Below are 69966 nucleotides of genomic sequence, written 5' to 3'. Positions count from 1 at the left end.
CACATAAGAGGGCAGAGGATTGTAGAGCAGCTCAAACGATGACAATCCTGTCTACATGGTTAAGTACCCTGAGGATCATATTCCATGGTGGAGTGCCCTGGGGGGGGCGTTGTTCAGGGTTAAAGCTCTCTGAGCCCTCTCCATTACAAAGCAGGTCAATAAGTCTGCTGTAGAGATCCAGGAGTGGAACCAGTTGGCCAGAATGTATGTGGCCAGGGTCCTTCTGCCCCTTTAGGAATGCCCACCAGTTACAAGTTGTACCACCTTGGCCTTGCCTCTGCGTCATCTGCACTTCTCTCCAACTGAGCAGCTAATCCTGCAGTCTTTTAATTTTCTCTATGGAGAAAACAGAATTTTCCGACCTATTTTGTGTGGTCTGATAAGTTTTGAAAGTCCTGCTGAAGAAGAAAGATCTCCCCTCTGTGCACACCCCTCCAATTTTCTCCTCTAGATCTCTGTGCAAATTCTTAATGGCTTGCAGAATGGCAGCGGGTAAGATCTCCTGATCCAGTAAGGTGTCCAGGCCTGTCTGCAGTCCACTAGAACTAAGTCTGCCAGCCAGGAATGAAGAAATTCTTACGGCTGCCACAGTAAGGATTACACTAGTGTGGCGAAGATTTTAAAGGATATTAATTTAGGGGCTGAGGTGGAGCTAAATAAAGTTGTGGCCGCTATCTTGGTCCTTCTAGCAACACCTAGGTGAGGTCACTTTTTAACATGTTTGCATTGCTGTGATATAAGTACTTTATGTGCACTTACGAGGTAGACATTAACAATATAATGAAGACTAGCTGTCCATATAGTTAGAGGAAGGACTATATGGTGAGAAACAAATAGGGGTTTTCTTGGATAACAAAAGCTAATAAGATATTGCTGCAGGTCTCTAGAGCATAGGCACAGAAAGGGCAATAATCACCAATTATTAAGTAACACCAGAGCAAATAGTTTGCTTCCCTCGCTTGATTATTTACTCAGTTCATACATACAAGTACTACTTTGTATCAACATTTCAAGGGAAGCATTCACAATAATTATTCCTAAATTCCATAATCTGCATATTCCGTTTCTTTAGTATGTATTATTTTCAATTCAATATTTGGAGTTCCTTGATGATTTATTAATAATGAATTGTAAATAATTATACAAAAGAAAGGGACTGTAAATAATATGGAAGTCACACACTTCTGTGTGCTCCCAATCTTAATTATTTAAAGAGTGCTGCATTACAAATTTGGGAATATTTATTATGGTTGTTTCTCTTGATACACATTGAACTTTTCAATCAGTTACATTCAGGGGACCCAGCCTCCCTAGCTTCCTAAGCTCCCCTCCCATTTTTATGTCAAGTTTTAGGGTCGAGTGTGCAAGCTCTCTAGCCTGCTGTAATCTCTCTGTGGGCTTTTAACCATCAGTTTCGTTGGTTCATAGGCTTGCCTTTTAAAATTTGCTTGATTTCATGTGTGAAAGGCATGCATACCTTCCGGTGCTTAGCCCTCCTCTAGCGCACCTGCCAACTACTGAAAACATATGAGGCTCCATGTTTTCAGCATGATTTCTAGACTACTTTTCATTTTTATTTGCTACTCAGCGCGATCTTGCTGGGTAGTAGTCAAGAGCTTTGCATGACGTCGACCCTGTTACATGGATAATTGTACTTTTGCCAATATGTTTGACTGCGAGCGAACTTCTGTTTCCTTTTGTGTATCTCCTTCATGCTCATGGTGGCCATCAGCTCACTCATGTAAAATTGTATTACTTTTCTTTTTCATTTTATAATATTAAGATAATTACCAGAAGACCCAAATGCCATTAGGCTCCTGTGTACCAAGGGGATAAATTGAGGGGGCGAGGACTCTAGCAAAGCAGTAGACCACTATCAGAGGTGCATTCTCTCTGGGAGACAGAAAGAGGCTTTTTCCACAAGATGTATCAATGGCCAGAGTAAGACAGAAAGAGATAGAGAGGCATTACCGAGTCTGTGTAGGTCGAGGTGGGGATGGTAGCTGCATAACTGAGAAATTGTTAATTAAGTCAGTGATCACAGAAGCTGAAGCTTATCTGATAATTGGAGACCTATGAGGCTCAATATCAACCCCCCTCAGGTAAGACCCACATTCATTGTGAGCTTTATGGATGGGAGAGACAAATACAGACTATTGGAGATAGCGCAAAAAAGAAAAAAACAAGCACTGACACAGGCAACAGGTTTGCCTTTTTGCATTGTGCATGCAAAATTTTCATGCATACACTGACATAGATTACACAAACATACATATATGCAGAATGGAAGCATACCCAGAGCCATAGATCAGCACACATAAAGGCACCCACACACAGAAATACAGTGGCGCATGCAAATATTCCAAGAGACATGTTATACTGGTTGCTTGTGTTGCCTTTTGCCTTTCATTCTGCTGTTAAGGTATTTTTAAGTGTAAAAGGTGACAGTAGAGCCTTGCAAAAGGATAATCTTTTCAAAATGCAGGTTTTGGTGGAGAACCTTTGGAATCTGGTTGGCAAGAAGGAAAGTAGGAGTGGGAAGGAGGGACGAACAGCGGGTAGGAGGTAAAAACCAAAGGGGGTGGCAACCAGTGGGAAACATTAAAGTGTTAAAGAGAGTTAGGGAACATGGTAAACTAAGATGCTGGGGAACCACACACACAAGTCGAGACGCAAAGGTTGTAAAGCAAAAATACAGTTCCACACAACACAGAGACAGCACACAAGCAGGCACAGTTAAAAGGAGGCCAAACGGAGAGAAAAACAGTTGGGTGTATTATGGTGCAGGTTTTATGTGCAGTGAAATCATGGATGAAATTAAACTGGAGGCAAAGGAAAGTGCTGTGTGGTGTCAGTGGCTCTCTTGGAAGAAAATGCTTCAATTGTTTGGTGATACACTTGAGGGTTCAAACCCATTCCATCATTGCCCTCTATGGAATAATCACATGTGGGTAACAGGGCGGAGCTCTTTGCATGCACCTCAATGGTTGATCTCTTTGCTATAGGCCTAAACCAGTAGCACTGCAAAAGTCAAGTATTTAATACCTACACATGGCACACTAATGTTCACTAGGTTGGTTGTTCCTTCTACAACAAACAACTTATATTCAGTCCTCTACTTTCGTTTACAAAATATTGTTATTGGTTGTGGATTAAAGCTACAAATAGGGAGCAAGTGTTTGCTAAATGGAAGCCAATGACCGATGTACCTAGCCCTGCCAAGTTTACCAGGTCCATGTGTGATGTGGTGCTTCAGACCAGGTTTTTTCCTTTGACTATTAAGACTTGTGTCGTCTTTTCTATTTTAACACAGGACTACAAGTCCTAAAAGTTAAGAAAAGAAAAAAAAGAAACTGGACTGCTTTAACCTGTGTCAAGGATGCTTTCCATGTGTGGCATATAGATGTTCCTGTGCAACCACCCCTACGGGCAGATTTACTATGATTTTGCATTAGACCTTTGTCACTTTTGTGGCACAGCCCTGACACAAAAATCATTTTTTGTATTTACTAAGCCATCTTCAATTACCTTGCTTTGGGAAGGTGTTCAACGGATGGAGCAGGGGTGTTCCCATGGATTATGGTGCATTCCCGATTTACTAAAGCCAGTAAACCTGGGAATGCATCAAAATTCTACTCCTTCCCCAGAGAGGTGTAACAAGGAGAAATACGTTTATTTCTCCTTGTTACTTGCATTCTGCAGCAAACATAGAAAGAGGGATATGCCTGTAAGGATTGGTTTTGTGCAGAAAGGTATTCCTTCATGTACAAAAACAATTGTAGCCTGTAATGCAGGCAGTGCCTGCAATAATGCTAGGCAACCTCAAGTGCACTAGCACAGGGAGAGAGCTGAAGAGTGCTATAAATTAGTAGATATAGCGCTCCTCAGCTCTCTCCCATTCATGCAACATAGCTCAGCAACTTGCCTTGTGGCAAATAAATGTGCCTTTTGGTCTCTGAAACAAGGCCCTATCTACTGACTGTAGTAGACAGTGTTTTGCACCAAAAAATAATGCCTCCTGAAAGCAGGGACTGAAAAGGAGAAATGCTTTTATTTCTCCTAACCTTTCCCACTTTACATGTGTGATACATTGTACAGCACACATCCACCGTAGAAAAAGTTTTAAAGAGTGTCTAGGCATAGTATTTTGAACTTGAAAGGTACCCTTCCAGTATAAACCCTATACCTGACTCATGCAGATACCTTTGCATTACAATACAAAGCTGTGTGCTTGGCCCTCAGCAGCTTAATTATGTGCCAGTACTAGGGAGACAGCAGGATAGTGCCACATATCTGTACATATGGTCTTTCCTGCTCTCCATTTCACGTAACGCAGCACAGCAACATTTGGGTGCTGCGTTGCATTGAATGCCAGTTTTGTAAAACTGGGCCCTTGGAGTCCTATACTGAAGGAGGGTGTTACCATCAGCAAGTTGGCATTTTTAAGGATCACAAGAAATCCCTGTGTCAGAGTGCCAAAGTGCCCTGAGTGCAAATTATATTTTGTTTCTACTAGTGCAAGTGGGTCACCATTGTAAACTGCATTAGCATATAAGACAAATAAACTGCGTTCCTGATCTAGGACACCTGTGCAACTTCCAGTCACCTAATGAGCAAGTGATTCCACATACCAACAACTGTGCCTTGTTATATGTTACATACATTCATTTGCCATCAATTGACACAAAAAAAAGATGCGTGACAGCATTTTAAAAAAGCACTGGCAAAGGCAATCATGTTAACTTTTGTATACTGAATAAGTTGATATGTAAATACCTGGAGTTTTGTACCTGTTCTGTGTTTGCGGCTGTAGACACTGTAACCACTTGTTTTGGGAAACGTGCAATACTGCTTTCTACATCGTACCTCCTTTGTATGATTGTGAACCTTGGTGAACACATTCTGCTATGCCTAACCCAAAATGATTGCCACTGTCAAGGAAGAAGTCAGCAGCACAGGGTGCAAAGCAGTCCACAGGGTGCAGGGACACTCCACAGGGTGCAGGCTTCCTTCAGTGGTAGAGCCTACTCCTACATACCTGCCCGGGCCAGGTACCACCCAGACATCAGCAGTAGAAACTTCCTTCACACAGAACTGGAATCATACAGGCTTAACAGTGGAAAACAATCTCAATATGAATCTCTCTCTTTTTCTCTTCCCCCTCCCTTTCCCAAGCCCCCCAATATATGGAGAAAAGTAAGCAGCTGCTGATCCTCCGCTAAGGCAGAGAAGCGTCGCCCCACTGTTTTATGCAGCGAAGGAAAGGGAAAAATAAAATAACGCAACGTTATCATTTTATTTTTCCCCGGGAGCACAGTTAGGGTGGGGGCTGGGATGGGCTGGAGGAGGGTTATGTGCACATAAGTGCGGATTACGCTTTGGACGGCCGTGTTGGGCTGGCCAATCATGCACATTTTACATTTCTCCACCTGGCTGTATTGAACAGACAGGAGGAGAAAGTGCACAGGGCCCTACTCTCTGTCTGAGCACCGAAGCAGGGCATTCAGACCAATCACAACACTGCTGTCATGTTGTTGACAGCAGCATTGCGATAGGGGGGGAGTCTGGAAGCCTATGTGTTTCTGGGAGTCCGAGGAGGGAAGAGAGACGGAACTGTCTCTCCCAACATGAAAGGTAAGTTGTTTTTTATTTTATTTTATATTTTCTATACACCACCCCCCAACCCCTTTGACAAGTGTCTGTCACTGACAGTAAGCATACACACACCTTTAGATCTTTAGTGACAAACATGAAAGATGTTTTCATATGCTACTAACAGGATTTGAAATCAAGCATTGGTAAGTTTCACCAGGGCCACTCTATGTGGAAGTTCCCCTTGTTAACTGGATGCTATTGTTGCTCGTTTTCTCAACTCTATTACATTTTTCTGTCCTGTCTTGTTTTTTTGCTTTTTGTGTTCCTCTTCTATCTGTACCTACACGTAAATCTGGTTAAAAGTGTAGGGAACTCAGATTTCAGATGTGCCAGGCTGTGTGGTTAACTCCATCAAAGGTGAAGGGTTAGGACATAGTCATGTGTTAGACAGGTGCGGACTCAGTCATATGTCAATCCCGTACCCCCGAGAAGCCAGTGGTGCTGGAGCAGACCCAGTCACATGCCAGGTTCACGCCTCGTGTGGCAATGCAAGAGTTAGTCACATGCCTGGGTGTTGAATCTAAAACTAGCTGCAAACAAATGTTCTCATGCATCCATTTTTTTAAACTTCAATGTTTAATTTACCCAGACATCATCATCACATGGCTACCAGTAAAATATATTGATCCAAATAAAATATTTATTCTAATATCATGAATGCTGCAATAACCTTGCAACTTCCCCCAGCTGTAAAATAAACAGGAGTTTCCCAATTGAGTGGCCTTCGTCATTCTGGTAAGGACGAAAGGATGAGTTAAAAAGTAATGGATGAAATGCTTTAACTTGTATCAGCCACTGATAACTACTTTGGGCTATATTTGCGTTCATTGCTTTTGCACACTGTGCCGCTGTAGACAGAAACCAACCCTATGCCATAGAACTTTGATGGTACTACAATAGCAAATGTCCAGCCCAAACAGCTAGGGCACATCCCCTCTCAAATGGAACACAAGTCCAGACTGGTTCCAACCTTGATATGACCCATCAAGGAGAAGCAGCTTGTGCTCTGTGGCTCAGGGAACAATGGAACTCCCATCTAACCATACCTTCCCACTACTTACTTCACACTGAGGACAACCAACAAAAGTGATTGGTGGCAATCTAGAAGCTCAAGCAAATGTATTTGCAATGGGGTCATACTGGTACATCCAGGCTGTCTTGTATTTCTTGCAGAGAAATATGGTGGATACAAATAAACCTGGGTAGTGTGCCAAGGTGGTGCCAGTCAAAATGGAGGCAGAGTACTGGTGCAGCAGCAGGTGGGGTGTAACCCATGCAACACGAAGACAGTGAAAGAAGCCATATGGGATACATGTGCAGGAACCTATATGGTACTGATATTTGTATAGCACAAACCTAGACAAAAGACAGTTATGTGCTGACAGAGTCAAAGACAAGGATAGTCGACAAGTGACTGCAAAGGTAGCTGGTTTGTGGCTTGTTTCTGCATAATGATGTTCTATAAAGAGGTGTGCTTTCAGCTCTTTACTGAATTGGAGAAGGGGTGAGACAATCCTGTGAAATACGGGGTTATTGATAGAAAATGGCTGTTGCTTTGTTTTTCTTTTCTTTTTTTTTTCACTTCTTTGCCACCAGTCTGATGGAGTCTGGCTGCAGTCTGCCAAGCCACGAGAGATGGTGAGCTTGCTAACCAAATAGGCTGGGTAAAAGTAGTGATGGGTTTGTAAATAACGCTGGTTTTGAAGATGATGTGGGCCAGCAAGGGAGCCCAATAGAGTTCCATCAGGATGGGGGTTAATATTTCTTCAGGCCCTGACAGAGCCATGCTGGGGTGTGTAGTATGACTTTAAGAGAAACCATTGTGTAGTCTGGGTGGCCATGTAGAAAGGTCCTCCCACCATACAGGTAGAAGATTATGAGGGCTTAAACATCACCTTTGAAACTACTTTCTGGGAATAATGGTTTTACTTCCTTAAGTAGAGAGAGCTGGTATCAGGCCATCTTTGTTATCTTGGCAAACAAGCATTCTTACCAGCACCCAGAAAGAGGCGATGTGGAAAAGGTAAAAGGGACAACGGTAGAACAGAGGTGGACAGGGTGGAGTACTGGGGACAGACCATGAGGAGGAGAATGAAACACCTAGAGAGATTGTAGGGTAGATAGTAAAAAAGGCACAAGCAGAGAAAAGGTGGACACAGTGCAGAACTTTAGGGAGACAATAGGTCAGAGGGAAGATGACCCAGAGTGAATTGTGTGGGAGATGCCATAGGGAACACAGGCAGAGGGAGGGGACAGAGGGCAACATGTGACAGGACAGAGAATCAGCTAGTTCAATAATCCACCTTTGCATAAATTACATTAATACACCCACTATTGCATTGAATGGGTGGTCCACTGTCTCTGCATTGTAATTTGTGTACGTTTTTGGCATTGTAAGGCTATGTGATGGAAAGTAATGAATTTTGTGAGCAATACACCAGCTACTTTCCACTGAGTGGTCCATTTCTACTTAAGAGCCACTGTCAAAATATAAAAAGAGCCCTATGCTAGGGGCCTATAGGCAAGACAAGTACTGCCAGCAGACTCAGGGTAACACTGAGTGGGAAGGAGTGCTTCTCCTAGAATCAGGAGAGGGCTGAGAAATGTTTGGGGTCTGAGGAAAAGGGTTTGAGACAGGAGGTCAGGAGAGAACCTAAAGGAGCCATCTAGTACAGAGAAAAAAAGAGTTCCCATTAACCAGATCTCCTTTGCTAATAAAACGCACTATACGCATTCCAGAATGTTACTTTGTTTGATTATGTTTGCTTGGGTTTTGACGCCAATATGTTTTTCAGGACCATTTACATCATTCACAAGATGGCCCCTTTAAAACAGTATATTGTACATTGATTGTGGAAACAGACCTGCCAACCTTTTTTTTTTTTTACTGTGTGAGGTGGAGGTACGGCAATGAAGGGGGCAGGGCTTACTACCGAGCACAGCCCGAGGCACTTTTAAATTCACTGCTTCCAAGCACACAACCCACTTAGTAGAACCCCTCTCTCCATTTTCCGCCCTGCAAGCAAAAAAAAGCAGTTGAGGCTGCAGCTGACGTTCATGGGAGGTTTTACACCTCGTAATGGACATTGGCTGTACAGAACCTCAAAACAATTAGCTGGAAACATGCTCACTGTGGGAATTTCCAGCTAATTGTTTGCACACCATTGGCTCCTCACCAGGTGACCGTGAGAAGGGAGCCAATATTGTGAGAGACACAGTGGCTCTGTGTGAGTTGGCAGATCTGTGTAAGGCAGGACTAGAGGTGGCTGAAGCAATGAAAGTTTGAGCAGAGTTCGAGTATGAAGCCGGGCTGTAGCTCAGTTCAAGGTCCTTTTGCAACCCCAAGAGCATAACGAGCTGAGCTTTGAAGTGGCTTCTGCCTGCCACCCTCCCTCTAACCAAAATAATGGTGTTACGGCCAGGGGTGAAGACCTTGGAACTGAGGAACTAGGCGTGAGTCTTGGAGTCGGCTCAACATCCTGTGATTGTGGCAAAATCACTTCATTTCCCTGTGCGTATAAAAAATAAATGTGACCATGTGTAACTTAACTGCTGCTCATATAAAGGCTCCAATACATTCTGGTTGAGTTTGCATTATATAAAAACTGCACAAAGAGGTAAAAACAAAGCTGTAACATGAGAAAGGAAACACAAATAGATACCCATTTAGTGGCTGATTTGTACAAATCAAAAGCGGAAAATCTGGATAAATCACTGCTTCCATGCTTAAACTGTGTGGTCCTAGCGATGGGAGACGAGCAATGAGGGGGAGAGCTCAGCGTCTCGGGCCAGCCAAACACACATGCACACAGGCCTCTCTCAGCCCAGCAACACAGTTGCCGGGCTGGAGAGATCCTGCACAGACTCCCAGTCTGCCTGGGAGCACCCTGGCTGGGTGCTCCCAACCAATCCTGATACTGCTCTGAGCAGCTTCAGGATTGGCACAGGGCAGGCTGGGAGCCTGTGCCTGCAGGCAGAGAAGAGAAGAGAAGAGAAGAGGAGAGGAGAGGAGAGGAGCAGCGCGATCGTGAAGGCGGCGGCGACGACAAAGGTGAGTGTTTTTTTTATTTTATTTTTATACATTTTTAATTAACCCCTCCCCCTGATAATCTTCCCTTGCGAGCCGTGACTGCTTTCAAATATGAGTTCAGAATACCAGTTGTACAAAAGCTTATGGTGTTTGGTTTAATAGACTATAATGTTGCTCTGTAATAATCTGGGCCACGTACAGACTTTACATGACCACTGTCTTGCTTCAGTTCATCATTTTTTTGTTGTTTAAAAACTATCACTTTTAATGAGTATTTCTCAGTGCAGTGCTATAATGTATCATTAATGTCAAAACATGTTAAAGAAATACATGTTTTTGAATTTTGAAGAGACCATCATATTTTACGTGATGTTTGCTGTATTATTTAAATAGCAAATATTTCAGGGCTCGGCTTGTGCACGTGCACTTAGAGCCGACCCAGACCTCTGGCTCGCTCTGGCTCGACTCTCACTTAATTCTTGGCTCGCCCACCTCTACTTTTGGATTGAACAAACCAAAGCATGCCAGACTCCTGCAGAAAAGACTGTCACTCATAAACATTTTCAAGAGTTTCAGTAAACACATTAACGTTCTCTCCGTTCCCCTTACACTATAATGTTGCATTTTATTCTGTGTCGCACTCTGTCCTCACCCTGGCCTTGTATTCTGCCATCATTAAATGTAGACCACTCTGCGTCGCCTCCTAGGTTTCGCGCCTCTTCGAACCAGCCTGCAGCTCATATCTTAGCACTTGAACTTCTGTTGAATTGCACAGTTCTGGTTGTGTGTTCTGGTTAAAGAAGAGAGTTTCCAGTCAGTGGTATGATTTTGAGAAAACCTACTCGTTAGAACTTTAAGGGGTCCGAAGGCCAACACTCCCACCTTGGGGACAAACCATGCTTAGCAGCAACTTTTCCTGAGTTAAAAGGTAGAACGGGCGAACGTGTATGAACTTAAAATGTTTCAGAAGAAACCTAAAAAGTGCTTTTCACGTCATCTCCCCGCCCTTCGTCCTCATCCCCGTCTCAGTCATGCCTTAAGAGATGAAACCTAACTCCACAACTCAAGATAGTGAATGATATGCTGAAAAGGAAAGTCCGTCCGCCCACTCTCACTGGGTACTGCAATGAACCGGAATCACCTTACCAACTTGTAGCACCTGAAGGCAACAGGAAACGATTTGAGCCTATGCCAGGCGCGCAATGTCCATTGGGTTAAAGGGGCTTCAACCCCTCTCCCTCACCCCCGCCCCCCACCTAGTTGTGAGCCATAGCCCGGGCTGCAGCTCCTGGAAACTCGTCTCGGAGTGCACGGGCAGAGCACTGTTAAGGAAACATCTTATTTTCTTTTGAAAGACACCTACAGCTTCAGTGCTGCTGGAAAATGTATTCTAAGAAGGGGCGGCCTAAGTCATGGACCTCATGGTGGGGGCTCTAGCGTGCAAGGCCACATGCTTTAGCATCCTTCATTGTTTTGAAAGCAGCACAATGATTGCCCATTAATACTGCCATGACTGAGGCAGCATCGACAACTGAAGATAATCAGTGCCCCGTTCCTAACAATTAGCCTGAGTACAGCCAAACAAAAAAAGCACAAATCATAAATTATATTGTATATAATTGCATTTATATAGCACTTACTACACGTCAAGGGTAGCAAGTGCTACTAAATGAATGCATACAAAGGGAAGAAAGTTTTTTTTTTTTTTTTTTATAATATTGCATTGCATGACTCTTGTGTCCATTAGGCAGTCCAGAATATTTGTACCAACAACATTTTGTATTTGTTTGTGTGTGTGTGTGTGTGGGGGGGGGGGGGGGCGTGTTAGGGCGTTCAGGATTAAGGTGCTTGTGGTCTTGCTTCTAAATATTCCAATACTGGCTAAGGGGCAGATTTACTACTCTTTCATGCAATGTACCAAGACAACTTGCTGCTTTGCATTGTGTTAAAGGGAGAGAGCAGACGTGCAACATTTACAAAGCTATGGTGCATTTCTGCTGTCTCGTAGTGCTAAAGCACTTATGGCTGCCTGGCACCAGCACAGGCACACCTGTGCCATTGTGCAGGGTGCCTGTGTTATGGGCAGGAATGTGTTTGTGCAGGAAGGGATAGCTTCCTGTATAAAAACAATCTTTAAAAGCATTTTCCTCCTTGTATGTGTGCTGCAGAATGCAAAACACATACAAAGAAGAACCAAACAAGAAGTAACAAGGAAAAACAAAGATATTTCTCCTCCTTAAGCCTAGGTCAGGAACGTGCACCAATTTGGCACAATCCCGGTTTACAGACTTTGTAAATCTGGGATGCTGTCAAAATCCATGGATGGATGCATGGGAATGCCCATATTTGACTCAAGGAACACATTACTCTGGATTCACTAAACCACACAGAGCCACGCAAGGTGGCTTTGCGCAGCTTACTAAATACCACTGACGGACTTGTGTTGCCTTGCGTCAACTTGTGTCATGCAAAGGCAACACAGGTCCTTACTAAATGTGGTTCTAAGATTGTGTAAAGTGATATTAGCAAATAGGGGTCTGGGAAGGAGTTTGTTTGTTTTGGTCATTGTTGGAATGTGACACCACCACTTACTAGTAAGGACAGGGACTTTTAAAAGATGGTTCCTCAGGCCTGGCTGCCTGTTCTGTCCCAGAAGGAAGGCTAGCTGTGGGCTATCAGGCAGTATTTTCATCAGAGTGATGACTTGACACTAACGTCATGCCGCACAGTTACTTTCACAGTTATGAATTTTACTTGGTTGGTAGAGTGGCACAAGTGCACCACATTAGGAACACACGTGTGGTTGAATATTCCACTGCGCCTAGTCACAGGCTGCTGGTTGCTGACTTCTCACAGTCCATCTCACAAAAACGCTCTGTGTGCCTCTTGCCCTGGGTATTTGGTAGCTGAACATGTAATAGATTGACAGAGAGGGTCAGCATATCAGTGTACACAGGCAGCACCTGGTACTGCACCCACTAAAGCTTTCTGTTGCAGCAGTATGGTGTTCCCTAAACCGCACTGTGCTTTTGTGACTTACCTTTTGGGCATCCTTACCATCTCTGCAAGTGGTAGGTGATAGTTGGAAAACATGGTGTAAAGGGTGCCCAGAGCCAAATGCAACACACAGACACATTTCAAAGGCTCAATTGAAACGCCCCTGAGTGTGCAACCTCTGGGCCTTTCCGTCTTTAAAGCGAACTGATTTTTGCAGTCTGCTGGTGCTGTCCCTGCTTTCTACTATCCTATGTCAACTTCAAACCAACAACTGTATTCTTGGGCGCTAATGCACCTTCTTCTGAGACACACTCCATATTTCTCCCCTCTTTTGAATGTCTGCCTGAAGAGGGGATTTTAAAGTTCAAGCTTAGTGCCAGAGACAGGAGTTCACAATTTACATAGGTGAGAGAATCGGAGCAGTTGAGTAGGGATGGCACCTGGGTGAATATATTAAAACAACCACACTCTACATCCCAGCATCAAAGCAATGAAGTAACCTGAAACCACCAAACTTAGTTTTGAGAATCAAACATTCTCAGACAGTATTTCGTTTTTCAAAAGGCACATAAACAAAATGTTCCTTCTGAAACTTCTCAAAATCATGGTTACCCCCTGGCCTGACTCTTCAAGCACTATCCCCGTGAAAATTTGATTTGGTCTCCCCACGATTAAAACTAGGGGCCCTACTTAGAATTTGACAAAGTGAACTCAGCCAAAGCATGATATATCTAGAGGGTTACTGCACAGTGTTGCAATCAAAGTGTCAAAACTGCCTGGGATCGAGAACCACATTTCAGTGCTTGCATGATTAAGTAGAGGAACCCAAAACTAAAGTCAGTTACATTTCTAGATATGTGGCTGAATACCTAGAAAGACATAAATGAGTTCCTGCACAGTGTAACTTAGTTCCTGTGCGTGCAGAGAGAGTGGCACTCTGTCATAAACAGGCCCTATCCTCTTGAAGAGCAAAGCTCATTCACAAATTAAGTTGTTCTTTTTTTTGCAGTTTTATATAGCACAAACTTGACCTGAAGGTAATGGAGCACTTTACATGAGCACGAGTTACATTACACAAGGTCACATGTGTTTTGTAGGCACAGAAAGATTAAGTCATTTGCCCAGGATTTCAGGAGGTTGAACTGACAGCGAGACTTGAACTTCATTCCCCAGTTCCAAAATCAGCATCACTGGTTGCAGTGCCACAGTTGAGTCCCTCCATACATAGTGCTGAACACCTGCATAGATAGAACAGAGTTTATGCACAGATGACACTGAGCTCCTACAGTTTGTTGAGTTCCTTTACAAACTGTTAATTACTTGCACTGACCCAGATCAGAGTCCCTATATACACAAAGCTCAGCCCCTGCACAGCATGAGTCATGTTGATGCATAGATTGTGTTGAGTCAATTCAGGGGCAGAGTTCAGCTCTTTCAATACTCTATAACACAATGTAAAATCTGAACTTCTGTGGGACAGGAGATACCAGTGACCAGCTTCTAATCTGTGGGAGTACCACAGGTCTCTCATCCAGGTTAGTCTCCGACATAGCCTGTCTCTGAGAGGGAGTCTGGAGGAAAAGGTTGGAAAGAAGATGAGAGATCGAGAAAATATATTGTAGCGAAAGAGTGACAAGATAGAGAATAGTGACAGAGAAGAGCGAGAAGATGTGAGAGAATATGGAGGAAAAAATGAAAGGAGAATGTGACTGAGATGGGAAAGAGGAGAGAAAGTGTGTAAAATGGAAGATGGCAATATGAGGGACTTGTGAACAAGTAGCTAGCAGTGATATTAAGGCAAACTTTACTGCACATTTTGCCTATTGCTTTTGCCTTGTTTTTCATCAGAGATCTGACTGTCATCATGTGTGTGGGCGATGCCACTTCTGGTTGTGGATGTTGCAGGTACCAAGAAACAGAACTTGGATAACAGAACTTATGTTTTTGTTACAAACTAAGCACTGGGCAGGAGTGAAGGTGTTGCACACATACATAGTCACTTGACAGCCATGTGTTAGAATTGTAGAAGGCAGTATAATCACTTTTGAATCTCTGTTTCACATGGGACATGAAGCATTTTTTGGTGTGCTCTGTCTTTTATTAATGTATAAAAATAAACACTGACAAACCAATGTTTTAGGATTCTGCAAAGGTAAACTATTTGTTAGAAGGATCACTAATACATACCACAGGCACATCATGACTGTCAGAATCCCAAGCACAAAGATAGGTACTCTGTATGTGGCAGCAGAAGGTGCTGTCAAACACATGAGGTACAAAAAGGACAGCAATTGTGAATGCTTTCTTGCAGGACAGGTAGAAGACAAGTATCAGTAGAAACATATCACTCTCTCAGATAACAACAACATATAGGACAGCAGCAGGGCAAGCTTTGCTTGCTTATAGAATAGGTGCAACTTAGGAAACATCAGTGCAAGCTTCCCTTTCTTAAAGAACATGTATGTCCTGGACAGCTGCATTGCAAACTTCACTATATATCCAACCCTACAAGGCCAGCTTTATTTCCTCACAGAACAGGTACTTCTTGACAGCACCATTATGCTTCCCTTGTTTGCTGTAGGTAGCAGCAGTGCAATCTCAACATCCATTTAGAACAGACACAACATGACAGATCTAGTGCAAACCTAATTGCTGACAGAACGGTTCTTTAGAGTAGGTGCTAAATCCTTTGAAATGGGTCTTCTCCATGGGCCAGGGGTGACGGATGCAGAGGTGTCTTGAGGCAATTGTTTTTCTCCACCTGAGCACTCGCTGTTGAGGGGGCCTGTGTGCAGAGGCTGCAGGAGATGTTGGAGGGTCCACAGTGGGCAAATCCAAGGTGGACTTTGTCTCTGGAGGGCAGGGCAACCACGCTGGCACTGTTGGTCTACGTCAACTCAGGCTGTGCGGCATGAATGCAGTGGTGCTTTCAGGTGTTGGGTTTTTGGTGGGTCAGTGTCCTTGCAGTTTGTCTTGAGGTGCCTGCAAGATGCAGGGAAGCAGCTCCACTGCTCCACGGGCGTTCCTGAGTTTTTGCTGAAGGCAGGAACTACTTCCAGGCTTTCGAGGCACAACAGCTGCAGGACGATGTGATTTTGGTGCAATTCGGCGGGAGTAGCAGGTAGGCTTGGGTCCAGGTGAGGTGCTTCTTCCTATGCTTTTGCGTCTGTTCAGTGTCCTCCTTTGTAGGTCAGCAGGAATCTGATTTCCTAGTTCGAGGGGCTCCCCTAAATACTACAACACCAAGATGGCAGACTTCTAAATGCTGTATCCTCATCAGGCAGCATACCTTAGGGGTGGGACTGACCTAGTAGGTGGACACATAACTCTGAATATTAAATTTCCCACCTGCCAAGGTGCCAAAGGCCCCGGGGGCATGGGGTCGGCTACTCTCCTTTGAGTGAAGCCAGCTCTGCATACCAAGGGTGATGGGCTTCTTTGAAGCCCACTGCCTTGGAATGCAGATTCGCAGGTCATCATTTTGGGTGGGGTGTGCAAGCACTTCTCCCAGAGCAGGCTTTGTTTCTGACTGCCCAAGACCAAAGACTCTCACTCTTGGTGGTCAGATTCGTGTCTGGTGGTGGCAAGCTGGCTAAAATTAGTCAGTCTGCATGCTGATAGTCTTTCGGGGGCACTTTTAAGGTGCCCTCTGGGTGCATGTATTAATACATTCATCACTGGCATCAGTGAGGGTTTATTAATATGAGATGTTGATACTAGATATCCCTATTTTCATTTAAGCTGTCATGTACCTGGGGAATCCGTATTGACCAGTGTTCAGCACATGCACTTAAAACGGCTTCCCTGTTCACTCACTATATCTAAGAATCAACATTGACAAAGCAGGGGCAAATGTGCTCATGCAGATATGTCCTCACATGTAATATAATGCACCTTGCCTTAGGGCTGTAAGGCCTGCTGTAGGGGTAACTTACATATATTGCATGCAATGTTAGGGGACATGGTACAGAGGCTGTTTGCCATGTTGTGTTTTCACTTTTAGCTGCACCAAGACACGCAGCTTGCAATGGCAGTCTGCATGTGCTAGATGGGAGGCTTTTTCATATCCTGGAGCCCTGCTGCAGTCATTTAGTCTTACTTTCATTGCCTGTTTGTCTTAACACTGCTATGTCCTGTAGCTCATCCTCTTGTCACTGAAAGCAAGTGCTGCTGCTATTGTATACTGTCAGCTCCTGCTGCTGTCACTCTTAATACTGTTGTCAAAGGATATAACCCTTACTAGAGCCTTGCTTCTTCAGGCCATCATGAACAATGCAGTTATCCACCAGTGAGTCAGCTGTCAGTCCTTCTGCTATCCCATCTCCGGGCTTGAATGCAGCAAGCAAACCCTAAATTAAGTGGATAGATTTGTGAAGAATTAAGCCTGTGAGAGCAGGTCATCTTCAAGGGTGCAGAAGGAGGGATTTCCTTCAGCAGCCTCAGGGTCAATCGTGGTTGCCTCAGCAGACAAAAGATCTAAGCACTCCGCCAGACTGCAAGTTATACCTTTCATCTTCCTGCGAGAGATTGTTGGGCATCTGTTCAGGTGGAGGAACGTGAGCTCATCACTGGCTGGTGGTGCAAGTGCTGTCCACCAGTTAAAGTGACAGGATCCTAGTGTGAGGGGGCAGCAGGTTCATGGGTATTCTCACACTGTCCCGCATTCAAGCATTATGCCAAGTTCTCCCTTTGGTTATCCACAAATCTCTCAATCTAATCCTGCACCAGTGTCTTTTGCTGTGGAGGATCACCATAACAAGAGGTAACATAATTTTTACACAGCCTCAGTTCTTTCTTAAATATGACTGACAAGATTATTTACAATAATTAATTTCTGGTGCAGCATGTGTATATTTAAATTGTTGCACCTTTAGCATCCCTTTTTTATTCACACAAACAGATAATGTGAGTGCAAGTTTGCCCAGGAATGGTTCTGTACTTTTTAAATATATTTAACCTGCAGCTCACAAACAGAAACTGGCTTTACTAGTTGTAATTTGCAACATTTTGCACTTTCCTGTCACAGTAGTGGACTGAAAATAAGATTATTCCACAATTTGTATACTATTTTATAATAATACCACAGTAAAAAAAACTGAGATGTACTCATCACCTGAACCACAATCTCTGTTCCACATCGATGGGCGCACTGAAGATAAATCACTATTAATAAATCATAACATCGTCGAGAAATAAGTACATCTTTATGTTAAATACCATGTTACACTTCAACCCATAGTGGATATGCACATAGGCAAACCTGAATCTTAAATGACAGATGATGTAATTAAGGTGTGACTCCTGTATAATACCTACATACCACAATAATTACTCACTAGACACCATGGGGAACAAAGCATAATGCCTATGGAAAAATAACAAAAGAATATAAATACTCAGAAGATTTGCAAAGGTTAACATATGGAGCATTTGCAACTCAACCATATCTTGAATGTTTTATTACACCAACTGAGGAAGAAGATGTGGTTTAGTAATGAAGTCAACTTGGAAACCTCGCTCTGAATCCAGCTTAGATCTTTGCTGAAAAGTGTGCATGTCTAAGCAAATCACTTAATCTGTGATGGTGGTGTAAGTGTATGTTATTCAAGATTTAGGACACCCACTTGATGTATGCACTCTTACTTCGTCTCTAACACTACCCATAATATACAACACTCATGTTTTTACATTGTGAAGTTATTCTGCTTATTCCACTCTGTGAATGCTCCTTCCTTTTGAACTCTTTGTGAACAGCCCTCATTTTGTGACAAGCCCTATGCAGTTTCCTTTATCAGAGTACATGTGCCACACCTTTAGAGGGCTCAAATGTCTCCTTCTCGATGTCTGAGGGAGCACTTTCTTGTGTTTCTCAGCAAACCCCCTCATAGACAACTTTTTGTTCCATGAAGCATTTTTTGTGTGTTTCATGTTGCTTTTAGCAAGAAAATACACTTTTAAAGTAAGGCTTTCTTTTTTGTGTGTCAGACATGCACATAGCCACAAAATTCCTTGGTGCAAAACATCTTGCAGACATCTGATACTCACAGGTCTGGTGGATACTCAATTTGCATATGGCTGGGTCCAAAATGGAATGGCATGGCAAGCAAAAAAAAAACCGATGGATTAAACCCAGATCTGTGACTGGGGGTGAATGTGTGATTTGCTCTGCATTCCGTCCATCATCTGTTGTTTTTGTCTCCCCAAGTGTGAAGGGTATGCCCAGTCGTGGGTCTCGTGCTTGCTATACCACCAGATTCAACCTAGCCTGCATGATGAAGGGTGATACCCTGAAACCGGCCCTAGTATGCTTTTTTTCTGGTCCAGGGAGGACCTCGCCTCGCAGTTCAGCCTGGACTGTTCCCATGAGGGGAACATGATCAAGACTGATTTGCATATGGCTGGGTCCAAACTGGAATGGCATGGCAAGCAAAAAAAAAAAAACAATGGATTAAACCCAGATCTGTGACTGGGGGTGAATGTTTGATTTGCTCTGCATTCCCTCCATCATCTGTTGTTTTTGCTTTTGTCGCCCCAAGTGGGACGGGTATGCCCAGACATCGTTCCCGTGCCTGCTATGCCACCAGATTCAAGCCAGCCTGTCTGATGGAAGTGTGATACCCTGAAACAGGTCCCAGGATGCTTTTTTCTGGTCCAGGGAGGACCTGGACTGTTCCAATGGGGAACAGGTTCAAGACTGATTTGCATATAGCTGGGTCCAAACTGGAATGGCATGGCAAGCAAAAGAAAATGATGGATTAAACCCAGAGCTGTGACTGGGGGTGAATGTTAGATGATGGACAGAATGCAGAGCAAATCAGTTGTTTTTGCCTTTGTCACCCCAAGCGGGAAGGGTATGCCTAGACGTGGGTCCTGTGCTTGCTATGCCACCAGATTCAATCTAGCCTGTCTGATGAAGGGTGATACCCTGAAACCTGTCCCAGGATGCTTTTTTCTGGTCCATGGAGGACGTGGCCTGGCATTTCGGGCTGGATTGGTCCCATGGTGTGAGAAGGTATCCTCTTTCTAGCATTGTTACCCCCACTTTTAGCGTGTTTGTGAGTATATGTCAGTGTGTTTTTACTGTCTCACTGGGATCCTGCTAGCAATGACCCCAGTGCTCATAGTGAAAACCCTATTTGTCAGTGTTTTTTATATGTCTCACTTGGACCCTGCTAGCCAGAACCCCAGTGATCATAGTTTGTGGCCTGTATGTGTATGCCTGTGTAGTGCCTAACTGTGTCACGGAGGCTCTACTAATCAGAACTTCAGTGCTTATGCTCTCTCTGCTGTTAAAATTGTCACTATAGGCTAGTGACCATTTTCACCAATACTAATTGGCACACTGGAACACCCTTATAATTCTCTAGTATATGGTACCTAGGTACCCAGGGTACTGGGGTTCCAGGAGATCCCTATGGGCTGCAGCATTTCTTTTGCCACCCATAGGGAGCTCAGACAAATCTTACACAGGACTGCCACTGCAGCCTGAGTGAAATAACGCACATGTTATTTCACAACCATTTTACACTGCACTTAAGTAACTTATAAGTCACCTGTATGTCTAACCTTCACTTAGTGAAGGTTAGGTGCAAAGTTACTAAGTGTGAGGGCACCCTTGCACTAGCCAAGGTGCCCCCACATAGTTCAGGGCAATTTCCCCAGACTTTGTGAGTGCGGGGACACCATTACACACGTGCACTACATATAGGTCAATACCTATATGTAGCTTCACAATTGTAACTCCGAATATGGCCATGTAACATGTCTAAGATCATGGAATTGTCACCACATGCCAAATCTGGTATTGTTGTTCCAATCTCATGCATCCCCGGGGCTCCACTATGGACCCCGGGTACTGCCAAACCAGCTCTCTGGGGTTTTCTCTGCAGCTACCGCTGCTACCAACCCACAGACAGGGTTCTGCCCTACTGGGATCTGGACAGCACAGTCCCAGGAAGGCAGAACAAAGAATTTCTTCTGAGAGAGGGTGTTAAACCCTCTCCCTTTGGAAATAGGTGTTAAGGGCTGTAGAGGAGTAGCCTCCCGCAGGCTCTGGAAATGCTTTGAAGGGCAAAGGTGATGCCCTCCCTGCATAAGCCAGTCTACACCGGTTCAGGGAACCTGCAGTCCCTGCTCTGGCGTGAAACTGGACAAAGGAAAGGGGAGTGACCACTCCCATGTCCACCACCACCCCAGGGGTGGTGCCCAGAGCTCCTCCAGTGTGTCCCAGACCTCTGACATCTTGAATCCAGAGGTGTGAGGGCACAAAGGAGGCCTCTGAGTGGCCAGTGCCACCAGGTGATGTCACAGACCCCTCCTGATAGGTGCTTACCTCACTAGGTGGGCAATTCTCCTCTGAGGGCTATTTAGGGTCTCTCCTGTGGGCTTTTCTTCAGATAACGACTTGCAAGAATTCTATATCAGGACCGGAGGCTCGGATTATGCTTTCTCTTTCTTTACTGGAAAATTCACAGCAGCCAATTAAAACACGTTTAAACAAAAAACAACATTTCCCAAGGTGCTCCAGTGTATAAGTCACATGCACCAATCAACCATAGTGACCTTAGTCCATAAAGTCCATAACCTCGAACGTCATATCCTCTTTCTTTGCTGCTTCGCAGCAGATAAGTAACTTTTCACTTTATCTTAAATCTATTATCTTTTGTACTGATGTATTGAAGTTTAAAATTGTTAAATGTTACAGGCGCCGCGAGTCCGCGCGCCTTAGTGATCACTTTAATCCTTAGGTTTCGGCTTCTCGCCGAGTTAATTGTGTTTATTGATTTTTTTAAAGCGGCTCGCATTTATCTCTGCAATCGGCTTCCCGCCGAGTTAAGTACTTTTATTGATTTTCCCTCGTGGAGGGAATTCTCTTGGTTATTGATTTTTTTCATAAATGCCGAGCGCGCTGCGCTTTTCTGTTCGGCTTCCCGCCGAGTGAATCCTTTAATTGAATTTCCCTTGTGAAGGGAACCCGGGAGAGGACTGCGCGCTATACGCGCAGTCTGTTTTCTCTGGCAACCGGTGTTGCCAAACCCGCGCGTCATTTACGAGCCGATCTCATTCCCCTTTGCCTTTGCATGAGATCGGTTCGTTTATTGACAGCGCGTGAGGCATCGGAGCTTGCCTGGAACAACTGCTCACCTCCTCCCCGACGCCCAGTTAAGGAGGACTCTTACTGGGTTGTAAAAAATTTATACAAAGGCTGGGCCTAGAGTGAAATAATTAATTGCTGCAGGCATCCTTCTCAGTGATTTATCATTGATGTATATATATATACTTATCTCTCACTAGGTGTGGTTTTAAGTATATATATATATTTAATTTTGACCTGCTAGTTCACCTGCTGGGGTTTTTTCACTCCCCCTTTTATTATTCTTGTCTTCTGGTCATATATTTTACTCACTATGGCTCAATGGAGCGACCAGGATGCAGAGTTCTACCCTGATGATACCGACAACCAACTAGAGATAAATTTGGTTGAAGCACTAGATTCAAGAGTGCAACAGTCGGTTAATGATGCTCTGGCTAGAGCTCTTGGCCCCTTTTCAGGCCAATTATTAGAATACGCCCAAACGCAGGGCTGGATGACCGGGGACCCCTCCCCCTCCTCCGAAGACACTGCTACACCTGTTCCTACAAAATCCAAATTAAAATCTAAGAATATCTCACAGGAGGACTCTGTTGGAGAGTTACATGCCGACATGTTTGACAAATTACGCAAGAAAAGAAGCGCGGAGCTCAATTATAGCTCCCATCGTAATTCCTCTTCATCGGAAGACTCTGATGATCCAGATTCGGACGACATTACCACCCTAAACCTTAGTAAAAAATCTAAAACTACCTCCACTACACCTCAAATTTTAGATTTCAATCTATCAGAGATTATACACCCTAGATCTTCGAGTTGGCTCCCAACTCCTGAGGTAGCACTCTACGTTCACGCGAACTTAAGGAAAGGTTTCGATAAAGAGGTACGTTCCAGGCTCAAGGCGGAATGCCCCAGACCGGAGCTAGATAATAATGTAGCGAAAACTCCCGAAATTGACCCCACATTGGTTACCTTCATGAAGAATTACGCGAAAGATCCCAAAAAGGGTCTAGACAGATCTTGGCGCCTTTGCCAGGACAAATTACTAGACATGGCAGGCCCATTGACAAAAATCTTAGATCTGGCTACCACGTCCAAGGAATCAGGCACCCCAGTGAACACTGATGTTTTATTGGGATGGGCCCAGAGAGCAGTTTGCCTTTTAGGCAACACAAACTGTGCTATCTCCACTGAACGCAGGAAATCCATACTGATGCGGATGGATCCTAAACTAGTAGACTTGGCTTATTCCGAAGCGGGACCAGCAGCTGAGGGTCTCCTCTTTGGCTCATCCTTCATTAAGGAACTGGCCAAATTTTGCTCTACTTTTTCGACTTTGGACAAGGCTCAACTGTCCCTTAAAAAGGTTTTTCGAAGGTGCCTTTTTATCAGGGCCGGGCGTTACGGCGGACGAATGCCCGGCCGAGGTAGCTTTGTCAGTCCCCAAAATTACTACCCGAGGGGTAGAGGTAACTGATCTGGAGATAAAGCAGACACCACTTTCTACCCCTCACGGTCCCGTGGAGGAAGATCCAGGTTCCGCAGAGGGTACCGTAGAGGCCAGCAGGGAGCTATACAAGACGCCTCCTTTACCGGTAAGAATTATTCTACATTCACAGGTTATTCTTGGGGGAAGAGTCAGACTGTTTGTGCACAAATGGAGAGAGATTTCAGGAGATCCCTGGGTTATTCAGACAGTGTCAGGCTTTCACCTGGAGTTCCTCAGCACTCCGTTTCAGCATGCTCCTCCGATAAACATGTGTTTTTCCCAATCAAATCAGAATTTTATACATCTAGAGGTGCAAGCATTGTTGGACAAAGGTGAGGTAACTTTTTCAACTCGACACCCTACCGGATTCTGCAATCCTATTTTTGTGGTAGACAAAAAAGGAGGCGGTCACCGGTTGGTATTAAATCTGAAAGACTTCAATTCTTGGATTGTTTACAGACACTTCAAGATGGAAGGGATTCACATGTTGCGAGACATTCTTTTGGAAGGGGATTGGATGGTTCGTTTAGATCTAAAAGATGCATACCTCTCAATCCCGATTTTCGCCCCCCACAGGAAGTATCTTCACTTCCAGTGGAAGGGGCGTTGCCTAGAATTCATGGCTCTCCCATTCGGCCTATCCTCGGCCCCCTGGTGCTTCACAAAGCTCTTGAGACCAGTAGTGGAATGGTTGAGAACCAAGGGAGTTCGTCTTATCATATATCTGGACGACATCTTACTGATGGCGCAGGATGCAACGATGTTACTGACACATCTGAATTGGACAGTCACGTTACTGCAGGAATTAGGTTTCCTTATCAATGCGCAGAAGTCATTGTTGAAACCATCCCAAACGATAGAGTTTTTGGGTTTCAGGATAGATTCCATTCTCTCCCTATTGATACTTCCAGCTGCAAAAATTCGCAATATCAAAAGAGAATTGAGAGCGGCATTACTCAGCCCGAATATTTCCCTAAGGAGCATTGCTCGACTAGTGGGTCTGTTAGCCTCATCCATTCAAGCAATTTTTCCTGCCCCCTTACACTATCGGGCCCTCCAGAGATTGAAGATTCAATATTTGAGGCAAGGTCTGAGTTACTCAGCCCAGGTTCCTCTGACTTCAGAGGTCAAGGAAGAGATTCAGTGGTGGCTTCACCACATGGAAGCGTGGAATGGCAGGGCCATTTTCGGATCTCACCCAGAAGTTGTCATAGAATCGGACACCAGCCAGTGGGGCTGGGGAGCTCGTTGCGGCTCAATGACGACAGGGGGTCGTTGGTCATCAACAGAGAAAGATTTGCACATAAATTGCTTGGAGCTCTTGGCGGGGTCTTTCGCAATAAAGAGTTTATCCCCGATCAGGATAGATTGTTGCATTCTTCTGAGAATGGACAATATATCGGCGGTACGATATGTGAACAAACTAGGGGGAACGCGATCCAGAATTCTGGCAGAGATTGCCAAGGAATTTTGGCATTATTGCCTGAGACACAGACTAGTGGTGTTGGCGGAGTATCTTCCGGGAGATCAGAAAATAGTAGCAGACTGGAACTCCAGATATCTGACGGATCCCAGCGATTGGAAGCTGGATCCACAGATATTTCAACAGATTATCCAGGCTTGGGGTTTCTGCGAGATAGACCTTTTTGCGTCTCGCCTCAACAATCAGGTTCCAAAATTTTTCATTTGGAGGCCGGATCCTCAGGCCTCGGCAACAGATGCTTTTCTACAGAATTGGAACTCGTTCCAGTGTTATGCATTCCCGCCATTCCTATTGATACCCAGAGTCTTGGCTTAAGTGAGGAGGCAGAAGGCAGAACTGATTTTAGTGACCCCATTGTGGAGGTCTCAGCCGTGGTTCCCTATTGCCCTTCAGTTAGCATGTGCTCCTCCACTGCTAAGTCCTCCTCGTCTGGACCTCTTGCTCAGTCCGGAGGGCCATCAACATCCCTTAATTTTATCGGGGACTCTAACTCTGATGGCTTGGAAGGTTTCAGGGCAAGATGGAAAGCCCCGGGAATTTTGCAACAGGCTGAAGGCTTTATCAAGCGAGCATGGGCAAAGAGTACCCACAAGAGATATGCATCGGCATGGCGTAAATGGGTTAGTTGGTGCAATGGAAGAGATCTTAATCCCATGGGGTCAGGTATTGATATGATTATTAATTTTCTGGCTGAGTTAGCCTCTTCAGGTTTGGCCTATAGGACAATCAATAATTTTAGATCGGCAATTTCTTCAGGTCATCCACCTATTGAAGGCAAGCAGGTAGGTGAACATCCGCTAGTATGTAAACTGTTGAGGGGTTTCAGATTTTCGAATCCTCCTCAGCCTAAGTACTCTGTACTTTGGGATGTGAATATTGTATTAAGATTCTTGGATTCTGTAACAAATACTTGTCCCGGAAACAACTGTCAGCTAAATTAACTGTTACTATGTTTAGTCTCATGCAAGAGAGTCTCAGATGTGAGAGCCCTAGATCTATCGGGGAGACTTTATTCTCCGGAGGGAGTAACCTTTATTATCTCCAAAAGAACCAAGAACAATTGCAGGTCAGTAACGTACCCTTGGTTTCCAGATAATCCAAAATTATGTGTGGTACATTGTCTTAAAGATTATGAAATATGTACAGAAGAACATAGACAGGACATGAATGGGCAAGTATTAATTGCACTTCAGAAACCTTTTAAACCAGTTGCTTCGGCCACTCTTGCAAGATGGTTAAGATGGCTTATGAATGAAGCAGGCATTGATACTAGTCATTTTGGAGCTCATTCAGTAAGGGGAGCAATGGCATCTAAGTCATTTACGTTAGGTTCCAGTTTAACAGATATTATGAAATCTGCAGACTGGTCGTCTGAAAGTACTTTTCGTAAGTTTTATTTTAAGCCTGTTTTGGATGTGGCCTCTGTTGTTATGGGTCAGCTTTGAACTAGCATAATCCGAGCCTCCGGTCCTGATATAGAATGAAAAGTTTTCTAGCTTACGCGCTAAGAATTTTCAATTCTATTAAGGACACGGAGGCGAGGATTATCCCACCCGTTCATGAATATTGATAATTTTATTGCTCTTATTTTTTTTTTAATTCATTGTTACCCTCCCACTGCTTATATTGTATAATAAGATGTGAAAGATATTAAATGGTTTTTACCATTATTTTGAAGATATTACTGGCTGGTTTTAATTCCTGAAGTTCTTTCCATCCAGATGTCTACGTTCTTGGAAAACCGACTTGATGTTCAGTCTGGTCTCCTTCGTTGGTTTCTTCCTACCTAGATGAGAGTTGGTATCATCTAAAGACTTTGAGGTCGTGAGAAAGAAATTACAGTTTTTGGTTGAAGCAAAGAAAGAGGATATGACGTTCGAGGTTATGGACTTTATGGACTAAGGTCACTATGGTTGATTGGTGCATGTGACTTATACACTAGAGCACCTTGGGAAATGTTGTTTTTTGTTTAAACATGTTTTAATTGGCTGCTGTGAATTTTCCAGTAAAGAAAGAGAAAGCATAATCCTCGCCTCCGTGTCCTTAATAGAATTGAAAATTCTTAGCGCGTAAGCTAGAAAATTTTTCATTCACCAGAGTACCTCTGCACCTCTCTCTTCGACTTCTGCCAAGGAACGACCGCTGACTGCTCCAGGACGCCTGCAAAATTGCAACAAAGTAGCAAGAAGACTACCAACGACATTGTAGTGCCTAATCCTGCTGGCTTTCTCAACTGTTTCCTGGTGGTGCATGATTTGGGGGCTGCCTGCCTTCATCCTGCACTGGAAGCCACAAAGAAATCTCCAGTGGGTTGACAGAATCTTCCCCCTGCTCCAGCAGGCACCAAACTTCAGCATCACCGGTACTCTGGGACCTCTCTCATCCTGACGAGCGTGGCCCCTGGAACAGAGGTGGTGGACCCATGTAACCCAGACCGTCCAGTGGTCCAACTGTCCAAATTTGGAGGAGGCAAGTCCTTGCCTCCCCTCTCCAGACATTAATCCTGTGCACTGCGTGAACTGCAGCTGCTAGGGCTTCTGTGCACTTTTGCAAGGAATCCTTCGTGCACAGCCTAGCCCAGGTGCCCAGCACTCCGTCCTGCATTGCTCAACTCCCTGAGTAGACCTCAGCTTCATGGGACCCTCTTTTGTGGTGTTGAGACGACCGCCGTGCTCAGTCTTCTTGAACCCATATTCCAGGACTTCTGCGGGTGCTGCCTTCTTGTGTGTGGGCTCTCTGTGTTGCTGAGGGCCCCCTCTGTCTCTTCTCCCAAGTGGCGACATCCTGGTCCTTCCTGGGCCCGGGCAGCACCCTTTTTCTTCAACCACGACCTTTGCAGCTAGCAAGGCTTGTTTGCGGTCCTTCTCCAAAGAAACAATGCTGCATCCTCCAGCACTCCGTGGGACATCTTCTGCACAATGGAGAAGTTCCTAGTACCTTTCGTTGTTGAAGAATCTTCAGCTTCTCCCATCTGGAGGCAGCCCTTTTGCACCTTCATCTGGGGTTTAGTGGGCTCCTGCCCCCCCTGGACACTTTCACGACTCTTGGACTTGGTCCCCTTCCTTTGCAGGTCCTCAGGTCCAGGAATCCGTCTTCAGTGCTTTGCAGTCTGTTGTGGTCTTTGCAGAATCCTCTATCACGAGTTTAGTGTGTTTCTGGGGAAGTAGTATCACTTTACTCCTACTTTTCAGGGTCTTGGGGTGGGGTATCTTGGACACCCTTAGGTCCATATTTATACTATTTTAGCGCCGCATTTGCATCATTTTTTGACGCAGAAGCGGCGCAAATGCGGCGCTAAAAAAGTACAAATATGGGCCTTAGTGTTTTCTCACACTCCCAGCGACCCTCTACACACTACACTAGCCTAGGGGTCCATTCGTGGTTCGCAATCCACTTTCAGAGTATATGGTTTGTGTTGCCCCTAGGCCCATTGCATCCTACTGTATTCTACAGTGTTTGCACTATTTTCTGTTTTACTTACCTGATTTTGGTTTGTGTGTATATTTTGTGTATTTTACTTACCTCCTAAGGGAGTATATCCTCTGAGATATTTTTGGCACATTATCACTAAAATAATCTACCTTTATTTTTAGTAACTCTGAATATTGTGTTTCTTGTGATATAGTACGTATATGATATAAGTGGTATAGTAGGAGCTTTGCATGTCACCTAGTTCAGCCTAAGGTACTCTGCTATAGCTACCTCTATCAGCCTAAGCTGCTAGAACACTACTAATCTACTAATATGGGAAAACTGGACCTGGCACAAGGTGTAAGTACCATCAGGTACCCACTATAAGCCAGGCCAGCCTCCTACACATGGGGAACAGGGTCAAGACTGATTTGTATATGGCTGGGTCCAAACTGGAATGGCATGGCAAGCAACAACAACAAAAAAAGATGGATTAAACCCAGATCTCTGTCTGGGGGTGAACGTTTGATTTGCTCTGCATTCTGTCCATCATCTGTTGTTTTTGCATAAAAAGGTTTAGGCAGCCTAAGAGGTTGTGTCAGTTTGCCTTTGGCCCCATGATCAATACTCAAGGGATTTACGTATTCCAAATTCTGTTGAACCACTTCAGTTGGCATTGTGCAGCAACAGACAGAAGATGTTACAGAAGCATTTCCTATATGCATGAGAAAGGTTTCTTCAACACATGGTTCACTGATATAGTGAGGGATGGATTGGACAGGTACTCCACAGCCCAACCCTGTGAACGTGTCCTTGTTTGTTCCTCCTGTTTTGTAACATGTCCCAAGCCTGTTCTCCGCAGGCAAGGAGCTAACAGCTGAAGCCAGTAGGAAAGATAACGAGCCCACGTTGTCAACGCGGTCTTTGGACGGGGGCCGCTACTTCACATCAGCTGCTCCTCATGACAATCCATCAACCACTCCAATTACATCCCCTATATAGTTGCATCATTGAATGCTCCCCAGTTAAAACACTGTGTGGGCATTCTTGTAAGCGTAAGGAGGCTAGTAGTGCTGCAGTATGCTCCACGCATCTTCATTTTATCCAGAATGATGTGCACAAGCTTTTCCAGACTCTTCTAAACATAAGAGAAAATGGTAACTATGGTGAGCTGTCCTTCACTGCTCATTTCAGTCCCCAGTTATTACCTATTACGAGTCACATGGGGGAATCTACTGACCATTATGTTGAAGAGGCTTCTTTGCACCTGAATGGTCACTGACAAAGGTAAAACAATACGCACCTAGATTACTTAGAGCTGCAGGCCCACTAAGCTTTACAGACTCATGGTACCGCTGATGTCGCTGAAGAGTATACAGGAGTTGAGATAACCAAACTATGCCCAGGTGACTTTTCAGTAGCATTTCTGCCAAGTAAGAACCTTTTACTTCGAGTCAACCAGATCATGGCTGTGTTTACAATTACATTATGTGATGTTAGTACTGTGTGTTATCTGTTTACCTGCTGTGTTAAACATCTAGGTTCTGCGCTCCAGGTGTCACTCTTCACCAAGTTGCAATCTTGAGAGCTGATTTCACTTGAGGTTGGATTTAAATGCCTTATGTTGTGGGCTCCTTGATTCTGTTAAATACAATTTTTCAGGATCCCCAGCAAATAAAGCTTGGATTTAGATGTCCAAAACCTTCTGGCGAGCACAGTTATGGATCAACTCACCAACTTGAATCAGGAGGACTGTAACCCATGTATTTCCCGCAATCTCCCTGGGGATGGTAAGTATTGGGTAACGGTCAGCCCTGGATGTGACAAAAAGATTATATTTATTAGTGGATTCTGAAACCCTTTGACCCGAACAAGAAATCCACACTATATAATAAAAATGCTTTATTAATGATAACACGCAATTTTAGTGCAGATTAAATGATTAAATGTTATGACAAAAAAACATAATGGTTAGAATTGAAAATATGATAAAAGAATGTATCAAAAATGGCAACATCAGGTGGTATTCACTGAATCAAATCAATGATGGAATCATTCTGTATAGGAACTCCTCCCTTCCTAGGCACTAGCTGAACCTGTTCAGTACTACCTTGCCTGTAGGAGGTTCCTAGATGGCCTCTTACACACACACATACCTCTTGCTCGCCACACAGTGTTTTTCATTCACCATATGCATTTTGTGGGGTGGAGTCTGGCTCTTTATGGCATTCCATGCTGTGAAAGTATAGATAACACTGGGCATGCCAGTGTATGGCCTACATCTGAATGTGTGCAACACATAGCAAGCTCAATTTTAATCTAGGACATCAGAATATGTTCTCTTCACTAAAATGCTTTTGGAAGAGACTTAAACACTATTTCAAAATTAAGCTTTGTGGTTCGTGATTAAAAATGTACAAAATAGCACACATTCTGTTGCCAATTTGCCTGCAATTATTACACTTTATAAATCACACTATTAATACATACTATATGATAATTGTAAAATAAAATACTGACGACACAATGCATGTATAAAATGGTAAAGAATATATGTGTGCAAATACATTAATTTGATAAAATGAAAGCTACGAAAACGTGAAGCACACAACACCCCCAATTGATAGGGCAACAATTCAAGTTAATATGTATGTGCATAATTTATGTGCACAGATAAATTAAAAAACTAGGCAAACGCCTGATGCCCAAATCAGTAATACAATATGGTAGAAAAATCAAAAATTCAATTCAAAACGCTAAAAAATACTGCCTTTAGACAGCAATATAGGGACCAGAGGTAGGCAGCTAGCTCCTTTCTAATGGTTTGCTGAATTCATACTATTCTTAAACTGCTGTCATAGCAACAATCCAGACTTGCAGACTGGCAGCACTGAAGTTACAATCCCTGTGCAGAGGTGATAACATTTGAAAAGTCATATTTGCAAAGGAAACATCTGGAAATGGTGGAACTAGTTGCACTGCAACAATGAGATCGAAAGTGCAGCTGCAACCAAGAATGGTGCGTTACTGTACCACAAATGTCAGTAGGCACTAGGGGAGACTCAAAACAAGCAGCTGTAAAGAGAGGAAACCACATTATGCTACAGAAACAATGATGCACTGTGATTGGTCACATTGAATTGCAACGATCCACAGTAAGCATAATTTGTTCCATTGAAATGTTCAAGATTAAGGTGTGATAATAGTTCATTGCAACGTAGCTCTCATATGAAAAAACCGAAGCAGTCGAAAGCAAAAAATCCAGTCAGACTGGATGAAAGCAGGTCTCTGTTTAGGCAGAAAGCAATAACTTGATGACAGTGATGGTAAGCTGGCAACGATGTATTGATATTCTTGTTCATTGCCTTTGATGGATGACAGTCATGACGAAATAGTCCAAAATAAGTTCAGATGTTGATATTGAACCAAACAAGTTCGAAAAAAAGAACTGAAAAACCAGTAAACGCCCCAAAAATAGTCTCGAAGTCAGCCAACAAGCCGGAAGCAAAAGTCTAAAAATATGCTCCATGCCAGTTGTGTTTGAGGCCTTCAAATTGGTGTGCAATTAATCAACAGAGTGATTCTGAAACTGAGTGTGCAAACGTTGCTGTGTTTCGGAAGCAGATTAGGCAGTTTGAAGAGCAAATGTTTCCACTGCAGAAGTTTAAAAAGACGTCTTTTCATTATAAAAATGCAATCAACTTATTCAATTTATCGAGGTGCATATTTATTATAGCAACCTTGGGCCATGAAGTAGACATGTTTACTGGTGGAGGGTATAATGTAAACGCACATTTCACCATTCTTTGAACATTTAGCAAATATAAGTGTCCTTGAACGAGCCCATAACAAGAAATAATTGTTTTATTCAGATAGCTACAATTGTTCAATAGAGTGTGATAGGAGGGAATAAAAGAAGCAGATGTACCAAGTAGTTTATAAGCAAGGTCACACAAGGAAGGGTTACAGGGCCCATGAATAGTTATCTTTTCACAGAGAAGGGAGTGTCCTAAAGATGGAGTAACAAATGTAAGTTTGCTGTTAGTTAAACAGTGGAACGTGAAAGAGAAATACCACATATGTTATAAGAATGTGTTCTGTACGTGTTCATTCCATCCATGGTGTTTGGTTTTGGTAGAAGACAGAAAGAAAAGCCAGTGCTAGGTAATGAAATTATCCCATGCAGTAACCACATTAAAACACATTGGGGGTCATTACAACCCTGGCACTCAAAGACCGCCAGGGCTGTTTTGGCGATTGCACCGCCCACAGGCTGGCGGTGCAATCTTGGGTATTTTGACCGCGGCAGAAGTGCCGCGGTCGCACTGCCGGGGCCGGCGGTTTCCCGCCAGATTTGCTCCGGCGGTGATAGTCCGCCTGCAGCTCTGCCCAGGGGATTACGAGTCCCCGACCGCCAGCCTTTTCCTGGCGTTTTGAACTGCCAGGAAAAGGCTGGCGGTACGGGGAGTTGTGGGGCCCTGCCACTGGCATGGGCAGTGCAGGGGCCCCCTGCAGCTTTTCACTGTCTGCTATGCTATGCAGACAGTGAAAAGTGCAACGGGTGCAACTGCACCCGTCGCACGGCCGCAACACAGCCGGCTCCATTTGGAGCCGGATCCTGTGTTGCGCCCGAGATCCCAGCTGGGGAAAACCAGGTTTCCGCCCAGCGGGGATCTCATAATGACCGCGGCTGGAGTGCGGCCGCATTGGCGGGCGCCCGCCGGTCAGATCTTGGCGGGCGGTTGTAGCCGCCCGCCAAGGTCATAATGAGGGCCATTGTGTCATCAACAAGTGAGAAAGGCGTATTTTCTAGTTGCTGGATCAAGAGAAGGCTGTAAGAAGCCTCTTTCTTAGAAACTGTTTTCTGTTTTGCAGTGAGATTATAAGGAACAAAAATAGCAGTCTCCTTTATCAGAAATAAGGGTATTTTGTGAGCTTTAAGCATTTGTTGTTCCTGTAGGAGGCTGGCCTGGCTTATAGTGGGTACCTTGTGGTACTTACACCCTGTGGCAGGTCCAGTTATCCCTTATTAGTAGAATAGAGGTGTTTCTAGCAGCTTAGGCTGATAGAAGGTAGCTATGGCAAAGCTTAGGCTGAACTAGGAGACATGCAAAGCTCCTACTATACCACTTATATCATATAGCACAATATCATAAGAAAATACAATACACAGAGTTACTAAAAATAAAGGTACTTTATTTTTATGACAATATGCCACAAGTATCTCAGTGAGTACTATCAGTAAGAAGGTAAGTAATATACACAAGTTATATGTACACAAGCCCAAAACAGGTAAGTAACAGTAAGAAAAGTAAGAAAAGTAATGCAAACAATGTAGAATTACAATAGGATGCAATAGGTGAACATAGGTCTAGGGGCAACACAAACCATGTACCCCAAAAGTGGAATGCGAATCATGAATGGACCCCAGACCTATGGGAGCTTGTAGAGGGTCGCTGGGACTGTAAGAAAACAGTCAGGGTGTCCAAGATACCCCACCCCAAGACCCTGAAAAGTAGGAGTAAATTACACCTACTACCCCAGTAGGACACAATAGTCGTGATAGGGGGATTCTGCAAGAACCACAAACACCAGCAAGGCACTGAAGACGGATTCCTGGACCTGAGGACCTGCAAGGCAAGGGGACTAAGTCCAAGAGTCGCTATAGTGTCAAGGGGGGGCAGGAGCCCAAGAAACCCCGGATGAAGGTGCAAGGAAGCTGCCTCTGGATGGAAGAAGCTTAGGATTCTGCAACAACGAAGAGAGATAGGAACTTCTCCTTTGGATGGAAGATGTCCCACGGTGTGCTGAAGGTTGCAGAAGTGTTCCCACGCAGAAATACCGCAAACAAGCCTTGCTAGCTGCAAGGGTCGCAGTAGAGGTTTTTGGGTGCTGATGGGGACCAGGAAGGACCAGGATGTCGCCCCTTGGAGGAGGAGACAGAGGGGGTGTTCAGCAACTCAGCCCCCACAGAAGCAGGCAGCACCCGCAGAAGTACCAGAGCAGGCACTTAGAAGATTTGTGAACCGGAGCTGGCTCAGAGTCACAAAGGAGGGTCCCACGACGTCAGAGTCCAACTCAGAGGGTTGAGCACTGCAGGATGGAGTGCTGGGGACCCAGGCTAGGCTGTGCACAAAGGAATCCTTGGAGGAGTGCACAGAAGCCGGAGCAGCTGCAAATCACGCAGAACACAGGTTTGCAGTCTAACATGGGGAGGAAAGGACTTACCTCCACCAAATTTGGACTGTAGGATCACTGGACTGTGGGAGTCACTGGGATAGAGTTCCTGTGTTCCAGGGACCACGTTCGTCAGGATGAGAGGGGACCCAGAGGACCGGTGATGCAGTCTTTTGGTGCCTGCATTAGCAGGAGGAAGATTCGGTCGACCCACAGGAGATTTCTTCTTGGCTTCCAGTGCAGGGTGAAGGCAGGTGACCCCCAGAGCATGCACCACCAGGAACAAGTCGAGAAAGCCGGCAGGATGAGGTACTACAATGTTGCTGGTAGTCGTTTTACTACTTTGTTGCAGTTTTGCAGGCGTCCTGGAGCAGTCAGTGGTCGATCCTTGGCAGAAGTCGAAGAGGGAAGTGCAGAGGAACTCTGGTGATCTCTTGCATTCGTTATCTGAAGAATACCCCAGAGGAAAGACACTAAATAGCCAGAAAAGGAGGGTTGGCTACCAAGAAAGGAGGATTGGCTACCAAGAAAGGTAAAAGCCTATCAGAGGGGGTCTCTAACGTCACTTGCTGGCACTGGCCACTCAGAGCAGTCCAGTGTGCCCCAAACATCCCTGTTTTTAAGATGGCAGAGGTCTGGGACACACTGGAGGAGCTCTGGGCACCTCCCCCGGGAGGTACTGGTCAGGGGAGTGGTCCCTCCACTTTCCTTTGTCCAGTTTCACTCCAGAGCAGGGCTGGGGGATCCCTGAACCGGTGTAGACTGGCTTATGCAGAGATGGGCACCATCTGTGCCCATCAAAGCATTTCCAGAGGCTGGGGGAGGCTACTCCTCCCCAGCCCTTCACACCTATTTCCAAAGGGAGAGGGTGTAACACCCTCTCTCAGAGGAAATCCTTTGTTCTGCCCTCCTGGGCCGGGGCTGCCCAGACCCCCGGAGGGCAGAATCCTGTCTGAGGAGTTGGCAGCAGCTGCAGTGGAAACCCCGGAAAGGCAGTTTGGCAGTACCTGGGTTCTGGGTTAGAGACCCGGGGGATCATGGAATTGTCCCCCCAATACCAGAATGGTATTGGGGGGACAATTCCATGATCTGAGACATGTTACATGGCCATGTTTGGAGTTACCATTGTGATGCTATACATAGGTAGTGGCCTATGTATAGTGCATACGTGTAATGGTGTCCCCGCACTCACAAAGTCAGGAGAATTTGCTCTGAACAATGTGGGGGCACCTTGGCTAGTGCCAGGGTGCCCACACACTAAGTATTGTGGCACCCAACCTTCACCAAGTGAGGGTTGGACATATAGGTGACTTATAAGTTACTTATCTGCAGTGACAAATGGCTGTGAAATGAGGTGGACTTTATTTCACTCAGGCTGCAGTGGCAGGCCTGTGTAGGAATTGCCTGAGCTCCCTATGGGTGGCAAAAGAAATGCTGCAGCCCATATGGATCTCCTGGAACCCCAATACCCTCGGTACCTAAGTACCATATACAAGGAAATTATATGGGTGTACCAGGGTGCTAATGAGAATTGGTAAATTTAGTCACTAGCCTGCAGTGACACATTTAGAAAGCAGAGAGAGCATAAACACTGAGGTTCTGGTTAGCAGAGCCTCAGTGATACAGTTAGGCACCATACAGGGAACACATATAAGCCACAAACTTATGAACACTGGGGTCCTGGCTAGCAGCATCCCAATGACACATAACAAACACACTGACAACATAGGGTTTTCACTATGAGCACTGGGCCCTGGCTAGCAGGATCCCAGTGAGAAAGTGAAAACACCCTGACATATACTCACAAACAGGCCAAAAGTTGGGGTAACAAGACTAGAAAGAGGCTACCTTCCTACACAACCCCCCCCCCCCAAACAAAGGACAATACGTCTAACCTTGGCCAGTTGAGTCTTTATTGTCTAAGTGGTAATAAGTAGAGAGTAGCTCTGCAATAGCTTGGTTACTCCCTTTATCATCTACTATATGGTTACTTCCCTGTGGGGATGTAAACCACCCTGTTTGAAGTTTTTAGCTAGCCAGCAATGTGGAGTTATATTTTCAGAGTTCCTATTAGTATGTTTTAGTTTAGAGCAGTGGGAATTGTCCACTGGACCTATATCACAGGATGAGAATGCCAGACAGAGATGCTGTCTCAGTAAAGCCATAGCTGGGCAAATACTTTGTCCATATGGCTGTAAGAGAGAACAGGGATTCTGTTTCTCTTGAGTTGGAGCAGGGCAGGGATGCTGTCCTATGAGCTCCACCCTAGGGCAGGGCTGCTGTCCTAAGTGTTGTGAGGCAGTGCAGGGTTGCTGCACTAAAGTTTTTCTGGGAAGGTTGGAGGGATGATCCATGTTAACTGAAATGGTGCACTTTTTCTCACCAATATTAGTTATCCCACAGAGAGGTACTTCTACCTCAGGGAGTTCAGCTGTGCTAGCTGATGGTTCCCTTGGTACAGGTGCCACCCCAGGAGAGGTTTCTCCCACCACAGGAATGGTATCCTGAATGGCAGGGTGGGTAGGGGATACTGTGATGCCCTTTTTACCTGTTTTGGAAAAGGATCCTGAGTTTTCAGGCCTTTTTCTCTCCTTTGCTTTTTCATTTCAGCTGAAATGAGAGGAAGCAAGTCCTCAGGGATACCCAGCATGGCTGCATGGGTATTGAACTCTACCTCAGCCCACGCTGAGGCCTCTAGGTCATTACCTAAGAGACAGTCTACAGGTAAGCTAGGTGATACTAACACCTGCTTAGGGCCAGTAACTCCACCCCAACTAAACTGAATTATAGCTAAGGGAAGAAACTTAGTGGAGTTATGGACATCAACAATCTTGTACTGTTGTCCAATGATGTGTTGTTCAGGAGACACTAGGTTTTCAGTCACCAAAGTGATACTGGCACCTGTGTCCCTGTAGGCCTGAGCCTCAACACCATTTATTGAAACTGTCTGTCTGTACTTTTCCATTGTAAGGGGACAAGCAGCCAGTGTGGCAAGGCCAATGCCACCAGGTGTGACAGAAACTGTCTTGGGACTCACTACCCCAGTTTCTATGATGGACCCATAAGTGAACCCAACTACACCCTTCTTTTGACTGTTGCCAGCAGTCCCACCATTATTACCACTACTGCTAGGGGCACTAGAGTTTGATGTATTAGTGGTGGTAGGCTCAGGGGGTTTACCTGCACAGGAATTATCCCCTGGCCTATGGCCTTTATTTTTACACACAAAGCACCAAGGCTTTTTGATGTGTGTGTGTTGTGAAGAAGAGGAAGAATTTGATTTATCCCCACCCCCCGAAAGGGTGTTTAGGATTTGAAGAAGGATCTTTGGTTTTACCCTTATCCCCATGCTTATCCTGAGATTTCTCACCATCTTTCTTTTTGCCATCCTTGTCACCTCCTGTATGAACATTTCTGTTCACGCTTGTTCTGGACCATTTGTCTGCCTTCTTTCCCAATTCTTGGGGAGAGGTCAGATCTGAGTCTATCAAGTACTGGTGTGACAAATCAGACACACAATTGTTAGGAATATGCTCTCTCAGAATAAGATTGTACAGGCTTTCATAGTCAGAAACTTTACTGCCATGCAACCACCCTTCCAAGGCCTTCACTGAACAGTCCACAAATTCTGTCCAGTCTTGAGAAGACTCTTTTCTGGTGTCTCTGAACTTAATCCTGTATTGTTCAGTGGTTAAGCCAAATCCATCCGAGTGCATCTTTCAAAACTTTGTAATTATTGGAATCACTTTCTCTGACAGTAAGGAGCCTATCCCTACCCTTTCCAGTGAAGGATAGCCACAAAATAGCAGCCCACTGCCTTTGAGGGACCAACTGTACCATACCGGCCCTCTCAAGTGCAGCACACCACTTATTAATGTCATCCCCCTCCTTGTAAGGGGGGACTATCTTGTGCAGATTCCTGGAATCTTGCTCTCTAACAGGATTGCTATCAGGAATACTGTTGCTGCCACCATGGGGAACTAACCCCAACCTCTGTCTTTCCCTCTCGATGTCTAGGGATTCCCTATCTAAGGCCAGATGCTGCTATTTAAGCATCAGTCTGGTCTCTTCAAACCTCAACTTTTTGAGTTCCCTTTCTGACAAGTTATCCTTAGGGTGGGTGGGTTGGGAATGCTTTGACACAGAGGAAATGTGGGAAGTTTCAGAGGGGGACCTGTCCCTAACTGTCTGGACCCTAGTAACCTGGCCTCTAGGGATGAAGGATGCCCTACTGTTGTGGGAACCTCTATCACTACCAGCATCACTAGGTGCCCTGCTAGGGGGCAGGCCCTTGTAAGAGCCCTCCCCAGCTTCTCCAGGGGACTCCTCTGAATCTGACTGGGAAGCTTCTCCCTTTTCTAACCTCTCCTGAGATGGGCCGGACTGTTCTGGTCATCTACAATGAGCATGTTAAAGAGAAACTCTTTTGTAGGGTTCTTTCCTATACTCAAATTTCTATCCAGGCAGAGACGCCTCAAACTTTTATAGTTTAAACTCTCATATGTTACATTAACAGTTTTGGGAGTGGGCTCTACAACAGACATGATAGTATAGGTTTAAGGATAGTGAGAAAGAAAAAGGTTTTAGAACTTTAGAAAGCAGAGAAAAAACTTTTTCAAACTTTAGGAAAACTTTCAGAAGTTTTCAAAAACTTTTCAGAACTTTGTAAAAAGTTTTAGAATAGAAAAGTAAACTTTTTTGGTTAAGTGTACATATACTGAACTATTTGGTATATGATTCTCTTATGAAAAGTACCAAATGACAAAGTGGTAAAGCAGTTGCAAGTACTTATCCCACCGCTGCACCACCAATGTAGGAGGCTGGCCTGGCTTATAGTGGGTACCTTGTGGTACTTATACCCTGTGCCAGGTCCAGTTATCCCTTATTAGTAGAATAGAGGTGTTTCTAGCAGCTAAGGCTGATAGAAGGTAGCTATGGCAAAGCTTAGGCTGAACTAGGAGACATGCAAAGCTCCTACTATACCACTTATATCATATAGCACAATATCATAAGAAAACACAATACACAGAGTTACTAAAAATAAAGGTACTTTATTGTTATAACAATATGCCACAAGTATCTCAGTGAGTACCCTCAGTGAGAAGGTAAGTAATATACACAAGTTATATGTACACAAACCCAAAACAGGTAAGTAATAGTAAGAAAAGTAATGCAAACAATGTAGAATTACAATAGGCGAACATAGGTCTAGGGGCAACACAAACCATATAGTCCAAAAGTGGAATGCGAATCACGAATGGACCCCAGACCTATGGGAGCTTGTAGAGGGTCACTGGGACTGTAAGAAAACAGTGAGGGTGTCCAAGATACCCCACCCCAAGACCCTGAAAAGTAGGAGTAAATTACACCTACTACCCCAATAGGACACAATAGTCGTGATAGGGGGATTCTGCAAGAACCACAAACACCAGCAAGGCACTGGAGACGGATTCCTGGACCTGAGGACCTGCAAGGCAAGGGGACCAAGTCCAAGAGTCGCTATAGTGTCCTGGGGGCAGGAGCCCAGGAAACCCCAGATGAAGGTGCAAGGAAGCTGCCTCCGGATGGAAGAAGCTTAGGATTCTGCAACAACGAAGAGAGCTAGGAACTTTTCCTTTGGAAGGAAGATGTCCTACGGTGTGCTGAAGGTTGCAGAAGTGTTTCCACGCAGCAATACCACAAACAAGCCTTTCTAGCTGCAAGGGTCGCGCTAGAGGTTTTTGGGTGCTGATGGGGACCAGGAAGGACCAGGATGTCACCCCTTGGAGGAGGAGACAGAGGGGGCGTTCAGCAACTCAGAGAGCCCCCACAGAAGCAGGCAGCACCTGCAGAAGTACCAGAGCTCAGAGTCACAAAGGAGGGTCCCACAAGTCCAACTCAGAGGGTTGAGCACTGCAGGACGGAGTGCTGGGGTCTCAGGCTAGGCTGTGCACGAAGGAATCCTTGGAGGAGTGCACAGAAGCCGGAGCAGCTGCAAATCACGCAGTACACAGGTTTGCAGTCTAGTGTGGGGAGGCAAGGACTTACCTCCACCAAACTTGGACTGAAGGATCACTGGACTGTGGGAGTAACTTAGATAGAGTTCCTGTGTTCCAGGGACCACGCTCGTCAGGATGAGAGGGGACCCAGAGGACTGGTGATGCAGTCTTTTGGTGCCTGCGTGAGCAGGAGGAAGATTCCGTCGACCCACAGGAGATTTCTTCTTGGCTTCCATTGCAGGGTGAAGGCAGGTGACCCCCAGAGCATGCACCACCAGGAAACAGTCGAGAAAGCTGGCAGGATGAGGCGCTACAATGTTTCTGGTAGTGGTCTAGCTACTTTTGTTGAGGTTTTGCAGGCGTCCTGGAGCAGTCAGCGGTCGATCCTTGGCTGAAGTCGAAGAGGGAAGTGCAGAGGAACTCTGTTGAGCTCTTGCATTCGTTATATGAAGAATACCCCAGAGGAGAGACCCTAAATAGCCAGAAAAGGAGGTTTGGCTGCCTATCAGAGGGGGTCTCTGACATCACCTGCTGGCAGTGGCCACTCAGAGCAGTCCAGTGTGCCCCCAACACCTCTGTTTCCAAGATGGCAGAGGTCTGGGACACAGTGGAGGAGCTCTGGGCACCTCCCCTGAGAGGTACTGGTCAGGGCATTGGTAACTCCCATTTCCTTTGTCCAGTTTCGCGCCATTGCAGGGCTGGGGGATCCCTGAACCGGTGTAGACTGGCTTATGCAGAGATGGGCACCATCTGTGCCCATCAAAGCATTTCCAGCGGTTGGGAGAGGCTACTCCTCCCCAGCCCTTCACACCTATTTCCAAAGGGAGAGGGTGTAACACCCTCTCTCGGAGGAAATCCTTTGTTCTGCCCTCCTGGGCCGGGGCTGCCCAGACCCCAGGAGGGCAGAATCCTGTCTGAGGGGTTGCCAGCAGCAGCAGCTGCAGCTGCAGTGGAATCCCCGGAAAGGCAGTTTGGCAGTACCCGGGTACTGTGCTAGAGACCCGGGGATCATGGAATTGTCACCCCAATACCAGAATGGCATTGGAGTGACAATTCCATGATCTTAGACAAGTTACATGGCCATGTTCGGAGTTACCATTGTGACGCTATACATAGGTAGTGACCTATGTATAGTGCACGCATGTAATGGTGTCCCCGCACCCACAAAGTCTGGGGAATTTGCCCTGAATGATGTGGGGGCACCTTGGCTAGTGCCAGGGTGCCCACACACTAAGTAACTTGGCACCCAACCTTCACCAACTGAGGGTTAGACATATAGGTGACTTATAAGTTACTTATGTGCAGTGAAAAATGGCTGTGAAATATTGTGGACGTTATTTCACTCAGGCTGCAGTGGCAGGCCTGTGTAAGAATTGCCTGAGCTCCCTATGGGTGGCAAAAGAAATGCTGCCGCCCATAGGGATCTCCTGGAACCCCAATACCCTGGGTGCCTAAGTACCATATAAAAGGAAATTATATGGGTGTACCAGTGTGCCAATGAGAATTGGTAAATTTAGTCACTAGCCTGCAGTGACAAATTTAGAAGCAGAGAGAGCATAAACACTGAGGTTCTGGTTAGCAGAGCCTCAGTGATACAGTTAGGGACCACACAGGGAACACATATAGGCCACAAACATATGAGCACTTGGGTCCAGGCTAGCAAGATCCCAGTGACACATAACAAACACACTGACAACACAGGATTTTCACTATGAGCACTGGGCCCTGGCTAGCAGGATCCCAGTGAGACAGTGAAAACACCCTGACATATACTCACAAACAGGCCAAAAGTGGGGGTAACAAGGCTAGAAAGAGGCTAGCTTCCTATAGTTCCCAACTTTATTATGTTAACACAAGCATTTGAGCTTGTCGTTGCAGTAGGGAGCTTAAGTTTTCTTGGAAAAGATTTAAATCAGATGAAATAGTTTAAATGTGTTTAGATAAAATTTAAAAATGTCAAAAACCTTAAAAGTAGTTTGCAATATTTCCTTGTTAATCTCCCCTATTCATTCCACAGCTTCTCTCTGTGAATACGTGTGTTCTTAATTGCTGCAAAATCACCATAGATACAAATCTTTTACTTTTCACCAGATGTGGTCCTGAAAAGAAGTCACCCAGATGCACAGAATCAATCGTTGTGAAGAAGTAACCCGTCCGCTGTGTTCTAAATCAGGACCTAAATTGTGATAGCCACCTTTGCCATGATTTACCTACTCTATGGATAGTTATTGTCATAGGAGAATATGTATCATGCCTGGGGACTGGTCTACTACCTGAAGGGCCTGTACGTTTAGAGAGAAATCTTTACATAAACACATTGCTCTCTGTTGGCTATACTGATATCTCATATGAATCAATGCCATATTTAAAGTACCATTTCGAATAATTTCGTACAAGTCATGATCAGTAACATTTGCTTTCTACTTCAAATTTGCAAAATGAGTTGAATTAATTTTTGTAACTGATGGTGAAAACAAATCTGAAAGGGAATCAAACCTCATACAGGTTGTCTTTTTAATTAAAAATAATAATTCTCTAGTATACAAGCAAGTAGGAAATCCTGAATTTGCCAAAATTGTGTTCCCCACGTGCTTCTTTACTCAGTACTCACTTGCCAACATGTGTAACCTTGTTCGATGAATGATTTCAAGACATCTGGTGAATATAATTCTTTGTGAGTTATCAAAATGTTTATGGACTTTTCAGGTTCATGAAAATAAAATGCTGAGCATTTCTATTGTAATAAGCGAGTCTAATTTATAAGGCCCTTAGGCTGTCAATTGGAAAAATTCCACAATGTACCCTCTAATTATAATTTGACTGGTTGATCGATGAGTGTAGTGATGTCCATGAAGATGAAAACAGAACAGCTCGTTATAGTTGTTGGCATCTAGATAAGGCTCTTCATTTTCTAATGAGGTGTATGAACTGACATCATCCATTAGATGTTTTCAATAGCACTGTTGTCCCATGAACTTGGAAAAGTAGAGGGATAACAATGCCTTCCAATTATATATTAAAACTTGATATGGTACCCTTTTCTAAAGAACACTACAACAGGTATGAAGGGATGTTAAGAGCATGATAATGTCTTTTAGCTCTGTGTGAGGAAAAGTGTGGCTGCAGCTCCTGCACCACAGGAGAGGGTATCAAATATTGAGGAAGATAGTGCCCATGCACAATCAACAAAAAATAATCAACATGGTAAGCCACAAAAGAAAAAATGATATTGCAACGAAGAACAAAATGTATGACCATGATGAGGGGATATAACTGTCACAAACCCAGCAACATGTATGAATTCATTAGTACAGTGGTTCCCAAACTGTGCGCCGCGGCTCCTTGGTGCGCCGTCAAAATTAGCCAGGGGCGCCGCACACAGTCTGGAAACCACTCGGAGGTGCTTTTAATCGGTAGCTTTTCACCGTGGTTTTGGAAACAAAACCCCCTGCATTAATTATTGTGACCAGCGGAGGGCGCCAGAGTACCATTAATAATATCCCTATGAGAAAAGAAAAGAAATAATTTAAAATAAATGGTTTTCAGGAACCTGAACGAGAGAATTAAGAAGTCAAACTGTAAATAGTGTAGGTACAGGTACAGGCTGGGATTACGTTCCCCCACCCGCCAAAAAAAAGTAACATAATGGGGAGCCGTGGCCAACACGGCCAATAGGTCAAAGGAGCCGGCGATCAAAAAAGTTTGGGAACCACTGCATTAGTAGCATCAACTCATTCCAGATGATTATGTTTCTCGAGTATCTTGGAGAGGTGTGATGAAAACAGTTTCTGGTTCCATTCGATCATTCTTGTCAGAGTTGGACTCATTTCCTGATAGTGCAATTTCTTGCACCTATATTATTTCAATTATTAATGTAGATTTATTTAATAATTTGTGGATTACATTGGGGCCACCCCAATCTGAGGGCTGGGAGTTAGAAAGAGGCACACAGCAGGGTTGCCCACTTTCGCCTTTGCTATTCGCCTTCGCACTGGAGCCCCAGGTGATCAAAATTCACGGAGACATGACTCGATGGGGCATACCTGTGGGGAAGGTAAAACACCTAGGGCTTCATTACAACCGTGGCGCAAATAGGGAGGTAAGACTGCAAACAGGCCAGCGGTCATTACCGCCCCATTATGACATTGGCATATGCCAAACTGCCAATGTCCCGCACCGTCCGCCACGGCGGTCACTAGTCCGCCGCCTGTATCAGGACCCCGCATACCGCCATGGATTTCGTGGGGTTTTCAACCGCCAATAAATCCATTCCAGTATGCACCATCAGTGCCAGGGAATTATTTCCCTGGCACTGATTGGGGTCTCCCCCTCTCTCTTCCCCTTCCCCTGAGTCCTCCCCCAACACCCATGACCCCCCTACCATCCCCCAAAGGTAGTAGGACTCCCTCAGCCCCACCCCCATTGAAACCCCCACACATACCCCCCACACTCCGGTACACGCACGCTCACACTACTCACACACATACACGCGCACATACATGCACACATACATACAAGTTACATTTCCACCACACACATTACACGCCCAGCATGCATACACGCACTCACACAACCCCTCTACACACTTGCACGCACACCCCCATGCACCCACACAAAACACACCACACCACCACCCTCCCCTAACTGACGACCACCTTACCTGTTCCGGTGATCCTCCGGGAGGGAACAGGATCCATGGGGGCCGCTCCGCCGCCAGCACCCTGTCACTAGAACACCGGCATTCCGAATACTGAGTCGTATTACGGTGGGCAATGTTCTGATGACGTAGCAGTGACAGTGGAGCAGCCTCCACTTCACCGCCGACTTCCAGTATGGCTGCTGGCGGCTCTCCGTCCAAAAAAAGGGCGGAGGTTTGCCAGCAGTCATAATATGTTTGGCGGTACCTCGGCGGTCTATGGACGAGACCGACGAGGTTGAAATGAGGGCCATAATATGGTTGGCGGAAGACCGCCAACACTGGCGGTCTTTGTCCTGGCGGTCTCTGGAGGAGACCGCCGAGGTTGAAATGAGGGCCCTAGTGTTGTTATATGCAGATGACATGCTGTTTTATATTAGGGGCCTGCAGGAATCTCTGTATGGGCTGCTGCGTATCATTGATGACCTTGGAGTGGTCTCTGGCCTGGGCTGTTGTTTCCTCTTGAGGCATTGTTTGAGACTCCAGTGGAACATCTCCCTAGTCTGGGCCTTTGCTTGCAGCTGTACAAATTCCCTTATCTGTACATTATGGTTGCTTACTAGAGAAAGGCTCAGATGCAATATAACATACGCAGAGTCTTGAGGAGATCTGAGAGACATCAAATACCTCCTGAGAGGAACTTATATCAATGACTGGTAATATTTGGAGAGCGGTGCCCCCTGCGGCATCCACACCATATGCTGGACTTCACCTAGCAGCAGCGGCATTAACATGGCCTAAGTATTGTGTCTGGAGACCAGAATTGCCTGGTGCAGAGTTTGTCAAGGACTGCCCACACTTCAGGTGAGTGGCCCTTCATCATGTATGCCAAAATGTCTTGTTGGTGTGAACAGGATCAACCAGTGCGGGACCACTCCGGGCCCTCTATTTTCTTCTGTGACCCTCGGCTGAATGTTCATTATGGTGGATGTCCTGTTCATAGGTTGCAACTCTCAGAAGTGGGGGTGTAAACTGAGTTGTGCTGTACTTGACCTCGTACAGCATGACTGAACTTGCATCGAAGTGTGTGATCGGGGAGTCTGGTGTGAATGCAAGCCATCGTAAACTAGGAAGTGTGTCTTATTCCAGAGAGGTATGGAAACCAAGTTCTGTGTATGACCAGATGGTCTAGTGTGACTCAAGTCATTGCATAGTAGACTTTGCGCCTCCAAGAGGGGTGTGGGATTTACATTCTTTTTGGGAGAGTCTGGGAGGGACCGGTGCAGTTCAAGTCATCATGCACCAGGCTGGTGCCTCTGTCCGAGGAGGTACCCTCTTGTGAATTGGCTTGTGAATGATCGTACAGTCACGGGACTCTGATCAACAGACCCTTGATGTTGTGCCTCTTTTTTGTGGATGCATGGCGCTGAGCACTTTTTAGGTGGAATCGTCACCATCTGGGGGTCACTTGATTCTTTGTGCCCCAAGTACGACATCTCCTGGTACAGAAGGTGCCGGTCTAGTAGCTTGTCGTGTGCCGCTAGAAGTGTCAAGGATGACTCACTTCAACAAGCCCTGATTGCACCTCTTTGTAGGTGCTGAAATCGGTAACTATTTGTTAGCACTGAACAGTCTGGCTGGGCTGCGTGCCTCTAACAGCGGCCCAATGAGCCTCCACCTGTGTTTTGCAGACCTTTGACTGAACCTCCTGTGGGGAACCCGAACTTCTCTGCCTTAATAGTTTACCGGCTGTTGTCTTTCCTTTCCCTCACCTTGACCCCGGAACCCTGAGACTTGTGACTTAGCAATCAGTGGCCCAGTAACCAGGGGAAGGTTGATGCAATCTTTAGTTTGTGGAGAAGCTGGTTTGCGTGTGAGAGGCCGTTTGGGACCCAGGGTGCTTGTCACACAGTGGCATCCTGTATTGCTTTCACTTAATCTAAGAGGACACAATGCCAAAAGAATTTAGCACCCTTAGTCTGAATAATTAATTTACTAAGGCACATCCCACATATCAAACAAAAAATCAAATATAAATATATGAGTGCAATAGAACGTGTATAAACAAAGATAAATGCAAATATTAAGGGGTTAAGACAAAAAGAAATGTCCAATGTATTAACAGAGCGTGTATACGTGAGCTAAATATTCAAGATTTAAAATACTTCACCAGTTAAGTTGAAGTCATCATCTCTCAAACCAGACAGGTAGAAGACCCAATCGGGATCACAATTCGATCCTGGGCAACGCGTCGGTTCCACAGGCAAGCTTTTGTCTGAGAGCCAAGTCTTTCTGTCTTTTATACCATAAAATACCTCAAAAGAGAATTCTAAAACCCTTCCGCTCTGTTATGAAACTAAACACTGGCTTGTTATTCATGTCCATGAAAACACCCATAGAAGCTGGCTAGGCTCCCAATGTTTGTTCTGAGACAGATTCACACATTCCTTTGATAAAACAGTGTCAGCCTTTTGAACTCTTATCGAGTCCGCATCCCACATAGTATGATCCAGCACTGTCTAGCTTTTTGCTGGTGAAGAGAAAAACAACTTCTGTGAAGAAAAACACCTGCGCTACCCTGCAACTGCCTCAGGACACAATATAGAATCACTCAAACACGATGAAGTTGATGGTCAAATCTAAACAGCATCACACGTCACGCTTTGACCAATGACTCTCATAACAACTCAGTTTGAAATCAACTTGTCTAGATCGAAGCATGGATATTAGATTAGGCATGCATTGTACACAGCAACATAGTATTATTATGACACAGCTTACCATAATTATCCCACCTAAAATAGAACGAAGCTGACCAAAATCAGGTAACCATCCAAATAGTCCCACCACTGTTTTTCTACATTTTGTTTCACTCTCTTTACCAGTTCATGCAAAGCTCCAATGTGAGATTGGATGGATTTAGAATGGTATGACAATTTAAAACCACATATTCCTTCAAATTCTGAGCGTCCATGATTGTGTTTTAAAAGCAAATAATTAACTGCAGCTCTATTTTGTAAAGCGGCTTTTCTGGTTCCCTGCATGTCTAGTAGTAGTTCTGCCAAAGCAACAGATGTGTGATTAATATTTTGACCATTAAACATGCTAGTTTATTAATAACTTGAGTGTTACAGACAGATAATCCTGGGACTCCTACTATAGAAAGACCTAAGCTTACATATTCTGCTCTGGGTAATAACTGAATTTCAGAATCACAGTATTCACTTAGTTGAACTGTTTCCCTTGGGTTTTGAGTATGTAATGCAGAAACATAATAAGCCCCAACCACGTGAAAGCACACAGCCCTCCTGTTGTATTTGCTGGGATATAGGTATAGGTGGCATTACCACAAGAAAATAACCATCCAACAGGTAACTTACCATGCTTGATATGACTAGCAGCAGACACTACATTCTTGCAGAACATACTATTAGTTACACTTTTACACATATTATTATTTCTTCTCTGACATAATATTTGTTGTTCCCACTGGATCTCTTGAGGGGGAACTGTTGTCTCTTCAAGGCGTATTTGAACTATAACACATGTCACCTGCGGTGACATTGTAAGTTATCACTTGAGTAAAATTACTCCACCTATCATTGGTGTTTTTGGAAAAAACAGCAATATTAATATAAAGAGCAGATGAGTCAGTATGTCACTTTCTTCCACCGCCCCATCTGCATTAGCAGTGTTAAATATTTGCAGCAAGACACTAGCAGGAGTTAGAATGGCAATGAGGCAGTTGGAAAGAACATTGCTGGTGCTTTTTATATTAGTCATGCAAAAGTCAGACTTGTTAAGAACAGTCTGTGCCAAATGTAGTCACGCATTTTCTGACTGATGCAGCAAACATGTTAATCAAAGCTGTCAGTCGATCACTTCAGGAATGGAGTTCCCTCTGTCCCTCTCAACCCCACCCGGACATGCCCAAACACACTCCAATCAGTGCACTCAGGACATAAACACCTCGTAGTATGATCTGATCTCACAAGGAATATTTATCAGCTGGTACATATTCCCACTTTTCTTGTCCTGGTTCCATGACTATCAGAATATTGGGCCAGATGTATCATGCATTTTTGCAGTAGCAAATGGCCTAATTGACTGCAAAAATGCATTTTGGTATGTATGAATTCCAATTTGCGAATCGATAACTTGTTACAAAATCGCAAATTGGAATTGCAACTACATGCCGATTCGGTTTTAGGAAGGAGCGTGTAAAAAGCATCCCTTCCTAATACCGAATTGCAGCAGTATGTAGGAATATTTTGTGACCGAAAACATTTGCATTTTACCACCTACTTCAAGTAGGTGGTAACCCATTCGCAAACGGGAAGGGGTTCCAAAGTGACCCCTTCCCCTTTGTGAATACATGAGAAAACATTTTTTAAGAGCTGGCAGTGGTCACGGACCACTGCCTGCTCTTAGAAAATGAAAAGAAAACTTTTCATTTTTTCTTTTTTAAATGCATCCCATTAAGGAAAATGGCCTGCATTTAAAAAAAAAAAAAAAGATTGCTTTATTTAAAAGCAATCACAGACATGGTGGTCTGCCCAGCAGGCCACCATCCCTGTGACTTTAGCATTTCCTAATGGGTCGCAAATTGTGACCAACCTCATTAATATTAATGAGGTAGGTCGCTTTGCGACCCATTAGGAAACGCGAAATGAAACTCCATGAGTTTCATACATTTTAATGGCGATTCCCTAATTTGGATTCACAGGGAATTGCAATTTTATAAAATGATACATCTGGCCCATTGTCTTTTCCGTTCACTATGATTTCTGCTGGTTGAGGGGGACGATTCAGCGATTCTGCCCACACCTTGGCACTGGGGTACTTGTCAGTGGAGCCAAAACCTCCCTCCCTTCGCACAGTAAGAAGGGCTGGGGCAGTCCCCTTTTTTACTATGCCTCCATACACTGGAATAATCACTATTTGAGCAATTTTGTCTCCAGATTGTATTATCAAATCAGCGTCTCCACTGTTCAATAATATTATTTTGATCTCGCTTTGATAGTCTGCATCAGTCATTCCCCCTAAGACCTCAGTACATTTGAGTGCCAGCCCAGATCAAGGAGCAATCAATCCAAAGTGCTCTGGAGGAATTTGTATCCAGACTCCTGTCTCAATGAGTACCATATCTCTTGGTTTCAGTCTGCACATGTTCAAAGCATGCAAATCAAGACCTGCAGCCTCTGGTGTTGCTCGGTACGGAGCTAAAGCTCCTGTCTTTGTCTTCCAATCCGTAGTAGTTTAGGATGCCACATGGGGTTGAATTTGCAATGCTGGGGTTAACATTCACATCAAAGGGGTCTCTGCATTTGTCAAAGGTCTATTGTTCAGTATGTAATGCTTCATTTAAATGATCTCTTCAATTTTTCTACAATCCATCTGTAATTTCCTCAAATGAGACTTCAACAATCTAGTCATTCTCTCAATCAGTCCTGCAGCTTGTGGGTAATATGGAACACGATAAATCCACTCTATATTGTGCTGTGAACAATAGTCTTGTACCAACTTACCTTTAAAATGGGATCTGTTATCACTTTGAATCTGAAGTGAATTCCATAATACAACATCAACAAATCTAGGGGCAGATTTATGGAAAGAGGCGCTGCACCAAGTAGCGCTTCTTTTTCTGTGCCCCTTAGCACTCCTCTACCGCCACCATGGATGCGCTGTCTTTAAAATACGGCAACCCAGGGCGCAGGGTAGGGGGTAATAGCGTCATTTCTCATGACGCTATTAGTGTACTCTGCAGGAGTAGCGCCCTAATATTGGCACTACTCCTGCAGAGTACATAGGGCCCCATTCTAAACAAGGAAGCCCCCTTATAACACCTACTCTTGAGCAGGCATAAAAAGTGCAGCAAAAAATGGCGCAAGCAAGATTTCCTTATGTCATTTTTCCAGCTCCGCTAATTGGGGAATGCCCCCTTTGCATATATTATGCCCGGCACAGACATAATGTAGCGCAAAGGGTTATACAGTATCGCAATGCAGGCATTGCGCCACCCTGTAAGTAAGGCACGGGATTTCGGCCTCTTTGGACCACATTAACATAAAAAATAATGACGTTAATGTGACGCAAGGTAGTGCTAGGGCATTATAAATATGCCCCTAAGTGTCTTAATGGTATTAGACTGGGAAGCACGCTTGCGTAGATACACTATTAAATAGCCAGAATAGGTATCTACCACTGTGCATGCATTTTGGCATCCTTGGTATTGGTCCGATGTAATCAATTAGCCATATCTGCCCTGGCAACTTTCCTCTCCCCAGTTGACCCCTGACTGTCTGTGGAACAGATCTCTGCTGAGTGTGTTGACAAACAGGACTTGAATGATTACAGTTTTGATCAAATCTAGGAGAATGTGCATCCCTCTAATCTCTGCCCACCTGTTAGTGGCCTTATCTCCCAGGTGTTCACATTTTTAGTGAGCCCACTTAGCCATCCCCATCAAGTCAGAATCCTGTGTCACCAGATTTTGACTTTTTCATCTGCAAGGGAGTTAAACCATTGTTCTACTGAGTCAGTGGCACAGTGGGCATCCACATGATAAATAGTGACTGTACTTTGCTCTAACATTTCACAGATTTCCTGCCACAGTTCTTTTCCCCACACCTCCTTTGAATCTATTTGCCATTTATGTGCATGCCATGTAGGGAGCCAGGTAGCTAGCCCATTGTCAGTAGACCAAGAATCGGTATAAATGTGACATTTCCCAGGGAATTTTTGTTTTAAAGCTTGATACATAGAATACAATTCTGCATATTGACTGCTCTTTCCTTCTCCAGTAGTGGAAAGCAACTTTTTTGTTACTGGATTGTATGACACTGCCTTCTAAAGACTTTTTGCCCCCACATAGTTTGCTGAACCGTCGTTGAACCGTACATGCTTCCGGTCCTCAGGGGACACGGACTCAAATGGTACCTCCTTTTCCTGATGTGGCAGAATTCTGGATATTTGCTTTGAAACAGGAATTGCTGCATTTATTGGGATGTTCTCTCTGGTTATTGTTATAGACTACTGCAGAGACTCATGGGATTTGTGGTCTTTCATTGTTGTGTTAAAGGCTGCGGAGTGGGATAAATAAAGGTGAAAAGCATAATCCTTGTCTCCATGTCCTTAATATAAGTGGAACTTTAATTCACAATAGGGGGGAAATTGCATTCACAATCTGTACTGAAGATGCAAAATCTGGCCTCCCAGTACATTTCAAGGAGCATAATCCTTCAGTTGCACAAATTGAAATTTCAAGCATGTGATATGATCAAATGTCAACCCAAGGTGGTAATTTGTAGAATCCATTTCTACAAAGGTAACTGTGGTGGTTCAAGTTTCTGAGGACTATGAACCCTGTATGGACTTGATGAGGTACTTTACTGGTCATGTTTTTTTAAAGCCTAGTAAGAATTTAATTTAGTTGAAGTAGAAATATAATGATGAGAATAACTTGACAGCAGTGTTAACACATCTTCCAGTTCTACACACCAGAAAAGATGGCTCTTTACAATAAGTTGAACACTTAAATGGCATCAGCCCTTGCCAATGTACGCTTTCATGTTATGACAAAATAAGGGGATAATATTGTCACAGTAGGTATATCAACTTTAACACACCAAGCAAAGTGACTGCAATCATTAAATTATATAAGCATGAAGTATTGATGTTTACTGTTTAATTTTGTTTAATTGTAGAATCAAATAAATCATTCTTCTGATGAAGGGAATTTGGTTCCCAAAAAATGTAGAGAAATTAAAAACAATTGCTTACTAAAAAGTGAGCAATAAAGGTTTTCATTTAAAAAGTTTATGTGAAGTAAGGTTTTATTGGAAAATATAATTGCCAAGCACTGAGGTTGGAAAGTGATCTGTGGAACTGTTCACCAAAGGAAGGTGGGCACAAGAAGACTGAGAGCTCCACATTAATTGCCTACAATTCCTGGTGTGTTATTTCGCGACACAACGTTTGATGAAGGATAAAGTGACTTATCGATCGTCCTGAAGATGGACGATATCTCAGCATTGTGTTATAGCCACTGCCTGGAGGGCACTCAATCCAAAATGCTGGTGAAGTTAGCCAAATATTTTTTGGATGTCTATAAAGATCAGTGCCACTTAGGGGTAACAGATTATCTGCAAGTGAATGAGAGCCTGGTAGCAGACTACATTTCCACATATTTCCAGGATGCCAGGGCTCGGGTGCTGGAGCAAAGGGTGTTTCAGGAACTGATTCTCAGCTGAGGTCCTTGTGAGGTGGTCCTCTTTGCCTCCTGGCTGAATCATCAGCTTTTCCCATGCTTCAGCTGGTGAACAGAACAAGCAGACGGAGGCAGTGGATGCCTTCCTTCTGCAAAGGTGAAAAAGGGATGAACTCTGTTCCCTTTGTTCACAATTATTGATAGGGTTACTGCTCATGTGTGGAGTCATTCGGCTGATATGACTTTGGTGATGCCAATTTGGAGGACTGCCGTATGATTTTCAGTTCTTCTGGAAGTTTCTTGGGATTTTCTGATCCATCTCACCTCAGTTTTAGACAATTCTGATGGAAGGCTAGGGTTTGTCACAACAACTGGTTCTGATTGGATTGTTCTATGTCATGGTTTGTTGTAATACAGGGAACACTGGTTGCTCCCAAGCCTTTTGAGCCAAACTGCCTTTTTCATTCAAAGATCATTGTCTAAGGATATACAGCACAGAGATTGTACAGTTCCTGAATTTTTTGTCTGAAGTAGCACAGGTCATGCTGTCTTCTAGGACAGGCCTTGCTTTCAGATCTATGATCTCAGCAGGACAGGACAGTGGAGGAGCATTGATGGTCTGCAAATTAAATTACGTTGTAAGGTTATCTTTTGCCCTGGAATGAAGTTCAACTAATTTCAGAGCTCTAGGAAATGTAGTTCAGAGTTAATTGTGATGTTTCTTGGACTGCTTAATGTAATAAAGAAGGAAGATTCAACCTATTTCTTGCCTCTATGTTCTTAATAGAACTGAAACTTTCCTTCACACTAAGTGTTCAGTATAGGGAAAGATGCAGAAGACATTGTAACGCGAAGGGTTAATTAGCTTGAGCAGTGTAGATGAGTGTAATGCCTGTTGAAACCCCCTCCCAAACATCGTGGATAAATTCATGCAAGCTTGTTTGTGTAGAAGACTCCGTCTCAACCTTGAGAACGAGAGTACAGGGAGAAGATGGAATGAAAACAAAGGCTGGAGAAGGGCAGAGCAGCCAAGTACTGATAACATAGCTAGAAAATTCCAGAATGAGATAGAATCCAAGGTTCGAGGTATTTAAGCACTGAAGTGTGGGTGAGGGATTAGGAAGCTCGCAGATGGAACTGTGGAAGCTGCCATGGCCCAGCGCTGCCTCCCAGTTTGCTTGTGGTGCTTGAGGGGGAGAGAGGTCCAAGCAGGCGGTAGAGGGCTTCCCAGCATGTGGACTAAGTTAAGTTTCCACACAGGGATGAAAGGCCTTTGTTTCTCTGCTCTATTATTATGACTGATTATTTATGCTTGCAAAGTGTTTATAACCTAAAGTATTCAGCTTGTTTATATTTTGCTTTTGGTGTGCAGTGAATCAAAGCTTATCTGAAATATTCAGTTCGTTTATATATTTTGCCTCCTGAACATCGTAGTGAGAGCCTACTGCAGTAATTGAAACATGCATTTTGGTGTGCAGTAAATCAAAGCTTATCTGAAGTATTCAACTCATTCATATTCTGCTTCCTGAATATCGTAGTGTGATGCATTTTAGTATACATTTAATCAAAACTTATATCTGTCAGTGAACTCTTTGCTTATACATATATATATACACATATATATACATAATAGATGCTTTTCATTGCTATTCGTATTCTACTATTGTTAATGTGCTAAATGCCTACATTTTACCTGCAATTCTAGTAAAGCTAAATTGTATTTATAATTGGCGTGTGGTCCTTCATTGAGCGTCCTTATTGACTTATACCGAACAGGTGTCAACCAGTCACCTGGATAAGACATTTGGTACCAGAAGTGGGGCATAAGTCAATAATGCCTCTTTGGGGACGTAAGAAAAGTGAGGCAGAGAGCAGAAGGCAGCCTGGGGCAGAAGCCAGATCACTTCCCGGGTGGTTAGCAACTGACCCGTTCTCTGGTGTGGCAGGACTCCTGAACTAGTGGGCAGCGCCGGTGTTCTGGGAGGCATTAGATGAGAAAGTGACTCCTCTCTCAGTGGAAGATGCTGTTGTGACTGTGATGCTAAGAAGGGCAAAGCTGGAGCTGAAAGCAGCAGGGCAAGTGGGATGGCTTTTCCTGTCTGTGCTCCGTACGGTATGCAGGAAAACATTAACACAAGATGCAGAGATAAGAAAACTGCGAGATGAGGTTGCAGCCTTGCAGGAAAGGCAGTTACTTATGAAAGAGACCATAGAAAGTGAAGTGACTCGGGGTGATCAAATGGAGGCAAGGTGCATCGCATTAGCAGTACGAGTAGCAAAACAGAAGAGTAGGCAGAAGCCTAAAATACCCTTAACTGTGCAAGTGAGGGCATTGGTACGCAAAGAAAATTGGGATCCACATACTTGGGAGGATGAGGTGGAAGTACGTGTAACAGAACTAGGTGGAGTTGAAAGTGGAGAAGGACGTGTAGGTGAAATTGAAGGTGAAAAGGGAGCGAATGGCGGGCAATACAGAATTCTTGTTTGGTAAGAGATTATACGCAGAGTGAGTTGTTGCAGAGAACCCGTATGTTTAGGCAGATGCCTGCAGAGCCTTTGTTTAAATGGTTGATGAGGTTGTGGGACACTGGAGCAAAAGATGCATTACAGAATCCTTTTACGTTAGGTCCCATCACAGAAGGAGACCCGTTTGAGCTGGAAATGATAGCACAGGATGATGTAGATGATGTAGTGATGTGGAGCCTATGGCAGAGGCAGGAAAAAAAAGAGGGTGCCACAAGATTGGGCCTTAGTGGAAATAGAACGCATAACTGATGATCGGCCGGTCACTTTAAAAACATGGGTCCCCTTACTAGGTTGGACAAGAGACGGAGGGGTTGGCAATAAAGTAGGCAGAGCGCAGGAGTTTGCCATCGTGAAGTGGAAATGGTATCTGCAGCAGAGGGCAAAACCAGGACCAGCAGGAGTGTCGAAGTTACAAGAAGATAAACTAGGGGCAGTGGACTTGCGGGCAATGGCCCCTGCACTAGAGCCCTCTGAAATGGAATCCTCACCATTTAAGACAGCCCCGCCTTTTGAACAACTCACCGAAGAAGAACAGTAAAATGCATGGTTCACAGATGGTACCGCCCGGTACTACCAAGGAAAAAGATAAAGGCAAACAGTTGCATTCCAGCCTGCTACAGAAACGATGTTGCTGCGAGATGGGGATAATGAATCAAGCCAGCTTTCAGAACGGCTGGGGGTAGCAGCAGTGATCGAACAAGCCCCCATCAGAGAGAAAACATTTGTGTATACTGACAGTCGGGCCACTTACCAAGGACTAGCAAGCTGGGCCCCTACTTGGCGCAAGGATGTATGGAAAATCAAAGGCACCCCCATTTGGGGAGGCAAGCAGCTATGGGAAGAGATGTGGGAGAAAGGGCAAAAATGTCAAATCTATGTGGGACATGTGGATGCCCATTGCCCATCGGACACCTCTCTCGCATCTCTATTCAACAACACCGCAGATCAGATGGCCAAAACACGAACAGTAATCATCAATGAGGAGGCTGAAGCTGCTCTAGCAAACTGGGCACAGCAATGACAGATTCCAGTCACTAAAGAACAGGTCCAACAAGCAGTAAAAGAGGGCCCCACATGCAACCAGATAAAACAAATGCCCCTGCAAAAGAAGGCTAGCAGCCATATCAGAAGAGGAACCGCAGCCGCTACAGTGTGGCAATTGGACTATATCGGGCCGCTACCAAAGGAAGGAGGAAAAAGCTATGTGTTGACCATGGTGGACATCTACTCTGGCCTTATGTTGGGTATGCCCTGTAAGTCTGCAGACCAAAAGTCCACTTTGCGAGGGCTAAACTACCTGATAAAACATTATGGGGCACATGATGAGATCCAAACAGATAGGGGCACACACTTTTCAGGGAAAACAGTGCAGGGCTGGGCGCAGGAACAGGGAATTTGGTGGATTGTGCACCTTAGTTATTATCCACAAGCTGTAGGCATGATTGAGAGATGTAACGGATTGTTGAAAGAACAGCTAAAAACGTTATCAGCACATGATAGACTTGCACAAGTGATTTGTGAACAAGCGTACACCCCTCACATTGAAGAAAGATCTGCCCCCCGATAACACCCAGAGAGGTGAGGGAGGATTTGGAAGCACAGGAAGAAAAGTATGGGTGAACCATCCAGGAAAAAAGCCAGAGGCAGGAGAGCTATTGAGTCAAGGGGTGGTGAGCACGTATATTATACTTTTAAAGACAACTCAAATGTACTTGTATTTGTACTTGCAGTGAGACTTACCCCACGGTCGTAAATGATGACATCTGCATCGATGACGTGGTTCATGATTATAACCGGAAAAAGTGTACGAGTCCGACCGAATATAGTCCGTCATGTCACTTGTGCACCTCAAGCAGCTAACATAACTGATGACCAGGGAAATGTTTCACTTTGCAACGTGGAGGTACCTGGAGGCAAGTGGATGGCTGCCAAAGCTGTGACCTGGAAGATAACTGGACAGCAAATCCGACATGCCAACGGACTGAACAAGGTGGAGAGGACGCCAGCAACAGTACAGGCTTTGAGTTACATGCTAAACATGATATGTAAATATTGTGATACCAGGACACATGGTGGTTGTTACAATGAACAATAGAATACCAGCCTTCATGTTTTATATAACCGAAAGACGCATGGTTAACAACTTAAGCAACGTTTCTATAATGCGATATAGAATAGGATGTAAGCAAGTTCTGCATGCAAGCATAATTAATCGTATTGTGTTACAGATAAATTTTGTCAAGGGGAATGTCTCAAAGTATGATCTATTATGTGCACCATGGACACCACAGTTATGGCCCTTGCCAAAGTTACGCAATAGAAGAGATCTAGGGTCCTTGATAGCTGGGGCCACCGGAATCGGGGTAGGGGCCCTGAATTCTTTTGATGTTGAAGCCATTAGGAATAAGCTATTTTCTACAGGATATAGTACAGGAGAGGCCATAAAAGTAATTTCTCAATGGGGGCCTACACACTCACGAGAAGTATGGAAAGTCCTGCGTGGGTTGTATCGTGATTGGCAATGGCATAATTTCACTTATGAACAATTTGGAAAAAGCTTTCAAAGCACCCAAACAATGTCCAAAGCAATTCAGTGCATACTATGGCAAAGTATTGTTAATCAACAGTATGTAGACTTCAAAGCGGAATGGGGACAGCTTCAAGGTGAATATTGGAGACAACAATTGCATTTGCCTGAGGAAATATGGGTAAAGCCTATACAATTCCATTGTGAGGGAGAGATGTGTTATGCTCATTTTGATATAGCTAGAAGTAATCTTCCTCCTGAAATATGGTGGGCCTTTATATTGCTCCCTGTAGTAATAGGTGAAGAATGGTGGATACCTCACACTGACAAAAAAACGGATGATCAAACAATTCACACCGTAGATCCCGCTAGATGTGCAAATTGGTCTAAGGGGTGGGTATGTACCCACACTGGACGGGCACTAGACCCATGCCTTCACCCAGAAGAATGTGAATGGTTACCTTATCCTATTAAGTGCACAGACTTATATCAGATAGGAACAGAGAGTATATGTTACGTTACTAATCATCCCTTACTTATTAACGGATTTATACAAACCACGGGAGAGCAAGTAATGTGTACGCGCAATATTACCAGCATTATTGACATAAGCACTCACATCTTGTACCGACCAAGTTCACCATAATCACATTACAGACGCAAATGCGTGCGCAGTTAGAGTGGAACATCTCGCTTGTTGTTAAGCTACCCAGATAAGAGGCAATCAGGCACTACACACAAGTTACCTTTGCTAAATTTGATATGGCAGCTAAATACACCAAGGATACAGCCATACTGATGACCATAAACACTAAACAGCTTATGCACACTGCTTCATGCATCCAGCAAATAACTGAGCATCATTGGTATGACATCTAAGGCTGGGCACTAGGAGCTATAAAGACGCTAACTATAGTGTTACAACAGCTAATTTGGTTATTGATTGTTTGTGTTACGCTAATGACTATACTATGTACAGTAGACTATATGTATGCACAAAGCAGCTCCATACTAAAGATGCAAGCACTTAGAATAACGTTGACCAGTATTAGTAGCAACCTAGCTAGCGGAATGTCAAAGTAAATGATATCCGTTTCAACATGCATCACACTCATCTAAGGGGTGGAGTGTTCAGTATAGGGAAAGATGCGGAAGACATTGTAATGCGAAGGGTTAATTAGCTTGAGCAGTGTAGATGAGTGTAATGCCCGTTGAAACCCCATCCCAAACATCGTGGAAAAGTTAATGCAAGCTTGTTTGTGTAGAAGACTCCGTCTCAACCTTCAGAACGAGAGTACAGGGAGAAGATGGAATGAAAACAAAGGCTGGAGAAGGGCAGAGCAGCCAAGTACTGATAACATAGCTAGAAAATGCCAGAATGAGATAGAATCCAAGCTTCGAGTTATTTAAGCACTGAAGTGTGGGTGAGGGATTAGGAAGCTCGCAGATGGAACTGTGGAAGCTGTCATGGCCCTGCGCTGCCTCCCTGTTTGCTCGTGGTGCTTGAGGGGGAGAGAGGTCCAAGCAGGCGGTAGAGGGCTTCCCAGCATGTGGACTAAGTTAAGTTTCCACACAGGGATGAAAGGCCTTTGTTTCTCTGCTCTATTATTATGACTGATTATTTATGCTTGCACAGTGTTTATAACCTGAAGTATTCAGCTCGTTTATATTTTGCTTTCTAAACCTCTTAGTGTGAACTGCTATAATAACTGAAACATGCCTTTTGGTGTGCAGTAAATCAAAGCTTATCTGAAGTATTCAACTCATTCATATTCTGCTTCCTGAATATCGTAGTGTGATGCATTTTAGTATACAGTTAATCAAAACTTATATCTGTCAGTGAACTCTTTGCTTATATATATATATACAGGGAGTGCAGAATTATTAGGCAAGTTGTATTTTTGAGGATTAATTTTATTATTGAACAACAACCATGTTCTCAATGAACCCAAAAAACTCATTAATATCAAAGCTGAATATTTTTGGAAGTAGTTTTTAGTTTGTTTTTAGTTTTAGCTATGTTAGGGGGATATCTGTGTGTGCAGGTGACTATTACTGTGCATAATTATTAGGCAACTTAACAAAAAATAAATATATACCCATTTCAATTATTTATTATTACCAGTGAAACCAATATAACATCTCAACATTCACAAATATACATTTCTGACATTCAAAAACAAAACAAAAACAAATCAGTGACCAATATAGCCACCTTTCTTTGCAAGGACACTCAAAAGCCTGCCATCCATGGATTCTGTCAGTGTTTTTATCTGTTCACCATCAACATTGCGTGCAGCAGCAACCACAGCCTCCCAGACACTGTTCAGAGAGGTGTACTGTTTTCCCTCCTTGTAAATCTCACGTTTGATGATGGACCACAGGTTCTCAATGGGGTTCAGATCAGGTGAACAAGGAGGCCATGTCATTAGATTTCCTTCTTTTATACCCTTTCTTGCCAGCCACGCTGTGGAGTACTTGGACGCGTGTGATGGAGCATTGTCCTGCATGAAAATCATGTTTTTCTTGAAGGATGCAGACTTCTTCCTGTACCACTGCTTGAAGAAGGTGTCTTCCAGGAACTGGCAGTAGGACTGGGAGTTGAGCTTGACTCCATCCTCAACCCGAAAAGGCCCCACAAGCTCATCTTTGATGATACCAGCCCAAACCAGTACTCCACCTCCACCTTGCTGGCGTCTGAGTCGGACTGGAGCTCTCTGCCCTTTACCAATCCAGCCACGGGCCCATCCATCTGGCCCATCAAGACTCACTCTCATTTCATCAGTCCATAAAACCTTAGAAAAATCAGTCTTGAGATATTTATTGGCCCAGTCTTGACGTTTCAGCTTGTGTGTCTTGTTCAGTGGTGGTCGTCTTTCAGCCTTTCTTACCTTGGCCATGTCTCTGAGTATTGCACACCTTGTGCTTTTGGGCACTCCAGTGATGTTGCAGCTCTGAAATATGGCCAAACTGGTGGCAAGTGGCATCGTGGCAGCTGCACGCTTGACTTTTCTCAGTTCATGGGCAGTTATTTTGCGCCTTGGTTTTTCCACACGCTTCTTGCGACCCTGTTGACTATTTTGAATGAAACGCTTGATTGTTCGATGATCACGCTTCAGAAGCTTTGCAATTTTAAGAGTGCTGCATCCCTCTGCAAGATATCTCACTATTTTTGACTTTTCTGAGCCTGTCAAGTCCTTCTTTTGACCCATTTTGCCAAAGGAAAGGAAGTTGCCTAATAATTATGCACACCTGATATAGGGTGTTGATGTCATTAGACCACAGCCCTTCTCATTACAGAGATGCACATCACCTAATATGCTTAATTGGTAGTAGGCTTTCGAGCCTATACAGCTTGGAGTAAGACAACATGCATAAAGAGGATGATGTGGTCAAAATACTCATTTGCCTAATAATTCTGCACTCCCTGTATATATATATATATATATATATATATACATATATATATACATAATAGATGCTTTTCATTGCTATTCTTATTCTACTATTGTTAATGTGCTAAATGCCTACATTTTACCTGCAATTCTAGTAAAGCTAAATTGTATTTATAAATTGGCGTGTGGTCCTTCATTGAGTGTCCTTATTGACTTATACCGAACAGGTGACAACCAGTCACCTGGATAAGACACTAAGAAATGTTATTTCTCCAGGAGACCCAGACAAATAATGTATACCATTGCAATGAAAGGAGTTCTATAAGTACTTCATAGCCCCTTGGCACGTAACATTGTCACATCAAACCAAGATGGCTGCAGGTGAATGTCAGTAAGATATGTATGGACACTATGGCTATAATCTGCCTATTGTGAGAATACTGGACCAGCACACTCCCACAAGATAGTAACCATCCACTCTGCTGTTAGGTTGCTTCATAGCTGCCAACATACGCAACAATGAACTGTGACCATTACCTGTCTATTTGCTTAATGAAGTTGAGAGGGAAAATAACATAAAGAACTGAATTGAAGGAGAGTTGTAGAACAGGTGCTCCCTTAACAAAAATACAGGTCTGTGATCTTGCACCTGGCAGTTCCTTATCAAAAAGGAAAGATTGCAATAACATTTGAAGTATCACCAGTTGCAAAAGACAAAACGTTCTGTTGCAACAGTGGTATGTGGAAACATCAACAGCACCATTTATTTTTAAATGCTCAGGAGAAGTGACATTAATGAACAGGAAACATATGAACATTCTCAAAAAGTATTTCAGGAAAAGATGCAGCTTACAGAAGCAACAGAACAAGTCGATCAGGGAAAGAACACGAGTGAAGCCCTGAATCCAGAAATCTTTCAGCCCTGCCAATCCTTAGAAGGGGCGAATGATCATGAAAATTAATAGAAGTAACCAGATACTCGCATGGCAACAGAAGGAACACTTGGGTCCTGGTATCAGCTAAAGCTCACGAATACTGGGATTAAGAGACAAACAGCCTCATTCCAAGATGCTCAGTAATAACTGGAGCTACACACCCATTGTATAAATACAGCCCGTTTAACTATATTGGAAATGTTGTAGCACCTGGTTACTATTTGTGTGGTAAATAATGGGTAGTAGTGTGTAGAGGTGATGCTTGCAACTGTCAATATTTTGACTACTACATCAGTTTTTCCTGTGCAGTTTTCTTGAAGAACACTTAAAAGGAGTTTGCACCTCTCCTGCATAATTATTTAGTTTTGCAGCAGCGGCGCAATCCGTGCTCCATATTTACAAAGTGGCGCAGTAGCCACTGGTTGGTAAGTACATCTGACGCACATGACCGACCTCATGACAGTAAATTATGTATGACAAAATAGCCATCTTTGTTTTTGGTGACTAAGACAGTACATTTGTAGGAGTTGTCGGCCTCACATATGCACAATAAAACATGGCACATGTGCAATACAACCCTGCAAGTCACACATGTCAAGAACTGCTAAGCCAGTGTGTGTGTGTCGTGAAATGGTGAAAAGATTCTCACCAATGCAACTCTATGAAAAATGCTGTGTTCCAATAATGTGTTCAAGAAAGTGCCTACATTTCTGCTGTCTGTGTCTCCACAGGTAACTCCCATGGTCATGATGCATGTCATGTATCCAAAACCGGTGAAACTGAGAAAGTGTCAAACATTTTGCCCTCTACCGGTCATGTGTCCCATGGAAATTTACATTAGTCATCGTATACACTCTTACCATCCTATGTGTGGTCCATTTTGTGGCACACAGATCTACTTTATCAGTTCTCCAAGGGTTCAGACTGTGCAGCAAGGTAGACCCTCATGCTTCAAGTGCATATCATAGGAAATGCAGCCACACATTCACCATCTTGAAAATGGGTCTATCTTGGTGCCATGCAGCCCATTGTGTGTCAGTGCAGCCTACAGAATCAGAACACTGCTGCATGCCCCAAAATATGTCCTGCACTGCCCAAACTCAGTGAGGCAGTGCAGTCTTGATAGTTTACCAGTTGCACTGTACAGCGAAAGACTCCCATATACCTCTCCCCTTGTGTTCTGTCCACATAGTGGACGCAGTGCACTGCCATGTGTAGACAATGATGTTCCACATTGACATGCACTCACAAATCTATCCAAATATGTGTCAATGAATGGGACCACATCACCTGCACCGGGGAAATATTCTAAATACAGACATGTAGTAGGTCAGAACTGCTAAGAGTAGTCCCAAACCAGCACAATAGAGAATTGTGAGAGAAGTATATCCTCAATGGCTAACCGACTCTCCATATCAGTAAAGATACACCACGTTCATGGCTTTGCCACTCATAAGTATTACAAATAGAAAGTGTATCACACAGGTCAGTATACTTGTATGTGTAGAACAGTGTCAGTCATGCCAAAAAAATATCAGTGCAAGTCCCACACTGGGGGAAATGTGTATGAGTCATTCAGGACACATAACAGACAGATACTTGAATGTGGGTCCATCAACCATCATGATCATTGACTGATTGTTCCTCTCCTGTCTTTTCAGATGAGCAAGGATATGGTGTGCAGTCATTTGTACACCCCCAGATGGAGGGCCAGCAGAGCTACAACCATGGAGTTAGCAGGACCAACCCATAGTGGAGTAGACTTTCGGAGTTCTTACATACATCCCACTTTTGGTGCCGGGACATGTCTGGGGGAGATAACTCTAGTCACCTCCCCCCACAAGTATGTAAAATCATACTTGTGTGCAGCATATTGCACAACATATGTGTGCACACCAATGTCTTATTTCATTAGAGAAATGAGGACCATGAAGACCCGGGTGAGGTTGATGAGGACCAACTCCAAAATATACTTACAATTGCTGGGACATGGTTGAGGAACAACATAGTCCAAAATTATTTCATCTGATGCATGAGTTAAGTTGGTGGACCCCAATATATGAACTATATGAAAAAAGTGTTCCAAAATGGCAATACATTTATTAATACTTCTGTTGTGTAAGCTATCTTACTTCATAGTCACTGTAAACATGAAAACACTCACATCTCACCAAATAGTGATTGGCCCATAACAAAGGTATGTTGCATTGTGTAACCAACACTTTAGGACAACACTTTAGAATAAAAGTATGCATGTCAAAAACCTGTGCCAAATGCATGTCTATTGGGTATGCCTGTGAGCACATTGGAACCCATGCAGTCTATATATGCTACATCAATGTCTGCAGGCACATAGTCGATTTATTGTGCCATCTCACATAACACATATAAATTCGGAAATCTCACTGTGCCGGTGCAGGATAGGCTACCTAGGACCAATGCTGCCACACTTGCCCCACTAATGCAACTGGAACCAGCAGGGATGTATGTTACCATGTTGGTGTGTCTCACTCAGATACAAACAATGAGTTCACTCCTACAGCTACATCTATGTGTGTTTGTAAAAAGCACGACACAAAGAGTTAGAAAATAAAACCATTGTTCTGAAGCAATCACTATATGCAAGGTAAATCCTACCAAGATACCACAAACTGATGCATTCCAGGTCATAGTTGCAGAATGTGCTATTATATTACCAAATTAGCATTGTGTGTGAAAGCATACCCACATCCTAAGTAACCCCTCAATATAGCAAGATATTGTGATGCATGCCATTAGCAAATGTATACCTCCTTGGAATAAATCAGACTTGTCTTGGATACCCAAGCTTGCCCCGTGATTACCAAAATATAGGCAAAAGATGGAGGCAAACGCTAGTGTGCATTGACACTGTGCATGTGCCACACATAAATTCTTCAAGACCCCAGCCCATACAGCTATTGTGTGTGTACCACAACATTATATGGTGGTTGTTGGTTATTACTTTATGGCAACTGTTGTTTTGCACATATTAACATGTGTCATACATGCGTAGCCACATCCATTACATATCTAGACAGCCATTCTCTCCCCGGATGCCACTTAGACTGTAGGCTGACTGAACCAGCCAGCGCATGTCATTCCCTGAGTGGGTAATGTATCCATAACACATCCTAGGACAGCAATGTATCCAGATATGGCCTATTTACCACTGGTGACTCACTACTTTTGGACCTCAGCTGGCACAAGCCTCTCAACCATATCTATGAGGGAATGCTAAGTCATTTTGTGTGGCTCATCATGGCCTCATAATTATTGAGTAAATCAAGGCACTGCAATATGCTTGAATGGTTTACTTGTGCTATGGGGAGTTGCAGGGGTCTTGAGGGTGGGTTTGCAAAGCAATAACCATGAATATTCAGGGTGACTCAGTTTAACTTAAAGGATGTAAATCTGGTGTTGTATCTAAGGCTTATGCCTTCCCCCAACCTGACTTCATGTGGCAATATAGTTCACCCTGCAACTTCCTGCAAATAAACCATCCATGGAGTGGTTTTGCTCATTTTATGTGTGCTGCAGGATGCAGCACACATAGAAAGCAGAAAACATGAGGAGAAAATAAAATTGTTCTCTTTGTTACGCCTTTTCTGGGGAGGTGTATATGTTTTGCATTGCACCAGGTTTACTTGAGTCTGATAATCTGGGTCAGTGTCAAACTCCATGGGTGTTGCCACAAGGCCCAAGCAACACCTCCTTGATGCATAGTAAAGCAACACAGTGCTTTACACTGCCTTGCCTTACTCAGTGGGTATGAGGTTATGCCAAGCTACACAGGGTGGCTTTGCATTGCCTCATAAATATGATTGCGAGTTCTGTGCCACCAGAATGTCTAGAAAAGTGGTGCTTCTGCAGGGCATGACCCTTGTATATGAGTCCCCTAATGTAAACTTCTCCAGATCACTCAGGGCTATATTTTCAACTGTTTTGTGTCATGGTTGCACCACTTTTGTGGTGCATCCTTCACGCAAACTGCTAGTAGATAATTAAAAAGCCATGCAAGGAGCAATTTGCGCCACCTTGCGTGGCTTTGAAAAATTGTAATGCGATGCAGTGGCTTGTGCTACATTGCATTAAATTTAATTCTGGGAAATGTTCCATGGGTGGGAAATGGGGGTTCCCATGCATCCATCTGAGGATTTCATGCAATCCCAGCTTTACAAAGGTTTGTAGACATGGGATAGCATGAAATCTCTACGCCTCTCGGATGATGGTATCACAAGGAGAATTATTTTTTTCTCCTCATAATTTCCTCTTTCTACGTGTGCTGCATTCTGCAGCACATATAGAGGAAAATGCCTCAGGAGATTGTTAATGTGCAGGAAGGTATCCCTTCCTACATAAAAATAATTCTCCTTTCAATGCAGGCACCCTTGCACCATGGTGCAAGGGTACCTGCAATGGCCCTAGACTGCGTGAAGTGCATCAGCACAAGGAGAGAGCAGAAATGCTCCATATCTTTGTAAATATGGGGCATTTCTGCCCTCTCCCTTTCACACAATGCAACGCAGCAAGTTAGCTTGCTGCCCTGCATTGCGTCAGTTTTGTAAATATGCCCCTTAATATACCACAAAATTTCACATTGATACATTGCGTCCCCAGTATTCACACCAGTAATGCAATAAGTCACACATATGTGCACTGTTAACGTACACATCCAACACATTCCAAAACATCAAGCATGTCACCTTATATGTTCTCAGGCAAAACACTGCTCTCTGGAATTGTTTACATGCATTACACAATATACTACACTGTAACAGAAAAATCTGTCCTATTGCATCAATTTAAACAGATGCATTAGAGTAATACGTGAAGCATTGCATACTTCCCATCATCCAGATGTCATGCACTCAAACCCATGAATCAAAAATACAGTACTGTGCATTGAAAAGCATTGTGTGTAAATCACACATTGACTATTTTTCCAAGGATGCATAAAAAAACAACCCATTTGGTGAAAATGTGATGCATCGGCCCAGGAAATGATGCAATAGCTCTGCCATACTGCAGACCAGGAAATGTGCAGTCATTTTCACTTTCCTTTTTGTCTGTGCTGGTTGGTGGAGGTGTTTGTTGGTTGCTGGAGAGTGTGGTCCTGTTTATTGGTCATGTTGGTGTCTGTGCTGTCCCTGTTGTGTCCCAAAAGTCTGTTTTGTATATTGTATTTGTAATTTATATTGTTTTGTTCACTGTATTGTTGGGTATCTGTCTTTTAAGAGATCTGTATTGTTGGGGGTAGTTAGAGGGTTCTAGGTAGATCTCTTGTTATTTAGGGTTACTTTTTTGAGAAGGGATATGTCTGGGATATGTCTGGGAGGGGCAGATCTCCAACATATCTGACAAGGAGTTTGGTGGGTTCCTCTGGCTAATCACTCACTGCCCAACATGATTGTCGCCGGGTGCCGTGTGATCCAGCGGGACCCAACCCAGGAGCGTAAGACACGTTGGGAGAACATGCAGCAGCACATGTTCTGGATTTTCAAGGTGAACCGCACAGTGTATCAGCAAAAGCATTGCTGGACAGATGTGGTCCGGTGGGAATTTGTGGTGGGAGCTGTTGGTAGGTACACATATGCTTTGAGTTTATAGCTGAGTCTCTTTTGCTAATATATGATATTACTTAAATTACTCTAAGGGTCACATATGTTTTATGGTTAGAATGCCATACTACAGCCTAACTGTGTTGATAAAAAAAAAGCATGGCACAGAGCCATGTTAACACTAGGCTGACATTAGCCCACACAGACCATGTAGTGCATGCCAGCCCCAGAGGTGCTTGTTGTCCCACTAGCACTGTGCTTGTAGTGCTGTCACAGGCATTCCAGGTTATTACTGACTCACAAATGTGTGTGCAAAACTCTGTATGTTACAGGTGAACCCACTCACATGTAATCATGTTATAATGTTTGCCAGCTATTTGGGGCACATTTAACCATTTCTCACACATGTTGGGTTTCTCATTGTGCCCATACAGGGCATGGATTGACAATGTCTATTTACTGTGCCGCATTGATATGTACTGAACATGGCTACTGTCTGATGTGTGGAACATTGTCATGGACATGTTGAGATATGAGAAAGGGACACCCAATGCAATACCTTGCAGAGTGTGGTATGTAAAATCATTATGTTCACAGACCCATTAAAGGCAGGCACCCTTGTACCATTTTTCAATGAGTGATGTATTTGTACTTGGTCCGCACTCTGTGCACCTAATTCTTGCTTTGGCACATCATATCTGTGAACACGTGAACCTGCATCACCTATGTGTATCATTAAGCCATGTCACTTGTGCCATATGCTTCATGTTCAATGTGCAGACTTACATAGACAATTGCTACTTCAATGTACTGTGCTTCTTCTGTCCACAGTGTATGTGTTCTATATTCACAGTGCAATGTACCATGTTATGTATTGTAGGTGGCCCCGAACCCTAGACTATGGCTGAAGTGGACAGATTCAAGGATCCAGATGTTACCACTGAGTGTCACCTGAATGGTTACTGTGTTGTGCAAGGATTGTGTGGGATGTTGGATAATGGTTGCAATGACATGCTCAAGGGGCATCCTAATTCAAATAAAAAATATGTTCCATGAATGGTACATCACAAATGAAATAGGACAAAGTTGCATGTGCACCAGATAAACACTAATGTCAATGTGAACGTATTGCCAATCTATGCAGGCCCACATAATAGATGGGGTGACAGAGGAGCCAAAATGCCATACCCTGTTAATGTTGGATAGGAATTATTGGTTAACATGGCTTTGGATGGTTTAATTTCAAAATTATTAAAACATTACTACTGTAGTTTCCACATTGCATTCTAGGTACATTTTGTATGGCAGGCCCAGAGAGGTTGTTAGGATTCACACATCAGTGAAGACAGAACAGTTAAGGATAGCTGGCCCAGATGTCAGCATTCCACACATGGTAATGTGGTTAAGGGCCTCACTTATGCCGTCTAATACCCTATTTTACATATTAGATACATAGTCATACTTTTGTGCTGAGTTGAGCACTTTAAGTGGCACTCTTGCTGTGAATGAATGCACAGCCCAAAACGGGTATTCACATACCGCTGCACTGTGTCTGTAAGTGATGTGACATGCATTGGAGGGATGGTTATGTCAAACCATTGTCACTAATCAAGGATATTTTGGGTCACACACTGATGTCAGCCCCATTTTCTTGTCATACCAGTGTTGTTTGCTGGATAGTACCAATGGAGGTGGGCCCTACCTGTGCTTGAGTTCATTCACCCTTACCATTGACTGAATGCTCATTGTTGCACTTCATGCATGTGACCTTAGGGAATATTTGCTATTTCAGATGCACATAAGGTTCACATATACTGTTGCCTTTGGCCTGTGCAGAATTTGCAATAG

General features: G+C 44.1%; 1 long non-coding RNA gene across 1 annotated transcript; it reads left to right on the top strand.

Annotated features, from left to right (window-relative positions):
- Positions 1 to 9503: 9503 nt before the first annotated feature.
- LOC138245959 (uncharacterized) lies at positions 9504 to 43028 on the top strand. Its single transcript, XR_011194198.1, has 3 exons — positions 9504 to 9706; positions 29819 to 29946; positions 42403 to 43028. It is a non-coding gene; the product is annotated as an uncharacterized lncRNA (long non-coding RNA).
- Positions 43029 to 69966: the final 26938 nt, after the last annotated feature.

Source organism: Pleurodeles waltl, chromosome 7 (assembly GCF_031143425.1).
Source record: "Pleurodeles waltl isolate 20211129_DDA chromosome 7, aPleWal1.hap1.20221129, whole genome shotgun sequence".
NCBI lineage: Eukaryota > Metazoa > Chordata > Amphibia > Caudata > Salamandridae > Pleurodeles > Pleurodeles waltl.
This window is presented reverse-complemented; position numbering and strand designations above follow the sequence as displayed.